Source organism: Medicago sativa, chromosome 1, assembly GCF_051527215.1.
Source record: "Medicago sativa cultivar Bolivia chromosome 1, Bolivia_mono, whole genome shotgun sequence".
Lineage (NCBI taxonomy): Eukaryota > Viridiplantae > Streptophyta > Magnoliopsida > Fabales > Fabaceae > Medicago > Medicago sativa.
The window spans coordinates 91,024,703-91,096,791 of NC_140749.1; the positions used below are offsets into that span (position 1 = coordinate 91,024,703).

Sequence of the window (72,089 nt, forward strand, 5' to 3'; positions counted from 1 at the left end):
TGTTCCACTTTAGAAAAGTCAAAAAGTTATTGTCTTTAATAAAAAAATTCTATTTTTAACTTTCTTACCTAGGGACACTGATTAACACAACCCAATTTTAAATTTATAATATCTCTAGATCTAGTATGGTTGGTGTTGGGTTGGAGTTGTGATCATCTTTATTTAATAGACGCTATCATTTAGATGGAGGTAGATTTATTGAATATAATAATATTATATCTAATCAATTTATCTATCTATGTCTATTAAATAGAAAGAATCTCAATTCATTAGTATAGCGAAAGTGTGTCAAAATCGAGTTAGAATCATCACCATTTAAGATTCTCTTATTTCTTCAATTTAAAGATATAAAGACAAAAAATGGAGCAGTTAGTGGTAAAATTCATAATTTTTTTTGTTTATTTGTCTCTAAGCGGCATAATAATTTATTTTGAAGAAATTGAGAGGATCTTTACTTGTCTGAATCACGATGATTCACTGTGATTTTACAGAAGTTATAAAGTGTAACTTTTGAGAGTGGATCACTTTGATTCTAGATTATCCACCGTAATATTAAACATATGCGTATAAAGAAAGAGTTGTGATATTTGTACAACCATATCTAACAACTTTGATGACAACTTTTATTTACTCTCTTCCTATTGGTCCAAAACAATAGAGAGAGAAAAAGGAAGAGAGAGATTAAGAATATAATGTGAGTATGAGAAAGAAAGTTGTCAAAAAGTGGATGTACATATATCATTTCTCATAAAGAAATCCTAACAAGATTGAACTCGCAAACCAAATGAAATTGTGCAACACAATGCCTGCAATATTAGTTGCACCAAGTATTGGATAAAAAAAAATATAAGTTTTTTATGAGAAATAAGGATGTGAATAAACATATAGATAAAAAGTTATTTGGGATTGGTTTAGTGGTTGACTTAGGATCTTGGAGTGTGTTCCTCTCCAAGACTCAGGTTCGATTCTCTCTAGTGTCAATTTCGATGGACAAGTCTATACAAAGCTCGCTCTGGCTTTAAATGGAGCCCTCACAAGTGGGCGGTGGGATTGGTCCCCTTAAATTAGTCGATCCTTGGATCGGATACCGAGTTTTAAAACAAACATATAGTATAAAAGATAGAACATAACTATTTTCCAAAGCCTTTTAAAAAAATAGTTATTTTCAAAGTATAACTATGTTTCATACTTAAAAACAACATCACAAATTCATAATTATATATACATATTATGTATTTGTAGATGAACAACGAGTTTCATAAAATCACGAATGACACTTTGATTTTGTTATTATAGTTTAATAGTACAACTTTTGTCAAAATTGTTGTGGTCTGCTGTGACCCGTCCAACTCGCCTCTAATCTAGATCTTCACAGTAATTGCTTTTTTTATGTTAAATTGTTGATAAAAGCATTTAGAACATGCGTTTTGTTTTTTATTTATAAGTTGGTAGAAAATAGGCTTAGATGGTTTGGACATGTAGAGAGAAGACCTGTAGATGCCGTTGCAAGAAGAGTAGATCAAATGGAGGAGAGTCAGGTTAAAAGAGGTAGAGGAAGACTTAAGAAAACCATTCGAGAAACCATTAGAAAGGATTTAGAGGTCAATGAGTTGGATCCAAATATGGTTTTTGATAGAACACTATGGCGTCATTTGATCTATGTAGCCGACCACACTTAGTCGGATAATGCTTGGTTGTTGTTGTTGTTGTTATTAACAAAATGTATTAAGGGTGTACAAGATTTGCTACAATCTGTTAGAAATTAAATCAAGAAATATGTAGAAGAGTATAGAAGCTTGGAGTTACTCTTTGCCATTAAGACTAGAAAAAATCTAAGTTGCACCACCTGGAATAATCTAGAACAGCCGATGTATTTGCTTAGCCATTAAGAAGTAAAAATATCTAAGTACTAGCACCACCTAGAATAGTCTAGCACCGCCACTAAAAAAATCTAGAGAGTTACACCTCCTCTATAGGAATAATCCAGCATTATCTATGTAAAAATAAAAAAATCTAGTAAATGCCATTTACTTTCTTATGCATTAAGTTTAGAAGCCTATAAAAGGCACATGCTTGTACCATATTGAATCATCAAGTTTTCACAAATAAAATTAGTGTGTTTAAACATATTCTCTCCATTGTTCTCTTGGTTATTACTTTGTGAGTTTGTGGTGTGAGATATTGTTTGTGAACCAATTTGGTTTTTCTGTATTTACAATATGTAAATATGGATATACTCCCTCCGAATATGTTCCCAATTATATATGAATAACACACAAATAACATATACGTCAAGTAAGATATACCACCCCCATAGACACACGCACACCCACCCACCCACCTAAGCTTAATGGTACTAGCTAGAAAAAGAATTTATGGCAAGAGATAACGCTGAAAATTGTATACTTTAGTGAAATTTCAATATATTTACACACGTTTTACCATATACAATAATGTTCAAGACCTAGATAACTTTAGGAAGTATATACAATATTCCTCTAAAGCTGCTTCATTAGAGAGAATCTGTTCGAGCTGAACTGACACCACGAGTAGTAGGTTTGTTCTTGGGCAGTAGTTTAATTTGTTCGGCATGTACAAAATAAACAAATTAAATATATAATGTGTTTTTTGAATGGCTAAATGACATAATTAAGTATTATGCATGTTAAAATTTTCAAATTAGGTAGCATAGCATTCTCCATATATTCAGCAAAATGGATGTCAAGTCTCACTTCATGAGGATTCTAAACATCTCTCCCAGTCTTATTTCCCTAATCGTGGAAGCATGTCGTGACATTGAGATTTGAGACCAAAAGCATTCTGAGAAACTAGAAAATTCCAAATTTGGTTCCAATAAAGAGAGTAAAGTAAGGAATTTGGATTTCGTTCAGTTCCATTGATTCAAGCAATCGACACATTAGGCCCGTTGGATGACGGTTTATATTTCAATCCAAATTTTAAAAAACTGTAATACTATCAAGTTTTAAATATAAAATGTCCGATCTTGATTCAACGGAAAGATCAATGTGTTTACCGTGGGAATGCATTGAATTGTTGCATGATCGGAATTTGAGAGTAAGAGAGTGTTAATTTGAAACCATAAAGCAAGTAGTCTAACTAAGAAAACCAAAAAATCAAACTCATGAATATATAGAAGGTAACACACGCATGTATATTTAAATGGATATGCCTAACGAACGTTCTTGGAACACTTGTATACAAGTAGGAAGAAAAAAGGAAATTCCGTATTAAAATTAGCATTTTTTAAACTTTTTGATCGTTAAAGACACACTTATATTTATTGTATACAATTTGTTAACAAAAGTGTCCCAAGAAGAGTTGTTAGCATTCTCCATGTTTAAAATGCAAAAGGAAGGTAGAATTAAAATGGAAAAAATCGAGGAGATAGGAAAGTTTCAGTTGATATCGAACTTGTCGTTTGTTAATTCCCATAGATCCCACAGCTCCAAGCCAAAGTAGCTGAGCGTGTGAATGATCTCAAAAGGTGTCCTTAGTTACTGTTGTAGTAAAAATTAACATAAAAACCAAAATAAAACCAAACCACAATACATTCTCTCTCTCTCTCTCTCTCTCTCTCTCTCTCTCTCTCTCTCTCTCTCTCTCTCATGACTCATCATCACCCCCTGCATCTGTCACATTTTGTTATCATTGAACAGATCAACACAATCACATAAAGAATCTCTCTCACTCTCATTAGAAACCATCTTGAAACCGATTGATCAATGCTGCTGAATTAGGAGTTGTTGTATCTAAACGATGCTGCTGTCCTCCTCCTCCTCCTCCTCCTCCTCCTGAATAGCTCCTTCCCCAATTCAATGTCCCTTCCATATCTTGATGATGATCCTTCCCACCACTACTTCCTGGAATAAAACCTTGTCTAACCGGTGCACCTATGCAAGTGTAACTCGACTCACCACCACCTGCACCTGCAACATAGTTCATGTTGTGATATTGCTGGTGGTGGCTGCTACTCATGACGTGACCCACATGATATTCATTCATTGGATGCTGAGGAATCAAATGTGTAGGGAAAGACACTGGGCGTGTAGGTGAAGAGTACAGATATGGTTGAGATGGCTGTGGTGGTGGTGGTGGTGGAATGTGGGTTGAAGATGAACCTGAGAAATATCTTGGGAATCTCATAGGAATTGTTTGATCTCCCATGTTATTTGCTGGAATATAGCTTGCTGTTGGTATTGGTGGTGGACAACATCTGAAAAAGAAAATGGAACTATAAATGGAAAGTATACAAAACAATGAGCCATAATGGACATACATGAAATATATGAATTGATTTAGGGTTCCATTAATTTATATCATGATGCCTAATACTATTGTTATGATTTTGCTTGAAAATTAAAAGTAATTGGTATAGAAAATAAAGTAAAAACATTTGATTTAGGGCTCCATTAATTTAGTACGGTGGGTTAAACCGCTGTGAGATGAGTGGGAGTGTATGGGTTTGAACCCACAACATCTTATCCGATTCTAATTTATTTGTATGATAAAGGATATGTGTAGATGAAATTAAAGGAAGGAGCAAAGTATTAATTAAAGGAAAAAGTGGTGTGCATTGGATACATACCCTACAAGGTGAGAGGGAGCTGGTTGTGGTGCAAGGTTATGATCGTTACGGAAGACTAGCTGACGTGCATGGTTAAGCGTCTCAGTTTCCCTCTCTGCACCAAATTAAACCCAACACAAATATATACACATCAAATCAAAGCCAACACAAGAGAAAGACCTTTCAAATCAAAACCAAGAAAGAATTTTAGTACTTCATAACTTTTGTTTTTGAAATGACATGTGACAACGTTTCATGGACAAATCATTAACAACTAGTCATTATTTTATTTTTGGTTGGGATATATATATATATATATATATATTTTAATTTTAAATAAAGATTTGATTTAAAGGAAATTAATTTGAAAAAAATGAAAAGAATAGCTAGCCTTGGCGGTGACGGTTCATGTGTCCCCCAAGAGCCTGAGATTTACAGAACTTGAGGGAACAGAATCTACATTCGTAGACCTTCCCACACTCATCTTTTCCATCCTTCCCGCCGTTTTTCTTTTTCCTGCAACCTGCCAACAAATTAACAACAATATCCTATTTAAGCAACTTCGACGAGACCACTACTTTCCCTTAATCAACATTCCCAATTTCCCATATATCATCATCAAATTATATATTTAGCACTATTATTAATTTACTCACTGCCCTTTTTATTTATTTTTCCTCTAACTCCTTTTCCATTATGACAATATATTTGAAGTTTAAAGAAGCTAGCAAGTATGGAAAAAGATAAAAGAGAAGGAAAACAATTTAATAAGAAAGAAAGGGAGTTAAACCAAAAATAAAATATAATATAATATAATAAAAACATTTAATTATTGAGCACTGTTTCATGGTCAAAAGAATATACCACGGGGATGACAAAATATGACAGTGTTCAATTTTGTTTCCTGTGGAAAGTATAATAAGTCTTTCATGGTATGTGTGATTATGGAATATAATATAGGACAAACAAGTTTTATGTTGTTTTTATATATGTTTCAGTGTATATTTATATTGTATGATTTGATCACTAAATTAAGAAGAAGAAGAAGAAGAAGAAAAGTTAAATAAATTTTTACCGGGTAGATCAGTGTCTTCAAGGAGTTGTTTACCATGATCTCTAGAGTATTCATCAGGCAAATTGTTAAGATCTAATGGGTTTCCTTGCGGTCTCCTGAAAATGGAACAAATAGATATAGTGAAGGAGAGAGAAAAGAGAGAGTTAATTAATGAGTTAGAGTTATAGAGAAGAAGATAAATATGAATGAGAAAGGTGTAGTATAGTGGGGGAAGACCTACATGATTGTACCGACAGAGAGAGACAGAAAGAAGAAAAATGATATGAGATAAACACCCTTTCTTTTAGAAGGGAAGATAAAACTAGAGGTTTCCACAAAATTTGTGAGACTTTCAGTTTGAGACTGCAATATAGAGGCTAGTTGAGTGATGGTAGAAGATAAAGAGCTTTGAAAGTTCTCTATCAGTTCCTCTGCCACCTCCTCTCTCGAATCTCTCTCTTTCTTTCTCTCTCTTATATCTCCCCCACACACTCACACACAAAATTGAATGAACAATAGGACAGTGGCTTCTCGTGACTTTAAAAAGAGAGTGTGTGTGTGTGTGTGTGAAAGTAGTGAAGAGTTGCTAAAGCTAGCTTAATCAGATACTTGCTAATTCCTAGCTAGCTAACTTCGTCTGGTTTGGTTGAGACTCAAGAAACCAAATGATCATAGAAAGTAATGGGAAAGAAATACTCCCTCCGTTCCTTTATAATTGTCACTTTTGCATAAAATTTTTGTTTCTAAATAACTGTCGTTTTCAAAGTTCAAAGTATTATTAAACGTGGCTTTACCTATATTACCCCTATATATTTATTGCAGAGAGAGAAATGTATGAAATGAAGTATTAAATGATTAAGGTTATTTTAAGAAAAAGATAAATTGTTGTATCAAAAGTAGTAAAAGTATTTGTTGTCTTGGTTTGTGTAAAAAGTCAAAATGTGACAATTAAAAAGGAACAGAGGGAGTACCTATTTCGGGAAATGCTAATGAGTGTCCTCGTAGCATGGTTTAGTGACCTTAAATGGTAAGTTTATGTTATCAATGCTTTGAAAATTGGAGTTTTTGACTTTTTTAAGGAGTAATTTCATCGTTAAGAATCCTTAAAGAGTGCTTTTAGGATACTCGTTATAGCAAGACTTTTTTTTTAATATAAATCAAAAGTATCCCCGTCAGAAGTTAGAGATTAATCATTCAATCTAGGGAGATTCAAATTTAAAGGGTCGACTTTTCCTAAGTGTTCTTCTATGTGTGTATCAAATTCATGACCACATACTTAAATCTGTCAAGTGTGTCACATTATGCTTGGAAAAAAACAAATACTCCTTCCGGTCCTATTAATAAGAAACATTTAACTTTTTTGACTCATTGTATAAATGATGTAGTTGGACTATATTTTAGACAAGATATATTAATTACACAATGAATCTAAAAAATCAACTTTTTCTTATAAATAGGACCGGAGAGAGTATTATTTACTTTTTTACTAACCCGTCGTAATTATGATATTCAGATACTAATATATCTCCGGAGTTTAAACCCCTCTGTGCCACTATGGGTTTAATTCTTGAATTTTGTAAAGAAACGTTATTATTTAGAAATATGTTCTACTTAAGAAATATTTGATTTTTGTAAAGAAAAATTATTAGTAAGAAATATTATTATTTGATTTTTGAAGACTCAGACACATTAGCATTAAGGAGAATGTTAACATAAGGTACATGTTAAAAAACTTAATAAAGTAATATTGTCTTAAAAATTGTACATTCAATGTTTCAAAATTATAAAATGTTTATCTCAATATGAAATTGTTTCTTTTGGAATTTTTAACATGTGCCCTAATGAGGCACATGTTAGTGAGACCCTTATGTTAATTATTAATAATATTAATAACTACTATATCCTAGCTTGTACCACTTCTGGATATAGTCGTTTTTTCCCTAGAAGGGAAAAAAATGTCTAAATTATATTAATATAAATAATGTCAATGAAATTATAAAAAAATTAAATAAATTCATCATACCTCAATTTAAAGAAAATATTTTCTAAAGAATAAAAAGGAAATAAAATGAAATGTGTAGTACATGATGATATATGTATGTTTGGGGCATTAAAGGTGGGTTGCCCTAAGAATGAAAGATAGTAGCATTTATACTAAGAAAGAAAGGAAGACAAGACATAGGGTACGTAGAGACATTTAGCGTGGTTATTGTGCTAACAGAGGGGGGACATGTTTGAGAAACAGGTCATGTATGGTCCACAATAGCTCAATGCCTCCTTTCTGGGTGTAAAATTCTACCCAGGGGACTTAGACTTGCTTCATAGAAAGGTTGCTATCAGTATCTATCATTAGGGTTTTTGCAATCTAACTTGGGGCCGGATACACTTAACCCCACATTTGTTGTTTTATTCTTTCAAAACTTGCTATATCTCTTAGATTACATATACATAGTCCTTTTCATATATATGTATATCATCTAAAGAAATTTGTTTGGATTTTCTTATTTTAACACATTCATCATTTTATTCTCTGTTTCCTAGCTTTTGATTCTAGCTTATCATACATATATGCATTCCTTGATAACAATGACATGGCTAAATATTATATTTTATTAAAAAAAAAGAGGACAACTAGATGGTTACTATGTAACTAGATGGAACCAAATTTCTACGCAGTTAATTTCCTCTTGATTTGGAGCAGCATGCATTTGTGAATGGAAAAAACAAACAGGAGAGAGGTAGCTGAGTGGTTCCTTTTTCCTTCCCCTACACACACACCTGAAATAGTTATAAAGAAGAAAAAAAGACATTACCTAATTAAGAGAGAGGTAGGCATTAAAATCAGGTGAATTCATGGACCACTCTACTGAAGCTGCCCTTGACTAGCTGGTTGGTACTATATATATATATATGAAGGATTAGTGACATGTACGTAATATTAGATATTTTTAAAATCTGGACCAAAGTATCATGCAATGAACGGGCGCCCAACCATCTGAAATTTTATTGCTAGTGTGTACGTATACTATGATTACTTTTTATGTGGTCCATTCTTGATCTTAATTAATTAAGCAATAAATCCAACAAACAATTGTTCTATTGTTCTGAAGTCTAGCAACTAGGCAACTTGCAAACCAGTAGAGCTTTCAAGCAGTCAAGTTTTGAATTGAAAAGTGTTACCTTCTCTCTTGAGTTTTTTATTTATTTATTTTTATTTATAATAGCAAATAAAATATATCATTAAAAGATGAGTATAAAGAGTACTCCAACTCAGAACCACAAAAAGTTATAAAACTAAGAAAAGTATATGAGCAAATGCCACCAAAAGACTATCTAACTATATAGAGGGAGAGTTTTATTCAAAAAAAAAAAAAAAAAACTATATAGAGGGAAAGTTTTACTACCCACTTGTAGAGGAGTGTGCTCCATTCTGAATCTCAGGTTCGATTCACCACAATACCAATTTCAGAAGGTAAGTCCACATAGAGCTTTTTTCTGGCTTTAAATGAACGTCCGACAAGTGGACGGTAGGATTACATCCATCAAATTAGTCGGTTATTGGGTTGGATACCGAGTTTTAAAGAAAAAAAGAACTTAATATGATCCATTTGCTCAACGTTTATAACTTTTTTGAGAAAATAACTTCATTACATGACTTCCAGATCAACCACACTACAAAATGCCAAAAATCAAAGGTAAACAATTCTCATGTCGGGAGCCACTTTCAAAGGAACAAAAAACATAGAATAAACAAAACAATTTGAAGGTCATAGTCAGCTCCCACCAAAACTAGTTGAAGATCTTCTACCACACTTGAAGCAAGAAATTACAGATTACAAAAAGATGATATGACGACTCGAGGAAGAGGCCACACAAGACGTAATTTGTATGATAAACATAAAAAATAAACATCCAAAGACATTACTATTAAGTTGTGAGAGACATTGCATGAAAAGAAATTTCTCATCCCATCCTATGCTTTTAGTTACGTCAATGATTTTTCTATTACGAATATTTTTCCCTTAACTTGTTGCATGTTTATATATTATTATTACACCAATTTATCATTATCATTAATGTTATTATAAAAAAATAATATGTTAAGTACAACTAATCAAAGTTGGTAAAGGGACGTGAGTTCAGCTCTCCTTTTCGGCATGAGAACCTGTTCAGGACGGTTTATAAATATTTTTGTAATCACTCTTTGAATTTTATAGTATTCTCTGATTTATGTGAGTTTCAATAATCCAAATCACATACTTATGTTTGATTCAAAATAAAATAAAATTGAGAGTACATTGTTATTTTCCTTATTTCAAGCTAGCTCCATCCTCCAAGATCTAGGTCAGTCATTTACTTATATTTATTATATACATTCATGACTCCCCGTGGGGCCGCATACAACCATACTATTGCTACTAGTTTTTTTTTTTTAACAAAACTATTGCTACTAGTTAGTAGTTACTATGTCATTCAAATTATCGGTCAAAGAGACAAGAAGATTTTTCTTTCATTTTTTTTTTTATAGAAAGTGTTGTATAATGACTCAAAATTGGAGTTCTGTAGGATTGCCAAAATCGGCGGCTGATTTGACAAAATCGGGACCCGATTTTTGGCTCGGTTTTGAGACTTTTGTCTTGACAAAAATCGACGCCCGAAGTGATAAAATCGGTGCCTGATATCACGCTGAAGCAGGAAAAAAAAAACATAGTTATTTTGGGCGTGGATTTGTTCCAAATTTTGATGGATGTTTTTACTATAAATGTAGACCTTCTATCAGATGAAAAAAGTGTAGAGAGTAAAAAAAACAAGGGTTTAGAAGCGAACAACAAAACTAGGATTTGCAGAGAATTCTCTTGACAACAAACACTAGGGTTGGAATTGAATCACCATTGATTCACCTTGGAGAAACATTATTAGGATTGAGTCTCTTGGTCACGGGAAGAGATTCGGGACTTTGGTTAGAATTAGGTTTGAAACTGATTCTTGTAACCCTTTAATATCTCTTTGTAAAGAAATTCATTGTTATAGTGGAACGGAGAGCTGCTCTCTCCCTCAGAGGGTCAATATTGTACTGAACTGGGTAAACAAATTTTCGTGTGCGCTCTCTCTTTTTCTCCTTTGTTGTTCTATATTTTACTTGTGTTTATAACTGTCACCCATGTTGTTTTGGTTGCTTGATTAATTTGCTCCAGATATCAAATATTTTATTAGTGTGATTTTAAAATAATCCACAACAGAAAGAAAGACAAAAAAAGCACTAATTCAAATTTGATTTGTTGAACTATTTGTATTTAAGATTAAATATATTTTTAATCCTATAAATATTTAAAAATTTATTTTATTTTATTAGAAAAATTTCTTCGATTTTTAGTAATCCAAAAAAAATTTTGTTCACATTTTTTTTTGATACTTTTATTATGTCATGTTATGTGTACACTTCAATGTTTTTAATGAGTTTTTACATAAACTTAGATTTTATATAAGAATCTCTTTTCAAAAAAATAATGTTTTTTTAACAAACCATGAATTAATTGTGATTTTTTAAGAGCCAAAATCATAAAAATTCATATTTAATTTATCCATTATAAAAAAAAATTATTGCAAAAGATAATTCTATAATGAGCTAAACATGATTGTGAAAAAAATTAAAAATTTTAAATAACAACATGTTTTGACTTAAAAACAAAAATCAAAATGATGAAAATCTTAAAAGGGAAGAAATTTTTTAAGGCAAATAAAACAAAAAGTTAAAATATTTGCAAAACGCAAAAACATATTTAACCTCTATATTTATGTTTGATCCAAATTTAATTTTTTTTTAGAGGATGTTTGATCCAAATTTAATGTTCATTGGGTTGTTAATTAGACATGGCCAAACAAATGGTTAATTTCATTAAACAGAAAAAAGACTATACTCGAATCCTTATATAAATTATTTTATACTTCCTCCCTTCCAAATTATATGTCATTCTAACAATTTCAAATACATTAAGAAATATAGTTTTTTTTTGGTTACACATTAAGAAATATAGTTAATATGTTGTATAGAAAAGAGTAATTGTGTATTATATTATAAAAATAGCATTCATTAATGATATGGAAATCATAAATTAAAATAATTAGAAAATGATAAAATAATATATAGTAAAGGACATAATACAAAAATAAGCATTAATTATTCATTAATATATCCTTCAAGATTGTCAAAAAAAAAAATATTGTAAAAATGAATATTTATATAAGGATATTCATTAGAGAATACAAAAAAATTATAGAAATATACATATACGAAACTTGAAGAGAAAATCAAAACTATCAAAAAATAAAATGGAAGAAGAAATTAAAAGGATAACATAGGCAACAAATATGGCCCAGTTTAGAATGCACAAATTCATCTTTTTGTGCACAAAACACAACTTGTGCAAATAAGCCTGACAGCCGTTGTGAGCCATTGATATATTAGTATTATATTGAAACAGATCCTGGCCGTTGGAATTTTGAGAGAGGCAACCTGCTGCCATCAAGTTGCTTTTGTGCAGGTGGGACCCACACGTGGAATAAATTTTGGTATTTTAATGGTTTTTTGGCAAGAGTTGTATTGGGCTTATATAGCAAAACCAGGCCCAATCTTAATATTTATTCCTTCTATGTTATATTAATTTACTGTTAATGATTGATAATAATTTACTCCTGCATTATTAATTACAGCCGATTCCTTCTATTTTCATTAATTTACTGTTAATGATAATAAATTAAAATATTAAAAATTGAACCCATTACATTGTTCAGGTTAAATTTATTCCTTTTGATTGAATTTATGTTAGTAGAAAAATTGATGTTAATGTCACTAAAATTTCTTATGCTGCCACTTTAATTTATTTAATGTGTTTGGCAGCTGAATTGTTATTTTTTGTTTTAAAGAATCAATATATCACAATTTTTTAGTTATTAAAATTATTAAGTTGGCCGTTCAGAAAAACTCATTACTGTTGAAAGTTTTTTTTTTCTTATAAAAAAAATGATGGAAACGTTTCCATTTATGTGCACAATAAGTGTTAATAATCCTTAAATCTATTTTAATACCAAAACAAACAAGATTATTAAGATGGGTTTTTGTCAAAACAAAAAAAAAAATTATTAAGATGGGTTTGATTTTCACAAGAAGTCAATAAATTTTGAAATCTAAAAATATGGAAAAATACGAAAATGAAATAATGAATTAAAATTTAGTAGAAGTTGTTTTAGTAAATTGGACGCAGTTGAATTTTGTTTTTTTTGGGAAAATTAGAAGATGGATAAGTTGTGTGTAATATTAGGCTAATAAATTCACAATCCGAATACTATTATAAAAAAAAAAATTGAACGAGTATAAAATAGGTGTATGTGATGTATATTAAAGGCAACATACATCATTTATTGAATTAGTTTTGGCATTAGAAAATAATATTATTAAAGTAGATTTATGATGTAATACACGCTAATTATAATAATAACGATAAAAATGTTTAAGTACAATCCACGTAGTCGTTGTGACCTCTTGACCAGTCATTAAAGAGTTTGATTAGTCATTGAACGTTCATCCAAGTACTTTGACTCCAAGATTCTTTCAGTTAGGGCAAGAGTTGTGAGTTTGATCAGTCGTTCTGAAATTTTAGAAGTAGTTAGGTCGAAGAATCTTGTCGTTAGGGTTAGAGTTGTCAATAGGGTTAGAGTTACAAGCTTGATCGGACGAACTATCCCCCCATAAACTAGTCAACTTAGTAACTAGTTTACTCCGGGGACCAAAACGTGCCTATCACCTGAACAGCAACAAGTACAATCAATCCGACCGTTCAAAATGACCTTCTAAGACCTAAAAGGATATATAAACTTGAATTTATCAAATCGAGTTCCCGGATGTAAGTCGATCGGACGAACTATCCCCTCAAAAACTAGTAAACTTGGTAACTAGTTTACTTCGGGGACCTAAACGTGCCTATCACCTGAACGGCAACAAGTACAATCAATCCGACCGTTCAAAATGACCTTCTAAGACCTAAAAGGATATATAAACTTGAATTTATCATATCGGGTTCCCAGAGGTAAGTCGATCGGACGAACTATCCCCTCAAAAACTAGTCAACTCAGTAACTAGTTTACTCCGGGGACCTAAACGTGCCCATCACCTGAACATCAACAAGTTCAATCAATCTGACCGTTCAAAATGGCCTTCTAAGACCTAAAAGGATATATAAACTTATTATTATGTTATTTTCATTTCAATGTGTTTAAAAATTAAAGTAATTTGTTATCTATATTGAATTTATAAATTAGTTTTATAATAACAACGAAAAAAATAATTAAATACAATCCACGTAGTGAATATCATGATTAATCAAATAAATTTATCCAAGTACCTTCCGTATAAGATTCTTGTTGTTAAGGTAAGTTGTGTGGGTTTGATTAATCGTTAGAGCAGTTTAGGTTGAAGACTATTGTCATTAAGGTTATAGTTGTCGTTAGGGTTGGAGTTGTAAGCTTGGTTAGTCGATAACAAGAGTTTGATTAGTCATTGAACGTTCATCCAAGTACTTGACTACAATATTCTTTTAGTTAGGGTAAGAGTTGTGAGTTTGACCAGTCATTCTGAAATCTTGAGAGTAATTGAGGTCAAAGAAACTTGATATTAGGGTTATAGTTGTCATTAGGGTTAGATTTGCAAGCTTGGTTAGTCGATAGATAGTTTGATTATTCATTGAACGTTCATCCAGGTACTTTGACTCTAAGATTCTTTCAGTTAGGGCAAGAATTTTGAGTTTGATTTGTCGTTTTGAAATCTTGAAAGTAGTTTAGGTGGAAGAATATTGTCATAAGGGTTAGAGTTGTCATTAGGGTCCTAGTTGTAAGCTCGGTTAGTCGATAAATAGTTTGATTAGTCATTGAACGTTCATCCAAGTACTTTGACTCCAAGATTCTTTCAGTTAGGGTAAGATTTGTGAGTTTGATCAGTCGTTTTGAAATCTTTGAATTAGTTTATGTCAAAGATTCTTGTCATTAGGGTTATTGTTTTCATTAGGGTTAGAGTTGTAAGCTTGGTTAGTCGTTAAATAATGTGATTTGTCATTGAACGTTCATCCAAGTAATTTGACTTTAAGATTCTTTCAATTAGGGTAAGAGTCGGGAGTTTGATTAGTCGATCTGAAGTCTCTGTATTAGTTTAGGTCAAAGAATCTTATCATTAGGATTAGAGTTGTCAATTAGGGTTAGAGTAGTAAGCTTGGTTAGTCGATAACAAGAGTTTGATTAGTCATTGAACGTTCATCCACGTACTTTGACTCCAAGATTCTTTCAGTTGGGGTAAGAGTTGTGAGTTTGATCAGCCGTTTTGAAGTCTATTAGGGTTGGACTTTATTTGATCTTCCTTTTCAAATTCATCATTTTTCTAATTTTCACAATTTTGTTCCTTCTAGCAGGGTTGAACTTTATTTGATCTTCCTTTTCAAATTTATCATTTTTCTAATTTCTACAATTTTGTTCCTTCTACCTGGGTTGGATTTTATTTGCTCTTCATTTTCAAATTCATCATTTTTATAATTTCCACATTTTTGTTCATTCTATCAGGGTTGGACTTTATTTGCTCTTCATTTTTAAATTCATCATTTTTCTAATTTCCACAATTTGACTTTTATTTGCTCTTCCTTTTCAAATTCATCATTTTTCTAATTCAAGAAATTTGTTCATTCTACTAAGGTTGAAAATTATTTGATATTCCTTTTCAAAAGGTTATTTTTTAAACTTTTACTAGAGCTGAAAGATGTTATTTTTTTATATATAATATAGATTATGTGAAACGAATATATTAACCAAAAAAGGGGTGTTATTTTTTAAAAAATAAATAAATAAGGGATTTTTTTTTTTAATAAATGTAATGAATTGAACATTAACAAAAAAAAAAAATTAATTTCATTTTAATTATTGTTTTTGGTATAATCATCTCCCTCAAATTTCACTTTCCCTCTTATTCCAAAATAATTAAATTTCATCTCCCTCAAATTTCACTTTCCCTCTTATGCCAAAATAAATGAATTTCATTTCCCTCAAATTTCACTTTCCCTCTTATGCCAAAATAAATGAATTTCATTTCCCTCTTATACCACTATTTTCACTTGGCTCCAACATTTCCCCCCATTTAATTTTCAGGTAAAGTCCCAAATCAAAATCTGAAAGTAAAAGAAAGAAAGAAAGAACAAAAGCCACTCCATATTTTCTTCTTCCTCTCTTGTTGTACGACTCTTTTTTTCTTCTTCTTTCTAATTTTTTTCGTCACCACCACCACCACCAACTTCCGGTCACCATAACTCTTCCGTCCGGCCTTCTTTAAATTCCCCTTCACCACCATTGAATTCCTCTCTTCTTCCTCTACAAAAGCCCTCAATTTATTTTTAGATTGGAGAAGTTTAATTTTTGAGATCTCCCCCTTCTCTCATGTTTTCCGGCCACCGTGAGTTGCCATTGGGAAAACCAAACCCACCGTATTCTTCCTCATGATGTCAGAAACAAAACCCCTATGCTTATTTTGCAATCGGAGCAACTTTGTCGGCGACCACCGTGCGGGAGTTCACCTCTGCCGCGCCGGAAAAGTGGTTGACGGCCATTGTATGGACCAACCATTGTAAAAGACCAAATATACGGCCTGCCAAATGTAGGATCCATATAAAAGTTATAACTTATTATTTCTCTACTTTGAACTTGTTATTTATTGCATGCATTTACTGAAACGAGCAAGTCCAAAACCTTGCCTTGATTTGCTTTACACTATATTTTTTTTCCTAAGGCTACGAAACTATTTTCTTAAAAAATTTGGAGCTCTTTTTTTGTTTAATCTTTTGATGCAATGCTCCAACAACGTCATTCTTAGCATCTTACTTCTCGGTACCTCTTTTTTTGAAAGTGAAACAACACATACACGAGAAGGTGCAATTTTGTTTACAACAAAAACCTGTAATTTATATGACTTGTTTTCAGTTTTTGAGGGAAGTGTTGATTATCGCATAACCGAGGAAAGCTTGAAGGATCGATTAAGCATAGACATGCATGAAGCATGCCTGCAGATTGACAAAGAATGCAGGTGAGGGAAAAATTGTCTGATACTTTGCCTCTCCTTTACATTTTCACCCTTTCATCTTCATTACAAGAGTTTTGTTGCAAAAATATATACAGTGGGATTAGTGAATGGTGAAGGTTCAAGTGTTCTCATTCAAAAACATGCTTCTGCTAAGTATGAACTTTACAAGGGTAAGAATTTTGGGAGTCTAAAGAACTTGTCATAATAATATGTTGTAGTATGTCTTATTTTGATTTATTCTCTTATTTTTGTTTTTGATGAGATGATTTTTTCTCTTATTATTTAGTGAAGGAGATAATGCTTATATCTAAATTGATGTTAGGCTCATGCTTTTAAAAATGTAAGATGCTATGTTTGTCTATATGTAAGATGCTGCTACAACATAAAATATTGGGATGATATTTATAACCATGCATAAAATTAATAGGTGTCCATGTGTTTGGAAAATTAGAGTTGCCACATACCAAATGACTCCTTAGTGTGTTGTTTAATGTTATTTGGGCTAGTCTTATAAATTTATCTCTCAGCAGGTTTAAGTGGGTGCAGAAATTCTTTCGTTGAATCATCTAGAGCTAATAACTGCCCGAGCAGTGAAAATCAGCAGTTAGTTTGTACTGACGTTTCCAAGCCTGATCCAGTAAAGATGGAGCAGTTGGTTAGGGATGAAGAAATACAACTTACGGAATTTTATTCAGAAGATGAGTTGGAGTGTGATCTTATATATTTTCAGCATAGACTGCTGCAGGAAGCAGTTGCAAAAAGGAGGCTTGCTGGTGTGTGCATCATTTTGTACTGAATTCTCATCTACTTCGTTTTTTTTTCTAATTAATCTGAAGTTGGCATTATCAATTGTTGGGTATCCATGTTCAATTTTAAACTTACAGCAATATCTGACTGTCTGATTTTCTAATTTCAGAAAATTTGGTCTACAATGTTGCCAAGAGTTAGCCCCAAGAGATTGATAAAACACATCAACAAAGATGGGATGCGGTGATTGCTAGTCAATATCTGCGTGATCTTAGAGAGAATTAAACACCGAAAGAATTATAATTTCTAAATAGAACTTTTTGACAATAATCTATCTATTTAGGCTGGTTGTGGAGGATGTGCGATAACCTCTTCAAAAAACTATTCAAGTGTACTCGGGAATAAAAATAGTATAATGAACTTGTTCTCATAAATGTTATATATGTTACCCATTTTTGAATTTGTGAAAGGCTGTCATATTAAAAAGCCAAATACTAGGCAAATTTGGTTCGTTATGTCCAAATACTAGCAGATTTTGTGTTGTTAGTTTCTTGGAATTTACATGTTATCTATTATCATTTTGAATCTTCCTTATGTTATCTTAACTTATATTGACTTGAGTATTTAAAAAAATAACGGAAAAATGGTGCGCCTAAATTTTGAGACGAAAATTAGTCTCAAAGTTCAATGTAACATTAACCCCCCGTTTATACTAATCCCACAAATTATCTGCAGGAGCTGGTATCCTGCGGAACAAACTGCGGAGGTTTTGTTGCGGAGGTTTAAAACCCCCGCAAAATGTTAAATTAATTAAAAATAAATAAATCACTATAATCAAATTTCATTATAATATAGTAATACAACTCAATTATTCTCTTCAATTCAGTCTACGAATAATGTCAGGTCTTCTCTCCTCTTTAACTTCATCATTATACTCAAATTCTCATTACAATTTCACAATACAACTCAAAATTACTAATTCTTATCATTCCAGTCTCAGAATATCCGTCAATCTTCTCTCCTCTTCAGCTTCATCATATCCAAGACATCATCTATAGCATCTGATTCATTTCAGTCTGCACATAAATTGCAAAGTTTAAACCATTAATACCTAATATGTCATTAGAAGTGGAAACCCAAACAAATTTCAAAATATATGCCCACTTAAGGAAATTTACAACATCCTAAGGTATCTATTCAGCACTGGTGCCATCTCAATTAAATATTTTCCTTTAAATACCAACTTTATCCCCCAACCCTCAACCTTGCACACCATGACATGAATACAGATCCTATTAAAATGCATTAGTGCACACAATAACATGTCAAATGTGTAACACCTTTGTCAAAACAAAAGCTTTTTCTTTCTATCATTTTCAACGCAGGGCATCCAAATAATATCTTGCTATTATAGCATGTCCAATACTAAAACCAACTAAAGCAATTTATCATGTGTGGAGCTGTGGACAAAAAAATAATTTAAACAAATGATAGAGAATTTACATAGAACGAACCCAAAATCTTACTCGATACTTTATCTGAATTTGCATAGCATACCATTAAAGAGTACCAAAACTATATTATGCATTAAAATGTTATAATTGTTAGTCTAAACTGTTACCTTTTTGGAAGAGCCAAGCATATAAGATCCACTTTTTCCAGGCCGCATCACAAGAAGCAACATCAGGTTTCATGAAATCAAGCTTTTTCCAGAAATTATCTTGCTTTGATAGGGTCCTTATCTGCAATCCTCTCTATCATTAAACTACTCAACATGCGCCATCTTTGCTTCTCCCTACAAATTTGATAAAATGGCAATGGCATAAATAACTCTAAGATACAAATTTTAAATAGACTGAAAATAGCTATTGAGCCAAATTGTTATTCAAAAGAAGCTTACAGGCTTATAACTTCCTCTTAGTCTTCCCAAGCGAGAATTATATGGAAGCATCTGTCAACTCCACACCTATGAAGAGGAAAAGATATAACCCAATCACAATACAGAAAAAAGAAACTCCAATAGAACAATAGACTCATTAACAATACCAAAACCTAAAGACTCACAATGTTTGATATTTGAAGGCCCTAACTTCTAAGCTTCAATACCTAAAGTACATTAGACCATTGATAACTTACATAGATATTAATTGAATTCAATATCCAACTATTTAACAACAATTAAATGACCTGCTTCATTGTCACTAAAACCCACACTCTATAATTATGTTTATCTTGTTCAGCCACAATTCTAAAATTTATTACTTTCTTTTCGCAAATAACAACTACATCTGATCAGTCACAGTAGAGAACAATCTAATGCAAGAAATGCAAAAGTCGGTGACTTCTCTCACATTAAAATTTGGTCAAATAGCTTCATTCATGGTTTGGAGTTGAAATGATTGGCCACGAACAATCCCCTGCAAAATTTAGCAGCAGTGCAAACACAAAAGATCAATTAATAACTAGTTAACCACTTTATACAATAAAGATCTTCGCAGAAAATTAAGAACCCACAACATCAAAATTAGACTAAAATCAACACATGCATCACCTGAATAAGACAACACCAAAAGCAAAATATAAATCGATATATAAAATTGTGAAATTAAGTAGTTAGGTTACATTGATGAGTTGAAAGTTGAGACCCATTAGTTATCATAATAATAATAACTTAAAAAAGAAAGAGATGTTACATTGCTACTTAGTACAGGTAGGCCAGATGCTCGTAATGATAAAGATGTTTCTTTTACCCTAGATTTTAATGAGATTTGGCTTCTCACTGGTTTTTCTAAAACACTTGGAACAAAATATATTTATAAAACATAAAATTTAACTGTTTGACTGAGGTTATATACAACAAAAATAAAAACTCATGAACATAGGCACTCATGAATAACATGAATAAATTTAAGTGTAAACATAGTACAACAAAGTTTGCACCCTGAAACACTACATAAATAGATTGCACATAATAAAATATTTCACTCTTAATCTTAAACAAGGGTATGCCATGGAATTCCAAAATACCCAAAAACATACGTCACTGTACCAGAAGAACACAATTTACTGAATCAAAAACTTGGCATCAAATCAAATTTAAAGCAACCCTAAAACCCAAAATCACAAATTCGCAGCAAATCAAAGGTGAAACCCTAAAACCCAAAATCACAAATTCGTAGCTAATCAAAGGTGAAGGAGCGCATAAATCAAAATCCCCAAATCAGAAACCCTAAAACTTTAAATCACACCTTAGCATAAATAAAATCAATATAGAAAGATGGATATTGTGATTCACTAACCTTCCTAGATGGATTTTGGGTGAGAAGGTGGATTGTGGACTGAGTGAGCGAGCAAGATTCTGTATACTGAAATAGGTGGAGTGAGAGTGAGAGGGTGGTGGAGGGTTCTGATGTGGGAAAGGGTGACGGGGAGTGAGAAGTGATAGTTTCGAGATCTTAAGATAATGGGTAGACTGATGGTGAGTAAAATTTTCTGAAAATATGAAGAACATGGGGGATGAATATGCTTCTCTGTCAAACATGAAGGATGGGAGAAAGAAAACTAAGGTGAGATGTGAGAAGAGAACCAAGCACGTGTTTCTAAGGGTGGTGTGAAATTACTACTCTCAATGTTCAAGTTTTGGGGGTGTATACAGAAAAAACAATAAAACCAATATTTCCCAATATAATATGTTTTCTTTTATTAATTATTTATTTTTAACAGGTCACCGGACCCACCAAAACCTGCAGCTGTAGGTAAATGCACAAGTTGTGTTTTGTGCACAAGTATTGCATTTGTCCATTCTAAATGGGACCAACAAATATATATAAGCTTAGAAAAAAATGAGGAGCTTTGTAGTAAACTTGTGTATGTAGGAGGATTGAATAAGAATATATTATAATGCATTCATAGTACAACTTGCATGAAGTGAAGTAAATGAAGTGTTTTTGCAAAAAGAAAATAAATATAGATGCAAACAATTATCATTATATTTCTTACAACCTTTCATTAACCTTCAATCAATTTATTTATTTTTTTTACTTTTTTTCAGAAATATAAACTATTTGGTCAACCTAAAAGTAACTTGAGTCTCTATTAAGTCATAAAACCAACGGATAGCCAAGAGATGAAGAGTAAAAAATAGAAGAAAAAATATAATACCGAATTGAAGAGGTACCATGCAATAAGTTCTTGGAAAAATTATGATGAACAACCATTTTTTATAAAATTCCTCATGAGTAACAACGATGGAACAAAATAATCCTATTTTCCTAATGCACATAAAAAATTTCCGCATACACATTAAGGAATAAAAGAAAATATAAAAGAAAGTCGGAAAAATAGACCAACAAACATCATATAAAAAAATAGAGCTCAAATATTTGACCAATCTAAGAGTAACCTGACTCCCTATCATGTTATAGAAACCAATTAATAATCAAGAGATGAAGAGCTAAGTTAAAGTTTGTGGAATAAACAGTAATACAAAATTTAAGATGAACTAACCAATTGTTGCTTGAATGTGGTGATGAACAAAACCCAACTACTGTTTTTGATTGCTCCTAGCCCATGAAAATAAAAAAAAACATGATATAAGATTAGAACATTTAGATAGCATGGTAGAGGAAAAGTGTAGAAAGATGGTTTGGTGTTATTAACATTAATAGTAGTCATGGTGGAAAAGTCAAGAGAGAATGAGGTAAATGATAAAATTGATCATCAATCAAATATTATAGAATGAGCAGAAAAGGAATGAGATTAGCGTTGGTTATTATATAGGTGAAAGGGGAAAAGGGAGATATGGATGATCTAAAATGTAACATCTTTTTAACCTTTATGTGGAAGAATGTAAAGAGACAAATTCAATGGTGATGGTGTAAATATTATAACAATTAATCAAGTGTTTTAAAAAAATAGTAGTGAAGGAGTTATAAGAATGAAAGATTGTCAAAGTTGTGTAACCGATAGCTTTGTTTGTGCTGTAACATTTTTTTTTAATATTCCTATTCTTACTTCTTTCTTATTAAGGTGGCAATTGATTAGTGGAACTCCTTTTTATCAAAATTATTATGTATAATGGATGGACTGAGGGAGTGACACATAAGTAAAGTAGGAGAATGATCAAGAATAAAAGTTAGAAATGGGGTCATTGGTGAGGTGACATGTAAGCAAAATGTAGCTTAGAATACATGTATATTATCAAGATTGTCAAAAAAAAATATGCTTCAAAAAAAATGATTCATTAATATTGTAAAAGGACATATAATTTGAAACAAACAATTTTTTGTAGAATGACATATAATTTAAAACAGATGAAGTATTAAAATAAAATTGTTCGTGCCATTAGTGAAGGATAGGTGAGGCCTACGTTATCCCTTGTTAAATTAGGGGTAATTTACCCTTAGTGATAAATATGATTCAACTTTAGGGATGAGTTAGAGCCAATATATAAAATAAAACATAATATGATAATAGATTTAGGTTCCCGATCACCCATTATTTAAATCTATGCATCAAACCTAATAGTGTTGAATTAATTAGATGCCGTACACAAATTATTTTTGAATTACTTGTTCACTCCCAAAATAAGCAACACATTTGCAAAATAAAATAAAATAATAATTGTCTCAAAATGAATGATTCAATCTTCATTGTAATATTAATTATTGTTTAAATTGTACCTCTAATTAAGATTACATGCACCACTTTAAATTTAATATTTTTCATACATTTATGGTAATGGTAAATGATATTACTTTTTATGCATCGTCAACTTAAAATGTGTTACACAGTGGACAAATCACAACCACACTCATATATGTGAATTTAAATATAGTTGTAATAAAATTGAAATGTTTTAAATAATTTGATGGTTATGATTGATAATGTAAAGTTTGGTTATTTTAACTATATATATATATATATATATATATATATATATATATATATATATATATATATGGGGTTTGCTAAAACACACCCACTAGTTTTTATATGGTAGTGTTTTAGCAAAGCTACACCTTAGGGTGTATTTAACCACTTTTTAATTATTCACTTGCTAAAATACTCCTTCTAAAAAATAAGTGGGTGTATTCTAGCAAATGCCTATAGGATTTGCTATAACACACCCACTTGTTTTTTTAAAAGGTGTGTTATAGCAACATACATTTTAAGGTGTATTTAACAACTTTTTAGTTATATCTTTGCTAAAACACACCTTAATAAAAACTAGTGGGTGTATCCTAGCAAACTCATATTTAAACCCATATTGGTTTTAATTATTAAACAATGATTTTGGTGTCTTCAGCATTAAACATTTGGAGGCATGGATATCATAAACACTTTAATTTCATCATATTTATAGGCTTTGTGACATTCGTAGACATTTTGTTGTTATATGCTATTAATTTGGATATTGTGAGTTTGTTCGATAATTCATCATATTTTGTTTAGCAATTTTTAATTTGTTCTCAATCGATGTATTTATGATATTTGTTTTTTTGAATTGGGTATCCTCTGCATGCAAGTGTAGAAACTAACCCATCGAGTTGGATAGCACCTTCATTGGTGGGAAAATTATCCAACGAAAGATTTAACATTGTTGCTTTCCCAAGCACAAATTCGAACCTATACAATTTATTTAAGCTATAAGAGATCTCTTAGCATTTCATCTGAATGTTCTTGAGTACCTATTTAAATGATCAAATTTAGTTATCTTAGTAAAAAAATTAATTTGTTTTGGACTCTTTATATCCCAACTTTGAAGGTGAGAAAAACACAAGAAGGGGGGGTTGAATTGTGTTTTGAAAAATTCTTCGTTTCTCCTAAAAACTGAACACACTGATCAGAAGCTAGGTGAGACAGCTTCTGAAGTGATAATCAGAATCTAAAAGCAGCGGAATAAAACAGAGAGAGAGAAGAAGAACGACACAAAGCAATTATACTGGTTCCTTCCACAATCCGGAAGTAGTCCAGTCCCCCTTGCACTTCCAAGGAGATTTCACTATGAGTAATATCTGATTACAAATGCTCAAGCACACAAGCAAGAGACTTCCAATGCTCAAGCACACAAGCAAGAGACTTCCTTTGCTCAAGAACACAATCAAGAGACTTCCTGCTCAAGCACAACTGCAAGAGACTTCCTAACTAAACAAAATTACACAGAAAATTGTTTAAGGTTGAACACTTGATATACAATCAGAGGTGCTCACAATACAAATCAGATACAGACTCAATGGACTTAAGAATTTCTAAGATATGACTTTGAGACACAGAAATTCTAAGTGAATGCAGAACAATTTCAGCAGAGGTTTGGTACTTGTGAAAATCTTGTGAGTCTTTCGTTCAGCGTTCTTGCATTACCAAATCTCTAGGTCTTCACTCCTTTATATAGAGGTGTGAAAGAGACGTTGTGAAATTGCCAGCACACCAAAGAGTCGTTATTGAAGCTTGATCTTTCACCAATGATCTTTTGCCTGATTTGGTTGTTGTCCTATGAAGAACCAATTTGAAATCCATTCCTTATCCAAAGGAACATATATGCAGGCGAGACCGTATTCTGGAGCTGTTTTCTTGTCTTGAAGCGTGGACACAAAATAGAGTAGTGGAGAACGTGGTTGTACAATTCGTACAAAGTACAATGTCAACGCTTTCGTCCAAAATGCAAGCACAAGCCTTCAAACACCTTTGAAATGACCGTTGCAAAATTCCACTAATCCTTTGTTTGTGTTTTCGAATCCAATGGACAGCTTTTGCATTGATAATTCTTCAATTCTTGAATCTTTTGCAAATCCAGTTGAGATTCAGCTTCTGGTGAAATAGCTTCTGATGAGGCAGCTCTGATGATGCAGCTTCTGATGATATGACTTCTGCAGCTTCTGATGACGCAGCTTCTGATGATGTGGCTTCTGGACCTCTTGTCTTCAGAAGCACTATTCTTCAGGAGCAGCTTTACTTCAGGAGCGCTATTTCTTCAGGAGCAGCTTGACTTCAGGAGCGCTTTGCCTTCAGAATCATCTAAGCTTCATTTTCTTTTGCTCTTTATTTGCTCATTCAGAACCAATGATGATGTAACTTTATAATTATGGTCCTGTACACTTGAACAAATATTAGCTAGTCCAATTTACAATTTTTAATACCTTGTTATCATCAAAACTCTTTAAGGTTCATTGTTAAACACATTTTGTTCCAACAATCTCCCCCTTTTTGATGATGACAAACAAAAGTATTTAAAATTGATCAATTGTTGTTAATCTAATTAACAAGTTGACTTTGGGGTTCTGAGGTTTGTAAGCTCAGAATCTGAGGTTTGTAAGCTCAAACTCCCCCTGAGTCTGATAGTCTTTAAGGTGAGGTTTGTAAGCTCCCCCTAAGTTCTATCCAGGTTAATTAAATTCATTTTTCGCACAATAAAAAATATCAGAGCTTAAAAACAAAATTGAATCATTGAAAGAATTAACTTATAGATAAGAAGAATGGTTCAATTAATTTTACTTGAATTTTGATACTCCTTCGTTCGTTCATAGCTTATACCAATAAGGTAAAAAAAATGATAGAAGTTTTTCAAAAAAATTTCAAATACCATTAATGGGGCTCAGAGCCTTTAAATACTTGTCACATATACTCCCCCTTTTGTCATTATCAAAAAAGATAAAAAAAAAAACATAAAAGACAAAAAGATTTGAGAAAAACTCAAACAAAAGAGAGTATACAAGAAATTAATCAGATCAAAAATATATGAACATGAATATCTAAAATATCAGAAGCAGCTAAACAGTCAGAATCAGTAAGCATTCAGAAGCAAAGAGAATTAAAACAGAATGGTTTCAGAAGCAAGGACTAGGAATTCAAAACAAACAACAAACAAAAGAAAAACACAAGGGTGTGCAACTAAGTGTTGGTTTGATGTTGTTTCTTCATCTCCTCCATTTCTTCAATCTTCTTCTGCAACAGTTCTTCAAGCTGTTGTTGCCTCTGGATAAGAGCCTGTTCCCTTTCCTTAGCTTCTTGCTGCTGCTGCTGTGCCATCTGTTTCTTCAGAAGCTTACACAACCTGGCTTCTCTGGTCAAGTAGTCCGTTTCTAAGAAGAAAGGTTGGTTTGCCAGGAGCAGTGTAGAACTTCTTACTCTGAGACTCTGATTCAGATGCTCCATTAACTTCCTGACAGAAGCTTCCTTGCTTCTGATGCACTTAGCCCTTATGCTTTCAATTAGCTCAGTTGCCCGGTTCTGAAGAGATGCCCAGGAGTCTTCATATGCACTTGTGAGATCAATTGTCCTTCGTTGATCCACAAGATTATGCAATCTACTAAGGATTGTCAGAAGCTCAGAATTAATATATCCAGATTCCAGGATGTTTGTGGGTGGTTGTTCAAGGATTTCAAGATCAGAATCACTGATTTCCAGATCTTGAACAGGGTTAGGAACTGGAATGGTAAAGTGTGTTTGTGTGTTTGAAGATGAAGGCTGGTCAGAGGCAATGTGAGTGGTAGAGGTTGAGGCTTGAACATTGACTAGAGAGATGTCAACATCCATGGGAGTTGGTTGTGGGGAGTGTTCAATTTCAGTTGGTGGTTGTTGTGGTGAAGTTGATGTTTGAGTGTTGAGTTGGGGGTCAATGGTAGCTGTTGGTGATTGTGGGGGTGTTGTGGGTTTATGTGGTTCAGGTGTTTGTTGATGGGGGTTTTCTGAAACAACATTTTCAGAAGCAGCTGCTTCTGGAGTTGCTTCAGAGGCCTTTTCTGAAGTAGATTTGTCTATGGGTAACTCACCTGAGTAGTGGAGAGCAAGATTGTCTAAGACAGAAGTGTCTTCTATTGGTTCAGGTACTGATGGTGAAGAAGGTGAAATGGGGATAGAGGTGACTGGAATCTGAATTACTTGATCTGCAGGGCCAGCTTCAGAAGTGATCTTCTGTGGATCAGCAGCTTAAGGAACTACTTCTGAAGTTCCCTCTTCTGGAGCATTTTCAAAAATGAGCATCATATCGTCTTCCTCATTGTCTTCAGTGGGCTTACCAGCAATGGCTCTTACTTCAGCCAATTTATCTTTGTAGAACCTATCACAGTCTTCCAATCCCAAAGCCTTGAGCTTTTCATCTCTTTGATGAGTGTATTGTGCTTTTAGATCCTTTTTGTCTGAAATAAGTTCAGAAGCACGTTCATCTGCCATCCTTTTCCTTATTGGAGTCATCTCAACCATAGGACTCACAAGTTGAAGGGGAGCCTTCTTCTTCTTCAGCTTGGGATCAGCCTCTTCTTTCTCCATTTCTTCAAGAGCTTCCTCCAGCTGCTCTTGAGTGATTACCAAGTCTGCCTTACCTTTTCTTTTCTTCTGAGGAATAGAAGCAGCACCAATCTTCTGCATCTTTCCTTTATCCTTGGTAGAAACAGGTTTAGCTTCAGACTTAGCAACTTTAGCAATAGCAGCTTCTGACTCAGTACTGGTTCTGGCTTTCTTTCCTTTAGAAGGAGCAGCATCAGATTCAGAACTAGTTCTGGCCCTTTTCCCTTTAGGTGCATCAGAAACAGCAGCTTCTGACACAGCAACTGCTTTGGCCTTCTTGCCTTTCCCTTTAGCAAGAGCAGCTTCCTCCTGAGACCTCGCATCTTCCTCCAAGACGTACTCAGCTACTAATCTAGCTAAGTGTTCAGGATTACTTTCCTTAACTATGGAAGGAAAGTCCCTGATAATCTCAGATTCTTCTGTGGTCAACTCCAACCATTTCTCATCTTTAGGAGCTATCTTGAAAAAGTGCATTGAATGCAAAGTCTTGCTACTGATAGTCTTCTCTGCAGTAGAAACTTCGAAGCATTTATCAGAAGCATCCCTTGTTCTTCTCAACAAATCCAGCACTTTCCCTTGATAAAAGATCTCAGAGAGCAATCTTCCATAGGGCACTTGTTTCCTTCCTTTGACTGTGCTTTCATTAATAGCCCAGCAGAGATGATCCAATACATATCTTGGAAAGTTTATCTTTTCCAGATTGGTCATGAAATAGATTGCTAGCTTCTGTTGGTTGTTGGGTTGATCAGACCCACCTGCTCTTTGAAAGAAGCAATCGTTGCTGAATTTCACCAACATTCTATTGTGAATCTCCATTTCAGAAGGCTTAGCATCTTTGTTACCACCCAGAAGAGTGTTGTAGTAGTTTTGCAGCAGGACATCATCCTTCTTAACAATTTCTTGAAACCTTCCTTCTGCATCCATTCTACAAGCTTTAGCAACTATCTCCTCTGTGATGATTACAGGAATACCCATCACTTCAGACCTTATCTCAAGGCTACTGAAGGAAGTGGGATTCAACTCAATCTCCTTCTTTCCTTTCTTCGACCCAGCTGGTTTATCTGCTGCCTTCACAGGCTTTCTATTGACAATTTCAGCCCTTAACCAGAAATCTTTGACCAAGTTCACATATGTTGGCCCATTTAGCATGTTGAAGTAGCCAGACAGTTTCTGAGTTTCTACGTAGCCTTCCATGTCCACTTCGTACTTCTTGAGTGAAGTGAAGTCCACTGGTGATTCTACTTGGACGATTAAGGATTTCCATGGAATATCCATAGTCTTCTCTTTGTAGATGGACCCAGATTCTGATACGCTTTGCTTGTTTGATGTAGATTCTGAAACTTTTGAGCTTGATGATGCCATTTGATGATTGACGAAGATTTGAAGAAGATGAAGATTTTAGGGTTCTAAGTTTGAGAGAATGCGCTTACTTCGCAAGAGGTTTGAGAGCAAATGTGTTTGTTGTGAGTGAGTAGTGTGTGAATTGTCAAAGTGTTAAAAGTAAAACGATTGCAATTCAAAAGAGACAAACAAACATAACATTAATGACAAAATTGGGGGCGCGTGAAAAGTACTTTCAAAGCTATTAAATCATCATTGCCCTTTTAGTTATACACCAACACATACAGGCCACGTAAGAAGTTCACAGAGTGACTACCAAGTTAGTGGGCCAGAAGTTACTTTTTAAAAGGTAACTTCCAATGTTTCCACTAATTCAACTATTCAGAAGCAACAAATCCAGCTTCTGGACTTCAGATGCTGACGTCATCATCAGAAGCGAGTTTTCCTCAGAACCTCAATAAAGAGCTTCTGATGGACTACCGCTTCTGAACTAACTTCAGAACCTAAAATCCTATTCAGGAGCAAGCAAGCATTTAATCCGATACAAAGTGCATGTTCAAATTTTTCTTTATAAAATCAAATCTTTCAACAGTTAAAGGCTTAGTAAATATATCAGCCCATTGATTTTCAGTATCAATGAATTGTATATCTAAAATTCCTTTTTGAACATAATCTCTGATAAAATGGTGTTTGATTTCAATGTGCTTGGCTCTTGAATGCAAAATTGGATTTTTAGACAAACAAATAGCAGCAGTATTATCACAATAAATGGGAATACTGTTAGCAGTTATCTGATAATCTTCCAACTGATGTTTCATCCAAAGTAGTTGTGTACAACAACTTGCAGCTGAAATGTATTCTGCTTCTGCTGTAGACATAGCAATAGTTGTTTGTCTTTTGCTAGCCCAGGATATAAGATTATCACCCAGAAATTGACAATTGCCACTAGTTAACTTTCTTTCAATCCTATCACCAGCATAATCAGCATCACAGAATCCAATTAGCTTATAATCTAAGGATTTCCTATAAAGGAGTCCAAGATTAGTTGTTCCTTTCAAATACCTGAAGATTCTCTTGACAGCAGTCATATGAGATTCTCTAGGATCTGATTGGAATCTTGCACACAAGCATACACTGAATAAAATATCTGGCCTAGATGCAGTGAGGTATAACAAAGAACCAATCATACCTCTATACAGCTTCTGATCTACTTTAGCTCCTTCATCTTCTTTGCTTAAGGTGCACGTAGGGTGCATTGGAGTGTTCATCACTTTACAATCTTCAAGTTTGAACTTCTTCAGAAGCTCCTTTGTGTACTTTGATTGATGAACATAGACTCCATCTTTGCATTGATTGATTTGAATGCCCAGGAAGAACTTCAGCTCTCCCATCATGCTCATTTCAAATTCATCCTGCATTAACTCAGAAAATTCCTTGCAAAGAGATGCATTAGTAGAACCAAATATTATATCATCAACATATATTTGCACAACAAGAATATCTTTCTCAAGGGTCCTTCTGAAGAGTGTAGTATCAACCTGTCCTCTTTTAAAATCATTTTTGATTAAGAAATTACTTAGTCTATCATACCAAGCTCTGGGAGCTTGTTTCAAGCCATATAGTGATTTCTTCAGTTTAAAAACATGGTCAGGATATTTAATATCCTCAAATCCAGGAGGTTGCTTGACATACACTTCTTCTTCTATGACGCCATTTAGAAATGCACTCTTGACATCCATTTGATATAATATTATGCCATGATTAACTGCATAGGAAAGAAGTAACCTGATTGCTTCCAATCTTGCAACTGGAGCAAACGTTTCAGTGTAATCAATGCCTTCTTGTTGACTATACCCTTGTGCAACAAGCCTGGCTTTGTTTCTTGTTACTTCACCTTGCTCATTCAGCTTGTTTCTGAATACCCATTTTGTTCCAATAATGTTCTTGTGCTGAGGTTTGGGTACCAGATCCCACACATCATTTCTTTGAAATTGATTCAACTCTTCTTGCATAGCTAGGATCCATCCATCATCTGAAAGTGCTTCATCAACTGTTGTAGGTTCAATCATTGAGATTAGTCCAATCATTGACTCCTCTTGTCTGAAATGAGATCTTGTTCTTCTTGGACTATCTTTGTTTCCAATGATTAGCTCCTCAGGATGTGAAGACTTGTGTTTGAATGTGTTTCTGGGAGGATCTGCTTGATGTGAGCCATCTTGTGCTTCATCAGAAGCAGCTTCATCTTGTGCTTCTGATGTGGGTTCAGCTTCTGGACTATCTTCAGATTCAGCTATCTGATCAGGTTCTGGAGTAGCTTCAGGAACCTGTATCTCTGCAAAACTTTCACCTTGCTTTGAAGTTTTATCTTCAAGCTCCTTGTCATCAAATTTAACGTGCATAGATTCTTCAACACAGAGTGTTTCTGAATTATACACTCTGTATGCCTTTGACCTTTCAGAGTAACCTAAAAAGATTCCCCTTTGGGCCTTGGCATCAAATTTCTTTAGGTAGAGCTTGTTGTTCAGAATGTAACATGTACATCCAAATTGATGAAAGTAAGAGATGTTGGGTTTTCTTCCTTTAAAGAGTTCATATGCTGTTTTCTCCAAAATAGGTCTAATATAGATCCTGTTTTGAACATAGCATGCTGTATTCACTGCTTCTGCCCAAAAATGTTTTGGTAAATTGTTTTCATGAATCATGGTTCTGACCATTTCTTGTAAAGTTCTATTCTTTCTCTCTACAACCCCATTTTGTTGTGGTGTTCTAGGAGAAGAGAACTCATGGAAAATTCCATGTTTTTCACAAAAAGCTTCAAATGGCTCATTTTCAAATTCTCCACCATGATCACTTCTGACTTTCAAAATTTTTGATTCTTTTTCAGATTGAATTTGAGTGCAGAAGCTACTGAATACATCACACGCAACATCTTTACTCTTTATGAATTTCACCCAAGTCCATCTGCTGTAATCATCAACAATGACTAATCCATATCTACTTCCATATAGGGATGCAGTACTCACTGGTCCAAATAAATCAATATGGAGTAATTCTAAAGGTCTTGAGGTTGAAACAATGTCTTTGGTTTTAAAAGATGATTTCACAATTTTCCCTCTCTGACATGCACCACAGAGTGCATCTGAATGATAGTCAATGTCTGGTAGCCCTTTCACAAGTTGTAACTTACTAAGCTTAGAGATTAATCTCCAGTTAGCATGTCCCAACCTTCTGTGCCACATCCATTTCTTATCATTCACTGATAGTAGGCAAACCACCTTCTGATCAGCCAGTTCAGAAAAATTGATTTTATAGACATTGTCAACTCTCTTTCCCTTGAACACAATGGATTTGTCTTTCTTGTTGATTACTGTACAGTTGGGTTTTTCAAAAAGCACATCATAACCATTATCACAAAATTGACTAATGCTCAAAAGGTTATGTTCAAGACCATCTACCAACCATACATTATTAATTGAGGTAGAGGAATTACCAATAGTTCCTGTACCTATGATCTTGCCTGACTGGTTGCCCCCAAATTTCACATTTCCTCCCTCTTTCATTGTTAGGCTGAGGAACATGGACTTGTCTCCTGTCATGTGTCTTGAGCAACCGCTGTCTAGGTACCATGATCTTTGCTTTGGCACTGCTCTTAGACATACCTGCATCATTGACATTTTTAGATTTAGGTACCCATTGTTCTATGGGTCCTGGAAGGTTAGTACTTAAGGCTTTACTCTTCACTTCTTGTACCTTGTGCTGTGAGTTGGGTTGCTTCTGATTAACCATCACCTTAGGTTTTGGTACTTCAGAAGCAGTAACTATCTTCTTCTGAAACTTAGACTTCAGAACCCCAGATTTTGGTTTCACCAGACTCTGAGGAATAGGTTCTGATCTTTTCAGGATCCTGACCTTTGAAGTCTTGGAATCAGATTTGATCATAGCCTTTGACTTAGAGTTCTTTGGCGTTGAAGTAATCTTAGCCTTAGGACTAGAAGCTTCAGGTTCTGATTGAACAACAGTTTCCAACTCAGCCCCTTCTGGTACAAAGAATGTTTTCAGACCTTCCTTGATGCATTCACAACAAGATTTTAGATTGGTTTTCTCAAGTTTCACTTCTGGAAAACCAATTCCTCTGCCATTGTTCTTGTAAATGCTATAAATCATAGAAGCCACTCTGCTTCTGTCAATGCCAGATATAATAAAATCTTCAAGAGCAATTTCATGGTTACTTAAAGGTTTTTCATTACACTTTTCTTGTAGCTTCTGACATAAGAACCTGAGCTGATCTTCATATGTTTTACACATGAAGTCAAAGCCCCTAAGTCCTTGTTCAGAAGCTTTCAGATCCAGTAGAGTTGATTTTTGCTGTTGTACCAAATCAGCATATTTTTCTTTTAAATCCTTCAACTCATTGGTTCTTACTTCAAAATGTGTAAGAAGTTCTTTAAGTGACTCAACAAGTTCATCTCTGGGAATTTTGGAATATACCTCGTTTTCATCTTCTGAGTCTGAATCTGATCCAGCTTCTGAAGTTGCTGTTGCTACCAACCCAACAGCTACCTTTGCATCTTCATCAGCTTCCTCTTTATCAGATCCAGATTCACTACCCAAATCATCCCAGGTTGCCATTAAACTCTGCTTAATCTGCTTCTTGAGTTTGCTTGGTTTGAATGTAGACCTCTTTGACTTGTCCTTTGACTTTTCTCTTTGAAGATCAGGGCATTCAGCAATGAAGTGTCCAGGCTTCTTACAGTTGAAGCATCCCTTCTGATCTTCTTTCTTTGAGCTTCTGGAGTTACCCCTTCTGGAGAGAAACTTTCTGTTCTTCTTGGCCAGATATTGAAGTCTGTTTGAGAGCATGGCCATTTCTGCAGCATCTGGTTCAGAATCTGAACTTGACTGTTCTTCCTCTTCAGATTCAACCACTTTGAGAGCTTTTGATGACTTGCCTTTGGATGGAAGAGCTATTGATTTACTCTTCTTAGTAGACTCATGTTCATTAAGACTTAACTCATGAACTTTGAGAGAACTAACAAGATCTTCGACACTTAAAGTGTTTAAATTTTTAGCTTCCTCAATGGCAGTCACTTTTGGTCTCCATCTGGCAGGTAAGCTTCTGAGTATCTTGCTTACATGATCAGAAGCAACATAGCTCTTCTTTAGAATCTGTAGCCCAGAAACTAAGGTTTGAAACCTTGAGTACATCTCTTCAATAGTTTCATCATCCTTCATCTTGAATAACTCATACTGATGTACAAGCAGGAGAGCCTTTGCTTCTTTGACCTTCTTGCTCCCTTCATAATTTGAACAGAGAGAAGCAAACATAGCTTTAGCAGTGGATTTGTCACTCATCTTCATGTATTCTGCTTTGGGTATGGCAGTGACAAGAGCTCCTCTGATAATATGATGCTTCTTGTAAAGTTTCCTCAGTTCTGGAGTATGTTTCTTTCTATCCACAGCAGCTCCTTCTTCATCAAGGACTAAATCACCAACACCATCTTCCAGAATATCCCATAATTCTTCATCTAGGCTCATGATGTAACTGTAAAAGTTGGTCTTCCACCAAGAGAACTCTTCAGCATCTCCATTGAACTTTGGAATCTTTCCAACACTGGATTTCTTACTGTCACTATAATCATGTGAGACATGTTTATAGCTAGTTTCACCAGGACCAGTAGGAGGAGGAGTAGACATGTTTTTCTCAGATCTTTGACTGTTGCACGGTTAAGTGATACACAACAGACCAAGGCTCTAGATACCAATTGAAGGTGAGAAAAACACAAGAAGGGGGGGTTGAATTGTGTTTTGAAAAATTCTTCGTTTCTCCTAAAAACAGAACACACTGATCAGAAGCTAGGTGAGACAGCTTCTGAAGTGATAATCAGAATCTAAAAGCAGCGGAATAAAACAGAGAGAGAGAAGAAGAACGACACAAAGCAATTATACTGGTTCCTTCCACAATCCGGAAGTAGTCCAGTCCCCCTTGCACTTCCAAGGAGATTTCACTATGAGTAATATCTGATTACAAATGCTCAAGCACACAAGCAAGAGACTTCCAATGCTCAAGCACACAAGCAAGAGACTTCCTTTGCTCAAGAACACAATCAAGAGACTTCCTGCTCAAGCACAACTGCAAGAGACTTCCTAACTAAACAAAATTACACAGAAAATTGTTTAAGGTTGAACACTTGATATACAATCAGAGGTGCTCACAATACAAATCAGATACAGACTCAATGGACTTAAGAATTTCTAAGATATGACTTTGAGACACAGAAATTCTAAGTGAATGCAGAACAATTTCAGCAGAGGTTTGGTACTTGTGAAAATCTTGTGAGTCTTTCGTTCAGCGTTCTTGCATTACCAAATCTCTAGGTCTTCACTCCTTTCTATAGAGGTGTGAAAGAGACGTTGTGAAATTGCCAGCACACCAAAGAGTCGTTATTGAAGCTTGATCTTTCACCAATGATCTTTTGCCTGATTTGGTTGTTGTCCTATGAAGAACCAATTTGAAATCCATTCCTTATCCAAAGGAACATATATGCAGGCGAGACCGTATTCTGGAGTTGTTTTCTTGTCTTGAAGCGTGGACACAAAACAGAGTAGTGGAGAACGTGGTTGTACAATTCGTACAAAGTACAATGTCAACGCTTTCGTCCAAAATGCAAGCACAAGCCTTCAAACACCTTTGAAATGACCGTTGCAAAATTCCACTAATCCTTTGTTTGTGTTTTCGAATCCAATGGACAGCTTTTGCATTGATAATTCTTCAATTCTTGAATCTTTTGCAAATCCAGTTGAGATTCAGCTTCTGGTGAAATAGCTTCTGATGAGGCAGCTTCTGATGATGCAGCTTCTGATGATATGACTTCTGCAGCTTCTGATGACGCAGCTTCTGATGATGTGGCTTCTGGACCTCTTGTCTTCAGAAGCACTATTCTTCAGGAGCAGCTTTACTTCAGGAGCGCTATTTCTTCAGGAGCAGCTTGACTTCAGGAGCGCTTTGCCTTCAGAATCATCTAAGCTTCATTTTCTTTTGCTCTTTATTTGCTCATTCAGAACCAATGATGATGTAACTTTATAATTATGGTCCTGTACACTTGAACAAATATTAGCTAGTCCAATTTACAATTTTTAATACCTTGTTATCATCAAAACTCTTTAAGGTTCATTGTTAAACACATTTTGTTCCAACAAACTTTTCACATGCCTTTGAGTTTTTTTTTCCTTTCTTTTCGGAGAAGGGGGTTCTGAAAAATCTAGAAAACTCAATGAAAGATTGTTGAGCATCCTAGAAGATGTATTTCAAATATTAAAAATATTTGAAAATTGAAAACAAAGATGGTGGATTTAAAATTTCTTTTTTATTTTTGGTACAAAATATTTCTAGTAAATAACTCTTTTTTTTAACTGTCTTCAGCACTTCTTGACAAAAAAAAAAAAAAAACTGTCTTGAGCACTTGAGCTGATGGGTCGCTTATTTATAGTATAAATTCCCTTTGCAAAGAAACATAAAGCTTATTTTTCAACTAATAACATGTTTTTGCTTAAAAAAAAACTAATAATATGTTTTGATTAACATATTAATTTTTTCATAATTTTTTATTGGGTTAAGTTGTCTAATTTTTAGAAATTCACCTCTACGATGAATATGTAGGGTATTCGAGATTCGAATCTTGACCATGTATATATAATTAAAAAACATTATCAACTAAGCTAAGTTTATGGCGATATTTTTTCATAGTTTAATAGAAGGTTAAAGGATAATTTATGGTTATCATAAGAAAATAGAAGAAGATTTATTGTTTTTTTGCATAGGAAAAAAATTTACAATTGTATTCTACTTTGCAAATTTTGAACAATCAGATTGGAAATTTGTTGTTCACACATAGTGTTTGGCTGAAACACACCAGTAAAATACCAAAATACCCCTTCGGCAGTTAATTGCCGCGGAAAGTCAACCGACGGTAGTTAACTGCCGCGAAACTTCGGCAGTTAACTGCCGCGGAAACTTCAAACCTGATTTTTTATTTTGACAAAAACCTTAAATTGTCAATATTGATATTTATTGATTTTGATTGTTTCAATCATTATTTTGGTATGTTTCAAACAATTGCAGTATTATACTTATGCATATATACCTTAATAAGAATAGCATTTAATTAAATCATCTAAAAAAAACATTTCAATGAGCGTAAAAATTAAGCATTTGAATATTATTTTGCACATTACTTAAATAAAAAAACCAAAAAATTGTTAAAATAATTGTGCACAACGATTTTTTTTAAGGTATAGTATGTTGTTATATTTTCTACATTAAAATAATTGTGCACAACGTTATTTTTTTATTTATTTAAGTAATTTGCAAAACTATATTCAAATGCTTAATTTTTACACTCATCGAAATGCTTTTTGAGGATTTAAATGCTCTTCATTTTTTTTTGGTCAAGATTTAAATGTTATTCTTATTAAGATATATATGCATAAATACAACATTGCAATTGTTTGAAACGTATCAAAATAATGATTGAAACAATCAAAATCAATAAATATTAATAATCACAATTTAAGGTTTTTGTCAAAAAAAAATAATTCAGCTTTGAAGTTTTCGCGGCAGTTAACTGCCGAAGTTCCGCGGCTGTTAACTACCGCCGGTTGACTTTCACGGCAGTTAACTACCGAAGGGGTATTTTAGTATTTTACTGGTGTGTTTCAGCCAAACACTGTGTGTGAACAGCAAATTTCATCAGATTGGTTTACCAGACTCTTGGGCACTTGGAATTTCCACTTGGACTTGAACACCCTGAAGTTAAAAAGCCCATTTGGTAAAAGATGGAGAATTGGCCTATGTCCTATCCCCTTATATCTATACCTTCACCCCCTATAAATGATTAAAATATTTAATTTTGTCCCCTTTACCATTTAATATTTTATATCTTAATTTTTCACCCTCACTTTCAATGTTTTCTGGTCCAGCACAAGTTCAACCCTAAATGACATTCCAGGTATGAATTTTCAACAAACTATAACCATTAGAGTATACTTCTATTAATGTGTTTTACTTTAGTCATTTCAAATTGTCTTAGCTAGTGTTTGTTTTCACGGTAGGATAGTCTAGAATGTGCGTTTTGGTTGAAGCTTGAAAAGTTAGTTTCTCAATATCACGTTCAAATTGTCATTGTGACACGAAATTAGTAATTTAACGTGGAACCAAACAATGCGGTCTCTTCAAACCTTTGAGGATTTACACAGTAACTATTGGACCAAAATAGAAGTTTAAATAATTGTTTCTTTCAACAAAGAGTAACTCACAACAAGAGAGGATAAAAAAATTAGCTCAGAAATACAAAGATCTTAGCTTTTAAAAGAAATAATAACACTTTGACTCTTTGAGGCTTTGTTTAAATTAACACTTTCATAATAGATGCTCATAATTTTTTTGTTTGGTTGGTTCACAACCGTAATTCCCTGTGTAAGGATTTGAAATTCACATATGTCTTTTGTACGAATTTTGATCAAAGTCTAAATTAAGAGATGAAGATTTTGGCGTTGTAAAACCTCATACCATAATTTTATCTAATGAATTCTCTTTAATGTGCTCCTTGTGAAAACAAACGATCTTGAAGTTGACAAAGTGTGAAACTAGATATGATGTATTCTTGAAGTACCAGAAGCACCTACACATACGGATGATGTGCTTGCCGAACGGGTATTCTATTTCCAAATGAGTAAACCATCAAATTGATCTATGTTTTTGTATATCATTTTGTATATCATTCTTAAATTAGTCCCCGACTCTTTTAATATTTTAAATTAATCCTTGTGTTTGTCAAAATTTTCATGATTAGCTCCATGTCTTCAAGTTTTTGTCGCATGATAAAAGACCTAATTGAGAATTTTTTGACAAAAGACAATGACTAGTTTGCATATTAATAGAGTCAAGGACTAATTTAATAGTGACTTACAAAGACAGAGATCAATTTGATGATTTACTCTAAGTAGAAGTGAGACATGAGGTAGAATTCTACTGAATAATAATAGGAAAAATTATACTTATCATCTCTTAACTTAATTTCAGATAACGATTTCGTTCTATATCTTTTTTTCACATCATTTTTGTCATTTTGGTTTGTTTGTATATAAGTTTAGAAACATTAAATCTAAAATTCATATGAAATATGAGCAAAAGACCATAGATTTGAACACTAAGAATTCATATTGAAATAAAATCATAGATTTGAATCTTGAAAATTCATATGCAAATTGATCAAATAGACGAAAATAATATGAAAAAAGATAAAAGAGGAAATCATTATTAAGTTAAGGGACAAAGAGAGTAATTTGGCCAAAATAATATCAGAACCAAGTGCATCTAAAAACTAATATAAAGGCAGAGCAATTCTTGTATAGTCAAATGACCAAATTTTTAGTGTTAAGACACACACAAAAGAGACATTTTTCTAATAATTATAATAAATAATAGGGTTAATTATGTTTTTGGTCCCTACAAAATTGCGACCGTATAAGTTTAGTCCTTACTTAATTTTAATAGCATTTTTAATCCCTACAAAAAAAAATTTACTTATAATTTTAGTCCCTGCTAAAATAAATTTTGTTTAATTATCATTAAACTCTTAAATTTTTTAACGATTCTTTTTATACAAGTTTAGAACACTATGAAAGGTTCATTTACTAAAATCTATAATTTTTTAACATGAAATAAATTAAATATGAATTTTTTAAAAAGACAAAAGTTTAAGATATAAGTAACAAAAATATGGACGTAGAAATCAAATTTTTGCGATATTTTTTTCGGAGGACCTTTTAATAATGTTCTTAACACGCCTGTAAAAAATTGTTGAAAAACTTAAGAGTTTAAGCATAAATTAAACAAATTTGGATTGAGTAAGGACTAATATTGAGTGCAGAAATTTTTTGTAGGGATTAAAAATGCTATTAAAATTAAGTAAGGACTAAACTTACAAGGTCGCAATTTTGTAGGGACCAAAAACATAATTAACCCTAAATAATAATCTCATATTTTGAAGATATGTGTCTCTTTGTGTGTGCGCGCTTGCGTACTACAAGTTTGATCCCTTTGATTATGTGACATTAGCGTAAACACATTAGCATGAGACCTACTTTTCCAATTTTGAAGCATATTAAAACAAAGGAAAATGTTTAATGTACACTTTATATGAATGTATACACTTTAAAATGAAAAAAAAGAAAAGAGCAATGTAATAAATATAATTGATAATATGATAGGAAGAAAAATGTAAAAATAGGATAGGGTATTGAATTAGTGTATGAAAAAGTAAGGTCTTCAAATATCATGGTCCAAAAACAAAAGCTCTTTATGCAAATGGAAACTGCCACTGAAAAATCAAAACAACTATACAGCTACAATTTGATCACGTTAGAGGCAACTCGTCCCCCATGATCTCAATTACTCTTTGTGGCAAGCACAGTACTTATAGTTCAGAGCAGTATATAAGAGATGAATGAATAATTAACTATAGCTAGCTAGTAACATCCATTTTTGGGTTCTGCGTATGTAAGACCAGTCACCATAATTTGACACTTATTCAAGTTTAAGCTAGCTATTGTGTCTTTTGATGGAAATTGAATGCTAATTAAGGGATGAAGACAATTCTCTGATTCGTCTTCTCATTAGTACGAACATACAGTAAGTTAGTGATGAACCTTCATTGGTTCCTTATAGTTTGCTTGGAAGTCATGAACTTTTTGTTTGTTGACTTGTTCCTACAAAGATCCACTTCCCCCCTCCCCACATGCGTCACATATCGTCACAGGATTCAACTTAGTTAGAATGGTCACAAATAAAATTAATTTGCAAATTGACATGTTTAATACTCAGTTGGTAAAAAATTAGTTGATAATTAACGAGCTAGTTTTTTTTTTTTGTTACAATTAACGAGCTAGTTAGGCATAAAGAAGAATAAGAAGAAATTAAAAAGATTTAATTATGGTGTGACTCATTTGATCGAGTTGAGATTTTTCTTCATTCTTCAAAAGAATTATAAACTATTTTAGTATTTTGGTGAAAGATAGAGCTAACCACGTTGATAGTGAATTTCATCACCAAATATATCACTTTTATCCATGTACTTTCTTATAGTAGCTATCTTATTTCCGTAGTGATGAGTGAAGACATCTGCATGATGTACCAGATGAATAGTATTAATGGAATCAGTGTATCAAATAATGTTTCTCAAACCTTCCTCCCAACAAAGTCGAATCCCATGAAGCAAAACCAACATTTCAGCATGAAGAATATTCGAGTAACCAATATTACCATAGAATCCACGCATGAAACATCCATTGGAGTCTCTAATTAGGCCACCAAAACTTGTCATTTCAGGGTTGGATTGAGCACTACCATCCACATTAAGGATATATGTACCAGATGGTCCTCTTTGCCAAGCGATAAATCGAGCCCGATGTTTTGTACTCTCCTTATGTGTATCACTAAAAGCATAAGCAACGTCACATGTCATATAATTAATTTTTGACAATAAATCAATAAGAGATGTGTTACTATCCTCGAAAATCTTAGCATTTCTAGCACACCAAATGAGCCACATGGTGATAGGGATCACAATACCGAGTTTCTCAATATTGTCATGTGACCAAGTGAAGATCAAACTCTCCTCATTAGGGAGATTGCAGCTAGGACCAACAATCGAGTTCCAAATAGCCTTTGTCCGATTACAATTAAATAGACGGTGGATCAAGGTCTCAAGTTCATTTTCACAAATAGGACATGTAGAATCTAAAGGGATGCATAGGGTTTAAGGTAGCTCGTGTGGGAATCGCGAGATGCATCACTTGTCAATAATAATTATTATTTCTTATTGTTAAATATTAGTGAGGGTGTTTCTTGACAAAAAAAAAATTGTGATGGTGTAATTAATAATTATTCAATAGAAAAAGTAACCAAAAAAAAATAGTGATTTTTTAACAAAAAAAAAATCAATGAATTTTTATTTTTTTTGGAAAGAAAATCAATGAAAAAGTTAATCACCTTCATAATAAAAATAGCATCGTTTTATTATTATTCTTTTGAGTAAAAAAAAGGCACCCATTTATTATAAACAATACTAATAATAACCACTAAATAAATGTAGGGGAATTAGTCACTTTATTCTCTGAATGGAAAAAGATTAGTCATTTTAGTCCTTGAATGGAGAGAAATTGCAAAACAGTCCTTGAATGTAGGCCCTATTAGCCAATTTCAGGGACTAAAGTGACTAACGGAGTTTACATTCAGGGACTAAATTGACTAACGGAGTCTGCATTCAGGGACTAAATTGATAACAGAGTCTACATTCAGGACTATTTTACAATTTATCTGCATTCAAGGACTAAAATGACGAATTCTTTTCTATTCAGGGACTAATATAACATGAATACAGTATTAATAATAAAACGGGTGCTATTTTAGTATTGTTTATAATAAACGGGTGCTTTTTTATAATAAATATAACAACGATAACTGATATAACATGAATACAGTATTAATTTAAAAAATGTAATGCATATAAATCACAAGTTGTTAGTTAAAGAGAATATCTCAGAAAGAAAGTACCACAAAGAAATTGTGTACTCAAGTTAAAATTCGAAAGTGATGTAGAATTGTGGATCAAAATAACAAAAATATTTTATGCACACTCACCTTTTTATACACCTGCAACACTTAGTTAATCACTTAAAAAACTGTGATTAATTTAGTTGATTAAATTGTTAATTCTATTTACTTTTTTTTTCCCAACCAAGTTAGTTCAATTTAATTTGAAAGTACTGTTAATTGATGTAATTGAACTAACCAACTAAATTAACTCCATTTTTAACATGATTAACCGGGTGTGTCGTGTGGGTGTATATAAATTGAATGCCAATATATATTACCGTAAAAATAAATCAGTATGCTTACATGGACTATAAAGGTAGTTAGTTGTCACGTTAACTAATGTTGTCAAACAAAGATACATAGAAAGAAAACTACCTACCATGACAAAAAAAAGTCTTTGGGGGAGTTTGAGAAAGTCTTAAACGTTTAAGTGAGATTGTTGAAAGAGACTAATATGTATATTTTCAACTAAAAATTCACATAAAATTCACTCCACAAAATACTCCCTCAAAATCTATATATTTTTAATATCAAGAGATATTATAAGTTGTGAAAAATCTCAATTGAATATGATCGGATTTCGTTGCTATGTAAAAAAACTTTGATGGTTCTAATTGAATAATACAAGATAAGATTATTCTCACTCGAGCCAAATTGTATGACTACTTGTATTCTTTTTATATGTTGAATCAAAAGACTATTTGAATCGTAAATAAACTATAGGCTGAATTGCATGTATGGTATCTTACATATTTTAGGTTTTATGTTGCTTCCCTACTACATTTAAAAAGTTTTAAGATGATCCTTTATTTTAGTAATATCAACATAAGATCGTCATATCCATCAAATTTGAAACTAACTCTGTCTAAAGTGTTCACGTGGCACCCCTTATCCACGTGTGTGTCGTTGTTAGCCAAATGAAAAACTTTTAATGGGGATTCGACTATAAGAACTAATTTAATGAAATGTTAGTACGTAAGAGTCAACTTAAAATCTTTTGATCGTAGAGAAGCAACATAAATCTTAAAATAAATTTAAGAGATCAAACATACAATATAATTTGACCTGTAATATCTCCTGATTAGAATTTCATCCCTTAAGGTGAATTAAGTTTGGAATCGGGGTTCGAACCTCGTCTTTCATATCATGCAAGTATGTCCCTATCAACTGAGTTGTTTTCGCAATGACACGTTTCTTATTTATTTTAATAAATATATATTTTATACGTGTTCAACTAATTTATATTGTAAAAATTTAGATTCATAACATGGTCGAATTTCTATTGCTAAAGTCGAATAAAATAATATGAATTGCACAACTCGAATCGTTATCTGTTTGTCTAGGTCATAGGCTCCAGAGCCATTTCCATACGGAAACAAAAAAGGCTCCATGCTAATAAATGTGTGAGGTCCTTTTCCTTTTCATTATTCTAGTAAGGGTGCCTCTAAAAGTTCTTGAAATTTAAGATACACACAAAATGTTTACTAAAAGAAAAACAAATTGTCATACGGGTGATCATTATTCATTAGTATCTTTTAGGTTTTTTTTCTTCATATGAACTTAAAAAAATATCCAAAGGTGAGCCGTCGTTTTTTTTTTAATATTTCTTTTTAAAAAAACGATTGATTAAGGGATTATTTTGTTGATAATTAAAGTAGTAATAAATTGCTAATAATCAGTTTACAACGGTTTTGGTCAAACAAAAAAAAAAGGAATTTGAAATTTTCACCTTGAGGTTATAAAGTTAATTTCCTACCAAAGCTAAGTCATTTTTATGTTAGAATGGTGAATTTTATTTTTAATTTAAAAAAAGTTAAAAAAAAATGTAGGTTTTGTGAAAAGTAGTGAACTTTCACCTTTAAACTATTTTTTTAAGGTTCATACCGGAAAAAGACATTTTCATTACTATAATTTTTGGTTTATAAATATCTGATTAATGTCACCAATTTTAAGAACGTGTCTTTATATAATTTTTTTTTTGGTGAAAATGTCTTTATATAATTTAAACACACAAACTATTATGTACATTTTTAAAAAAAAAAATGAAGATGTCGTTAAAAAACTGCATTTTAATCGCAAATCAAATATTAAAAGGAGAAAGAGTACAAGGGGTACTCCAACCCGATAAACCATACAACCAATTCCACAAAGAAACTCACCCCTATTCCGGATGGAGAAGCCCACAACAAAGGGTAAACAAAAGAAGAAAAAAGATGAAGAAGAAGATCGAGTATATGAAGAAGGAAAAAAAAAACCAATGTTGTGCTAGGGAGGGACTTACACAAGGATTTCTCAACAGATGATGAATCAAGAGTTGCCATGGGTTAGTCGACCACCTCTAGTTCAAAATCAATAAAAAAAATTACAACCATTTGAAGATATGTGGAGTCAACCAACTCTAGTCGAGGCAAAACCTTTTGGATAACAATTGTTGGATCCAAACCTCATAGTTGATACAATAAAAATGTATTTTAGGATACAATTGAAACTTCGGATATGTCTTAATTTGTAGAAGAAACTTTGTCCATAATCGGTTTATTGACTGGGAAAGTGGCTAAAGATCACTATGGAGGATGGTATGGCGTCTTTGAGGATTAGTTTTATAATGCTCCAATTTTTAAAGATATTGGCCTTTGGCAAATTCAGCCGATAAGTCAAGTTTGATCAATGGTTTTTTTACTCATAATTCAAACTTATATTCTTTTGTGTTATTTGTCCGAAAATAGTGCATATTAACATCTTGAAGACAATCACTTAATTATAAGTATAGAGAGGTTTCATTCTCAATAATAAAAAAAACAATTATGAAAATGTTTAATGTACACATTTCTTAAAAAAATTGAACAAATATTAATTTATGATGGGGATCAATTAACTTCTTTTAAAGATGTTAAACTAGTCTATCAAAATTGACATTTAAAGAAGTTAAATTAGTTCATCGAAACATTGGAGTGAATCAAACCTAAAATTTTGAGAGGAACACACTTTAAAGTCTCAAGTCAACGCTATCAGACCTTCTCAAGTGGGTTTGGATCAACTTACTCTCTAGAAGCAAACTCTTGTTAGAGTTTACTCCACTCAATATAACTCAGTATATACATCAAATTTCATTAATCCAGCTGTAACTATTTTTATATTATTTTATGATCATGCCTACCAACAATTATAACTATTATAGTCAATAATTTACTTATATTTTTAAAAGTATATTATTATTTTTTTTCTTTTGTGAGGAAAAGTATATTATGTTGAATAGAGTTTATTTAAAGTATAAGAGAAAAAATTAAAATATTTTTTGAAGGAATTTTTAAAAAAAGAGGAGTGCTATAGTAATTTTCAAAGTATATTATGAGACTTGCATATTTGTTATACTCATTAAGAACTATTAATTTGACAGTTGAATTAACTAAATTTAATGTATATGATGAGTTATTAAGTGGAATTACATTGACAAGAGTTACTCCTAAATTAAGTAAGTTGATCCCCACCCTTTATTTATTATACAAAAATGTATATTAAATTGTTTGGTTTTTCCTTGACATTAATTGTCGATCTACACATGAAATATCAATGCAATATCGCTACTGAAGATAAAACATTCTCAATTTGAATATTTTGGGTACTAATTAGAAAGGAAGAAGCCAAGATGATGAAGACAATATCGTATATTGGTTGTACGTTGGATTGCTATAGAGTTCTGAACACGGAAGAGATGTTAATTGGAAATACTGCTTAAAATTGTGATGGACCACCTCAAAAAGTAATCGATCACATATAAACAAGTAGTTTTCAGGTAATTGGGGTGCGGTCTCATTGCATGATTTTTCTGTCCAGGTTAATTTTGAAAACATCAAATGTGTCTCAAATCCTTCATATAGCTAGCTATAGTCAAGATCAAGACCAGCTGCAGTGAAGTGGTCCATGAAATATCACCTGATTTTAATGCATATAGCTTGCTTTCTTATATTAGACAGTGTGTCTTCTTTTTCTTTCATTATTAATCATTTTCGGACGTGGGTAAGATTGTGGACAAGAGGATTCTAACTATTATTTTTTATTGCCATTTGCAAATTATATTATATATACACACACACATAGACATAAATATATACATACATATATAGACATTATTTTAATGGCAAAATCAATATATTAAAAGAGGAGAAGAAGGGAGAACAATGGGTATATTTACCCATTACAATGAAATCAAGAGCCGTCTCAAAAAGGGCAAGGCAAAACAAAAATACAACGTAACAAACCGCAGTAAAATAAAAAGAACAAGCACAATCTTTCAAAAAAAAAAAATTAACAAGCACAAGCACAAGCACAAGGGAATGCGCCTATGCTAAAGAAAAATAACAATCGAAAAAATAAAAAGAAAGGAAAATGATATTTATCTAGAAAAATAGCATCAAGAATTTTTCAAGACACATGTGGCAAGTTTTAATTGCATGATTTATTTGTTCACTTCTTATTTTTCAGTCATACCTTCTTGAATTGTGGCAAATAGTGCATTGTGATTGGCTGCTCTTTATTCTTGAAGAATTCTTGATGTTTTTTTTCTAGAAATATAGCATTGCTCAAAAAGAAAAGCCTAAGCTTTATAAAACCAACAAGCTCCAAAAGAGAAAGACCAGCTCGAACGCTATCTATTCAAGCATAAGGAATGTTCCACAAACTACTCGTAAAAATTGCAAGAGGACCTAGAAAACATCCCTAAGAACCATTTCTAAGAGAATTTAATTCTATCGAGATCCACGAATTCTAAGAAGGAATGTTCCACAAATTTTTACACTAGCTATTCCGTCGTATATTTTTTAAAATATACCTCATCCCACTCTCCCCTTCAATACTGGGTGAATCAAACTCAGCCATCTCCACATCAACTAGACTAGAAAAGCTCATAGGATCGGAGATTGTTGGGCGGATATATATGTAACTACATTTGCACGTCAATATAAATGTTTTAGAGATATTTACAATGGCATATGTAATGGTAATTGTGACCGCATTGTCTCCATTATTTTATTTTATCACAATATAGAGAGAGGTTCGCAGCATAACCAAATCTTAGAAGCCATGCTATTAGCACTCTTGTGCAGCTGGATTGTTGTATATGTAAAACATTCATTAATAAGAGCTTTATTTTTTAACACAAAAAATAAAATAAAAATCACATGAAAATCGTTGTGTATAGTTTCTAGGAGTCATGCACCTAGTAAGCAGTGGTTATATAAAGGAGTCATTAGTGGCTCTAGTACTTATATTTACTCTTATAACTCTTTTAGTTGTACACACTCTCGGCTCTATAAAGTTGATTGTAATTAAGTAATGAATAGTCGCTTCTGCAATCTGCATATATATACGGATAACACTAAGCAACCATATAAAGGAGTCGTTAGAGGTTGATTCTTTGCGAGAAATACATCTCAGCATATATCTAGTAATGACAGAGAATGAAATAATAATGAAAATCAAATCCGTTTCTCTAAATGTATATTTTTTGAAAAGGACTATGTATATGTCATCTATGAGATATACCAAATTTCAAAGAAAAAAGCAACACATATGAGGTTGAGACTATCTCAGATTATAGATTATAAAACCCTAATGATAGCAACGTATCGTTGGTGCTATAAGTCTAAGTTACGCGGGTGTAGACTTTTACATCAAGATGGAGGTATTAAGCTATTGTGGACCATACATCACATGTTCTCAACCTTCCCCTCCCAACTCTTTTTAGCACAATCAATAACTACACAAAATGTATACAGACCCTGTGCCCCGTGTCTCGGTTTCTTTTAGGTATAAACGTAATCTTTCATTCTTAGGGCAACCTTTAATGATCAAAGATATATCTCCTGGACATTTCATTGTCATCCTTTTGTTTGTAATATATACACAGTTTTTTTGTTTGTCTTTTTTTTTTCTTCCTTCAAATGTTGACATACAAGTTTATTAATATTTTTTAAAAAGAAAATACGAAGAGCAGTGTATCTAATATGAACTCAACCCTAATACAAGTAGCTAAAGGATCCGCCAAACAAATCCTGATGAAGAAAAGGCATGATAATAAGTATGTATTTTTTTGAGAGGTTGTCAAATAAGTTTGTTGTATTCATGTATTTTTTAACCATAATGTATTAATTTTCTCATTAGAGCTTAAGTACACGTTTTAATGGTATAGAAAATCTATGCCTTTGAAAGGAAAAAAAGTTTTTTTTATAGGTTTTTAAAATAAGTTTTTTAATGTTTAAAAATGTCAATTCAATTGAACTATACCAAATCAACCCATTCATCATTATCCTTATTATATTTTTTTAATTTGTATGCTTAAAAGACAAATAGGGTGTAAGTTTTTTTAACCGTACCATATAGCATTACTCATATAATAAACTATAATCGAAAGCTTACACCCTATTTGTCTTTTAAGCATACAAAATATAATAAAATTAAAAGGAGTCCAAAATGACACTCCAACTCAATAATGTCAACATAAAAGAAAATATCAATTCTAAAAAAGAAATATAGGCAAAAGAAACATCAACCCCAAGAACACCACACCAAAAGCAAAATATTATCTACGAGAGGATCATATTTCACCGTCCGCTCGTAGAAAGTGCAAGACCCATATTGCTTATCTAAGAATTACCGTTGAGAAGTAAACTTAAAATAATCTACCAATTATTCAACATATACTCAATATTTTAACACTACAAGAAAACTGCAGTTTAGCTTCAGAAATTTTAGCATCATACCATTTTGGATGCTAATAGCGTCTATTTAGCATCCACAAATTTTGATGCAAATGCATATTTTTCAATTCATTGTTTATATGCAATTTAGCTTCAGTCAGTTAGACACTATTTATTGATGCTAATATTTTTTAATTTAATTATTCAATTAGCATCCACAAATTTAGATGCTATTTTTTTTAATTTTTAATTTTACTACTAGTTCCCAAATGTTAACCTAATTTTCCACAACACCAATCGTTTCACAAAACACATTCAGTTTCTAAAGTATAAACTCGAATGCTTCATTATCATATCGATCCTAAAATTCTTCACATAATCATTCAAGGCAAATCCTCCACAAAATTGTTCCCTTCCGGTGTTAACCTAATAGATCTCGAAATCGTTCCAGCCAAATCATAAACATTCACAAATTTTCCCAAAATCTCAATGGTTCCCAATCATAACACAATCGATCCAAAACTATCAAGGTTCCCATCGTTCCCAATCTGTGAAGGTTTGCTGCTTCGCTCTCCCTCAAGATGGATCCCAAATTCAGTTCTCAATCATTTACTGATTCGTTCAAAATCTGTGAAGGTTTTGTGCTCGATCTCGCTCAAGATCGTTTTATGATTGCGGCTTCGCTATCGTTCGGTTATTGCAGTTCCAATCGTCTCAGATCTCGCCGTTTGCAGCTTCGCTTGTTCTGTTTAGTATCTCCCTTTTCTCCCTCAACTCCTCTGTTCTCTTCTATTATGGTTTTTAATAGTTTATTATGTTTCTTTTCGTTAGATCTTAGTGTTTGTTGTTTCTGAAGATCTTTGATTTTTTAGGACATTTTGTTTGCTGTGTATGGTTTATGATGGTATCTTATGGTTTCTAGGAATGGGGTTGGGTTTGTGGTTTGTGATTTTTTAGGGGATTTTGTGGTTTGGTTTCTGATGTGATATGGTAGGATGTTGTGTTAAGGATAGTATGCTATGTATATTTGTTTAACAATATGCTATGTTTTAGAAAATCATTTGTGCATCCAAAGAGAAGAACCAGCTAAAGATAATAATCTAAACTAGCTAATGAATGGTAGAAAAGAACAAGAAGTTAAAGAATTAACTAAGTACCTCCTCCTAGCATGATAATAAAAAAGATCGGAATGGAGCCAATCAAGTATTCGAACATCGTGGTGAGATTGCTAGCAATTGTGATATCAGAAACTAAATGGTGATAATGTTAAGCAAATTAGGAGGCACATTATATATAGCATGAACGTGTATGGAATTTAAAAAATTCCATAGAGTTTATCACTTTTCTTAATTATATGGAATTGGTATATTAAGAAAATTGCTGATGTCTTTCCTTGGGGGAAGCGTGTATCACTAATACGAGACAAATTAGTATAATGAGTCAAGATGACATGACTTTCTTAAACACTCAATTTGGCAGTCTACCATGTCCCGCATGTGAATGCTGCAATGAATAATGGATAATTTTTACTGAGTTTGGTTGTGATAATGCTAATGAGTTTAATTGTGATGATTGATTGTGTTTTTTGGTTGTGAGTGTAACTTTGATGACCTGGCTTCTACGAGTAAAGTGAAATACTATATGAATTATGGAGATTTTGACGGTTCCATTCGACATAGTATGTTACTTGTTATTGGAGATTATAAGTTGTAATGTTGTTGAAAATTTGAGTTATGTGTTATGACTTATGAGCATGTTGGAACACTTCATGATTAAATAACAGTTAAAATAAAATATTTGTAATTCCTTTTACATAGGCCTGACACCTTGACTTTTTGAATTTTTATCTTTCCTTTGGATAGTGTATCTTAATCCTATTTCATTTTACATAGGCCTGTGATACCTTTACTTATGGAGGCTCCACTTCACTGATCAATGCTTATTCAATAGACCAGTTCAGTCGTGCTCTCTGTTAAAGGTATGTTTATGTTTCTTGACCTGAATTGTTCTTTCATCTGATTCTGATTAAAATACAACTTTGTTGTACTCTTCCCATTTTCTTTTGGCTTGATGTATACACATGATTATGCCTTACCGCGGTTAGTGTGGATGGTAGTGGAGTTATGTGAGAGAATTAACCATAATAGGCGATAACCTTGCGGCCATATATGAATTAACTATATTTGTATCTTCTAGTAGTAATATTTAAGTTTTTTTTTGTTGTTGAACAATTCATGCTTTTACATTTTCAAATTACTATTGAAGAATGGTCATGGTTGTTCTTAAACAAGGATTTTCAGATTGCGGAGGTCAGTTTATTTTTGTTTATTTCCAAATATACATTTGTACGTTCTGCCTATAATTTTGAATCTGGACAGTTTATTCTTCTTGCAATTTTGGATATAGTTTTGACAGTCTTGCCTATAGTTTTGAATCTGGACAGGTTTTCCTATATCAAATAGATATTTGAACTTTAAGTTTATGCTATAAAACATTATTTATTTACAGTTTTTAGATACAGCATTCAACTATGTGAACCTATCATTGTTTTACTTATCTGAATGAAGTTTACACTATTTGCTTGGCTTATCTTTTCCCATTAGAAGTCTGTGAATTCATAACTTAATTTTGAACTCACTGTTATTACTATGCAGCTTAGTAGCTTCCTAATTAGTTTGTTATAATTTTGACTTTACTGTTATGACTAAGCAGATTACATCTCTCTGTCTCTGAAAGTAATATCAATCAAATTTTGCAATCCTTGTACCTATTTAAAGGGGCATATATATGCTAGTGTAATTGATAAAAACTCCACTAGCGCTAGAAAACTATTACTGCCATGGCTTGCAACAAGCTTTAATGAAATGGAAGAAGATGTTAAATTATCCTAGGATTTCTAGAATATATTTCTTTCTTAGTTCACCCATGGATTTACTTCTCATTGATACTTTCTGGAAAGATCACTACTAGAATAATTACTTTGTGCAATGCCTTTGCTATTTCAGTTTCCGTTCAATTAAATTGATAGTTTCTGGACAGTTCCCCAATAGAATAAATATTTTGTAGGATAACCTAATTCTGTATAGAGCTTTAATTGTTCATCTTGCTTGAATTGTTCTTTTAATTTTTCATATTGTGGGTGTGATTAAAAATGTTGGAGTTATCATCTTGAAACTTATCTATATGGTGGATTATTAAATGATGATTTGAACTTTTGGCAGCACATTGTATAACTAGAAAAATGGCAAGAATAAACTTGTTAATGTAATTATGATCAGGAATTCGTGTCAAGGAGTTGGTTTATTTTAAGTTATGTAATGATGCATACCCTCGTGTTACAAACACATGTTATATGACCATTCACTTATATGGTTTACTCACTTCCATATTGAGAGGTTCATTTAATTAGTCATGAGTTTATTTCTTTTCTTACTTAACTAATGAAACAAATTGTGAGAAATCTACATAATATTTTCCATAAAATTTGGGACATAATGGCATTGGAAGAATAATTGGTCGTTCACTCTTATTCTCATATGCTCCTCTTCACGAATATTCTTCTTTCTGGTTTTGAATTGGAACTGGCTCACCTGAAGAAACGATAATGTCCATGGTCCTATTCACGAATATTCTTGTTCAAGGATTTTACCCGTTTTTCTTTTTCTTGTACTGATTATTGAGTAAAAAATGCATTAATTTTCTGTGAAATGAAATACCATGGTACATAATTTAAGATTATGAAAATCTGCTGACCCTCGATATCTGCAAATTTACCATGTCACATTCTGGTATTTGCATCCTGCATTGTAATTTGAGACTACGCATGTTGCTTTTTGGAATAGGCATGAAAACTGCATTATACATGTGCTTGGTGATTTGTTTCTATAAAAAGTTGTGTTTTTTTACCAGGATAACTATCAAGAGCGTCTGACTAAGCTAACAAAGATTGATAAGCACTCTGCTGGTGATACGCAAGAGGTGGCTGGAGAGACAAGACTTCGATTATGGGTAGATGTTCTTTATACTAAGTTGATGGATTATGTTTAGTTTCTACTAATTTAACTCTTGGATTATGTTTAGTTTCTACTAATTTTATGGTTAAGACTTCATTATGTGAGTTATTTATAATTGGATGTCGTAGTTTCATGTCTTATTTTAATTTCTATAATATTATATTATTAAGTCATAAATATTATTTTGCAAGTCTGATTAGGGGTAGTTAACCAACAAAAAATAGTCAGTCATATGTATCCAGGATAATTAGTGTACGTGAACTAAATTTATATGCATACACTAATTTTAGCATCCACAATTTCGAACTCTAATTTTGAAAGAATTTAGTTTTTTCAATTTGATCTTAGCATCCACATATGCTAATGCTAAATTTTACCCAACTTTTAGCGTCCACTTCTATAGATGCTAAGTAGCGTCTGCGTAATATGCACTTGTAAAATGCCTTTAGCTTCAATTTTAGCGTCCATTTTTGTAGATGCTATTTTAGCGTCAGTTGGATGCTAGTGTTTAGCATCCAAGCTTTTACTGTCGTCAATTTTTTGGACTCTATACTGATGCTAAAAGGTTGTTAGCATCCACAATTAGCCTTTTAGCATCCATTTTTCTGCTGAATCTAAAACACCATTTTCTTGTAGTGTAAATAGCTTTATTTTGTGATTTTCAAATCAACCAAACAATATATTATTCATTGATTTATTGTTTAGAGTAACAAATCAAATATATAGAAGAATAAGTACAAGACATACTCATCCCATTAAAAGGATACAATGACAGCATAAACTAATTTTTCAATTATGTTTTTACAAGAGAACAAGAATAAATATTATTAACTTAGTATCCTTAATTTCACAATGACGTTTTTCCCAACATAAACTAACTTTTTTTTTTAAGGAATCAAAATCAACTTTCACCTCATGTAACCAAACATGCCCTAAGCTGCTAGCTAATCTTTTAGTATTATAAAGTCACGAGAAGAACTGTCCCTTATTGTTGATTAACTCAATAAATATTGTGTGTGTGTGTGTGTGTGTGTGTGATGAAGAAGGGAGGTAAGTGAGAGAGAGAGTGTAGCAGAAGAACTGATAGAGAACTTTCAAAGCTCTTTATCTTCTACCATCACTCAACTATAGCCTCTACAATATCTTTTTCTTTCTGTAGTCTCTTTCTGCTTGTATCATATTACAATCACCATGTAGGTCTTCCGTCCCCCACTTGATCATCTTCTCCTTTTCAACTTCTACTCTTTTTTCTTCTTTTTTTTTATCTCTCTCTTTCTCTCTCTTATGACTTTGTTAATTGCTTCCTTTTAATTATTACAGGAGACCAGATGGAAATCCTTTAGACCTTAACAATCTGCCTGATGACAACTCTAGCAGAGATCACCACGCTAAACAACTTCTTCCTGACACCACCTCCCCACCACCTGGTAATTCATTCATTTATTTAATTAATTAAACCTTCTTCCATTAATTTTTTTTAAACCTTCTTCCATTAGTGATCACATAATCAAAACAACATAAAAATTGATTGTTTTTTTATATATTATTTTCACAATGCGGTACCATGGAAATAAAATGAAAGACTAAGCTAGGTCATGGTTTTTTTCACCATGATACATTACCCTTTTTCTTCTTTATCGTCTCTTAGACCTAGCGTTGTGTACTTGTTTGTAAGCATATACTAGGAGAAAAAAATGAAATGAAAGGGGTAGTTGGTAAAGTGATAAGAAATGAATAAATGCAATGCAATGCAATGATGGTTTTGGGTTATTGGGAATGAAGTTGGTATACTTTATTTAATTAAGGTAAAGGAAGGGTCTCATCAAAGTTGCTTAAATTGGATATTTTGTTACAACAGTTACAGGTTATAAGGAAAAGGAAAACGGCGAAGATGATGATAGAAAAGACGAGAAGGTCTATGAATGTAGATTTTGTTCCCTCAAATTCTGCAAGTCTCAGGCTCTTGGGGGACACATGAACCGTCATCGCCAAGGCTAGCTGCTTCCTCTACTTTCTTCTTCTTCTCAAAACAAAATATTCAATTCAATAATAATAATATTTTTTATTTTTCGGTTTGATTTGGTTTGTGATTGTTGTGTGGTTGGTTTGGGTGCAGAGAAAGAAACAGAGAAGTTGAACAATGCTCGTCAGCTCCTCTTACGTAATGATCACAACCTTGTTGCCCAAGCTGCCCTTCACCTAGGGTATGCACTTTCCACTTCTTTTACTATTTTTACCTTCTTCAACTTCTATATAATACCTAGACTTTGTAAGCATACTACCATTTTATTTTATGCTGATAACCAACAAGAGTTTCAACTTTATTTTTTTAAAATCATACCATCAATTTTAAAATATTCTTACAAAAGTCGGATGAAGTCACAAAATAGTTAATTTTCATTTTGTGAATATTTTTAACAATTGTGTAAAACCTTTCCAAGTGATAGTGCATACATTTATTTTTAGTACAAAGTGTATATTTTTTAAATAATAAACATAACCACTAGTAATTTACTAAAATTTGTCAATAAAAAATAACTCTTTACTTATTTGTTTGGTCTTTAGTACGTTCTCCGTTTTAAAATAAATGTCACTTAAAAATTTTACACAAGTTAAAAAATGCAATAAATAGTAGAAAGAAAATAATAATTTTATCAAATTATCATTATTGACGTGTTTTCTCCTATTATGAATTCAAAGTGGGATATAATAATTTGGAATTATGTTACATAGTATTTATTAGAAAGTACAAATGATTTTTTTAATATTTAAAAACTGAATTAATATTCATTTTAAAACAATTTTGTTTTATTAATGTGACGCTAATTGTGCCGAAAGAAGCCGAGAACAAGTCCTTCTAAAACTTTGTTAGGTTAGTATTTTTCACTTTTATCATGATTTGAATATGAGCCCTCCAAATATTTTTAAACTCTTATTAATTCAAACAGGCTAAACTACTCATCTCTATATTTCGTCCCATCAAATTAATGAACTTGAATGTGTTGCGGTCAACACACTTCCGCAATCTCGTGTGAGTGGTTGTTGGATTGAGGTTGGATGATCCTAATTTAAACTTGGTATTATTATCATAGTTATAAAATTAAAATTAAATCTGATTTTGCTAGGACATCACACGGCCACTAATGTTGTGAATGCATACCGGGGTGGAATCCTATTTCCAAATTATTATAAACTTGTTTTCCTCACATGTTTTTTGAAAGACTTGTTGTTTTTCAATTAGAATAATACAGTTAGAGCAATAGCATGCATATATACAAAATATACACTGTTTGATTTGATACAATTTGTGAAATTGATATTCAGATGTTATCCACCAATAGCAACAGCAGGGTATCATCCAGCAGGTAACATAGGAGATCATCATCACCCAACAATGCCATTGAGATTCCCAACATCCTTCTCTGCTGCAGGTTCATCATCCTCAACACCACAACAGCCATCTCAAGTTCAACAATATCTGTACTCTTCACCATCACGGCCTATGTCTTTCCCTCCACATTTGGTTCCTCATCACGATTACCGTGTGAGTCATGTGATGAGTAACAATGGGCAGCAGCAATATGTGGCAGGTGGAGGTGAGTCAAGTTACACGTGCATAGGTGCACCGGTTGGACAAGGTTTTCCAGATCATCAATATCCTTCAACGATCAATCGGTTTCAAGATGGTATGTAATGGAGTGATATTTTGTTATCATAAAGACACGCTATCTGTATATCCAGAGAGAGAGATGATTCATAAATTAATTAAGGTGCTGACAGATAGCTAGGGTTATGACTCATCATGAGTAAGAAAGAAGAGATAGCAACAACAGTAACTAGGTGCTGCAGCTTTTGAGCTCATTCACAACCTCAGCTACTTTGGATTCTAGCTGTGGGAATGTCTTTTGTATGTTGGTTCGGTACAACAACAAACAAGCTGTTGGATATGAACTGAAAGTTTGTGTCACTTCCTTTTGCATCCCAAACCCCTTTTATTAATATTTCTTGCTTTTTGTACTATTTCTGTTTCATTTTCTAACTTTTGTGGTTTCATACTTCTTTTCTAACTAAAAATCCACCTCTCACTCTCTCTAGTCAAACCAAAATTAGAATATATTCTAGTTTCTTGATATGCTCATGATGTCAGTGTCACACTATGCTTGCACAATTAAGGTAATATCACAACAAAAGTCGAATACTCCAGCTGAGTGTTTCCGGTATACATACATACATAGAATATTCAAACAATCAATCATGCCTCTACTATCAATCAAATTTCTTCTTAACGCTATCTAGAAAGCTCATGTCTTTCCTCCAAATTTTCATTATATATGTTGTGAACAGTTATAACTAGTAATTTATTTATTTATTTTTAACGGTAAAATGATTATAATAGAAATAATGAGAGAAGTACAAGAGGTACTTAATCCACCAAGAGAACACACAAAAACAAACTTATTAATTAAAACAAAGTAGATGGTTCGAAAACCATACATAGAACAAACACAGACACCCTTTCTTCCTAACTAAGATCACCTCCCAAAGGTAACTATGATATCATCCACGGAATCACAAACCCGATAAGACTTAAAGAAGATACAACTAGTAATTAATTAGCCGAAGACATGAATGCAACAATTTTTTTTTTTTGTTAAAGACAAAAATATGCATTATATAATAAAACCCAAGGAGTGCAGAGGGTTTAAGAAGGAGTACTTCAAATCGTAAAACAAAGCGATAAAAGATAAAGTGTAAGGGAATGGTAAAACAACTAGAACCACAACAAGCATAGTGTAGGATGACATTATTTAGAGATTTTGTTTTTGTTGTGAAAGACATTATTTAGAGATGATGGATCACATTAAGATGGTCTCGCAGAAATAACTAAATTAACTAAATTACTAGTAATTTCGAAGAAATAAAACTCTTGATATCAACTCTAGGCCAACAATTGGTTCCTTCCATTTCAAATTATGATTCATGTTCCAATATTTATCAGTGTACTTATTTTATTTGATTTTAGCTTTCACACATGGGTTTTCCTCTTTGATTTTAGCTTTCACAATTAAATTGGCCCATGTCAAGTGCAATCATTTGTTTAACACATGAACCAGAGTTAAGGACTTTCAATTATTTATTTTACTCCTCTGATGCTTAAGAATTAATAATGCTACATCCCCTAAAAAAATCATGCTTCATATAGTTTACAAAATTAAAAATATACTCTAGACCCATCTTAGAAACAATAACACAGAGCCGAGACTAAAGTGAAAATAATTCAATTTGTTTGGGGAGGAATATAAAGAATTTATATTCCCACCATCCACCCTTCTCGCACCGCCCTCGGTTTTGTCTATTTTATCCCTGTTGGAATTATATCTGAAGTGTTTTTAATGTTTTTCGGATTATAAAATTCAAAATCTATTTGGGTTTATATTTTACACATCCTAACCTTGTATATTAGTGTATTACTTCTATGTCACTATGCACCACCTCAAAATCACATGACTCGGTTAAATGACGTGAGCCTTGACTAGCTACCAATACATGATCAAAAATAATATAATTATCAAACCTGTATAAACCATACACTTAGGTATCTCTACCTATTACCTTAGCATCTTGCGAAATTACCATACCCCATGCTCAAAACTAGTGACATGACCCAACTCATCGAACATGCTTATCAATGACAAATTTTGTCTAAGTTCAAAAGCATAACTCGTTCATACATTCACATTCTTCCAACTTCAGAGTCTCAAAATGTTCATTTCTTGTTCAAATGTGATAAGAGCATCAAGAGCCCATGACCTAACTCCTTGTGATTCCCAACTTGTCAACACTAGTTCTTCCATATTATCAACATCCTCCTCTGAGGAAACCAACTGCTCCACTATGGATTTTAACTCTACCATCCTGAATGGATTTCCCAAAACAATTCCACTTTTGACCCCCCTATGAGAATTAATGACATAAATGACCCACTTTCACATTTTTTAATTTTTTTTTTGTCCTGTAGTGGGTTATTACCGCCAATTGAAATGGCGGGAATGGCAGAGATTTTGACACGTGTCAATGCAGCCGTTTTTTGTTTTGTCCTGTAGTGTTTTCAGAAAATTGAGAAAAAATTTTAATTTTTCTCCCAGAGGGACTCGAACCAGGCGCGTGTGAGACCATGCAATGCTGTGTTGCCACTACGCCACTGCAGAACTGATGTTAATTTGCACATCCAATAATATATATACCGTTTCTAAAACCAGTTTCACATGAACCATCCAATTTTTCATTTTTGTTTTTTTTTTTTTTTAATATAAGTCTTATAAAAAAATAAATATAGGAGATTTTATAATTTTAATTGGATTCTAGATTTTATTTTGAAATTTTTTTCCATACGAATATGAACAAAATTTAGATTTTATTTTAAAAAATTACCATACGAATATGAACAAAATCTAGATTTTATTTTGAATATATATATTTTGAAATAATATATACATATATATCATTTCGTCGGATAATTTATCGGTGAAAAATATATGTAGGGATTAATATATATTTTTAGGTAGAGAAAGGGAACAATATATCTAGAAATATTTATCGGTGAAAAATATGAACAAATATTTATCGGTGAAAAATATTTGTTCATATTCGTCTGGTAATTTATAAATATTTATCGGTGAAAAATTACCAGACGAATATGTACAAATATTTTACAAATATTTATCGGTGAAAAATATGAACAAATATTTATCGGTGAAAAATATTTGTTCATATTCGTATGGAAAAAAATTTCAAAATAAAATTTAGAATCCAATTAAAATTATAAAATCTCCTATATTTATTTTTTTTATAAGACTTATATTAAAAAAAAAAAAACAAAAATGAAAAATTGGATGGTTCATGTGAAACTGGTTTTAGAAACGGTATATATATTATTGGATGTGCAAATTAACATCAGTTCTGCAGTGGCGTAGTGGCAACACAGCATTGCATGGTCTCACACGCGCCTGGTTCGAGTCCCTTTGGGAGTAAAATTAAAATTTTTTCTCAATTTTCTGAAAACACTACAGAGTAAAATTAAAATTTTTTCTCAATTTTCTGAAAACACTACAGGACAAAACAAAAAACGGCTGCATTGACACGTGTCAAAATCTCTGCCATTCCCGCCATTTCAATTGGCGGTAATAACCCACTACAGGACAAAAAAAAATTAAAAAATGTGAAAGTGGGTCATTTATGTCATTAATTCTCATAGGGGGTCAAAAGTGGAATTGTTTTGGGAAATTGGGTCAGAAAAAAAAAATTCTTGTTTAGGGGATAAAGTTAAATATTCTTACCTTTGTCTCTCCATGATGATCTTGAGTATTCTTATTGAAGTGGAAGAAATAGTCACAAGAAAGGGGGGTTTGAATTGTGACCCTTTTAAAATTTAGTCCTGCAACTTAAATAAATATATATACTCAAGAAGGTTCTTGGTAAATGTTAGTCTAACAAGATTAGAGTAATAGATATATAACAATTGATTTATACACGACCAGAATGTTCTGTATTAAATATACCTTAAATGATTAAATAGTTTTGTTAAGGACCAGAATGTTCTGGAGAATGATTATATAAGTAGAATAAGAAAAATGATATTTTAGATAAAATGTGAAAACTATTTTATCAAGGACCAGAATGTTCTGGAGAATGATTAATATAAAAGCAGAATGATAAAACAATATTAAGTTAAAATAAAAAGTTATTTTAACACAGACCAGAATGTTCTCGAGAATGATTAATATAAGACAGAATGATAAAACAATATTATAAGCTGATTTTAAACTTTAGTTAAATATTTATTCAGTTGTTTTATCTTGGACCAGAATGTTCTGGAGGCAGTTAATATTGAATAAAATAATGCAACAATATTAATGATTAATTTGGGACCAGAGAACTCTGGATTAATTTGGTTATGATTAATTAGGACCAGAATATTCTGGAGATTAATAAATATTAATATGAGTGTGATAGTGTGTGTATATTGTGTAGCTTTAAATAAAAGAGAAAGGGAAGAAGAATAACACAGGAGAATTATCCTGGTTCACCAAACCCGGCTACTTCCAGTCCCCACACCTCGTGTGAGATTATCCACTATAGTTGTCTTGCTAACAGAAACTTCTGACTAGCACTATAAGGTCTTGATCACACCAGATCAGTCTGTTACACCTGTATTATCAACCTCAGCAGGCTTCTACAATTCTTTGCGCACTAGCAAAAGAAAGGTTGGTATTTTCTATCTCAAACTATTAAGCCCAATAGACTTGAGAAGTACAATACACTTTGTATGAGAGATTGGTTTGGGATCGAATTTACACTCAACTCGTGTTTGAGGGTATGATGATAAGAACACACTCACAATATGTGATCCACAAATCTGTTATGATCTAGAGTGTGTTACAAATGAAGAGATTATGATATTTGCACTTTAAAAAGTGGATTATGGTTAAAATCAATCTCTTAGCCTCAAAGGCTTCTCAACTCTTGTTTGAGATTTCGATGAACAAACTCTTGATGTTGATCAAAGATATAGTGAGAGAGTTGGAGTTTGTTTTGTTTGTGAAGAGTTTTGTATGTAGTGATGATTTTCACTTGAGAGAATGTTTGCTTTCAAAACTCTTGTTTATAACCTTCAAAGACCCTTGTATTTATAGATGAGGAGTGTCTTGGTGATCAAGGGAGAAAATAGAGCTGTTGGACACGTTTTTGATAGCTGTCCAAAGTCTTAATTGATTTCTCTTTCCTTCTTAAAAATAGCCAGAACGTTCTCAGAATGTTCTGTCTGATTTGCCTAGCTTTGCTTGCACTGTAGCTTGCTTGCGAGTGAGAGAACCAGCTGTAATGAGCTGTTTACTTGTTGCCCACTTCTGCTTATGTCATGTCCTTTTGCTTTAGTGATGTCATGCTTTAATAAGCCATGTGCTCTCTTCCATGAGATATTTAATTCTTAATGGGCCTTTAGCTTCCAAATGGATCTAACTCATATTTGGGCCCAAGAGACATCTTTCAATGTTACATTTCTGCCATGATTTCTTGCTGTGCAGACTTGTTCACTTTTGATGTACTGTTCCATTTTCATCGTATTTGCCAGAACGTTCTCAGTTCATTCTCATGAAACAAATTCTCACAAAACGAATTAGTAGATAACAAAATAATAATAATTGTAATATTTTTGTTACCTTTTAAAACCATCAAATGAAGATGTTTTCTTCACTTTGTACGACCAGAATGATATTTGTAGAACATGAGAAACCTTTCTCAAAGGCACAATTCCTTTGATTGATTTTTATTCTCCAAATCATATCTTGAGTACTGATGGAAGATTCTTGGACCATCATAAGTCTTTTATGATAGAATCTCCAAGCACATGATCATGAATTTTCTTCTTTGTTATTTCTCTAACCAATATCATTAATGAGTGAATTAATAAATAATTCATTCATGAATTGGTTTCTCTTCAAAGTTGATTCTAATCATTTTGATGAAATGATGAGACTGATTTTGAGTGTAATATGCATCCTTGTCATGAGAACATTCTTTCATCGGAGTTGATAATGTTTTCTTCTCTGACAATATATTCTCGGTTAATTAACCTTGAATTATTTTGTTGTTGATGCGATTTATCTCATAACTTCTCTTGGTGATTTCACACAATGTTTCTTGTCCATTGAGTATCTTTGAGATGTTTTAGTTTTGGCATGCCTTTCTTCCTTGAATCATTAAGGCATTGTTGAAAACCATGTGGTGAGAATGATGAATCAATTGCTAAGAAAGTTCATCTTCTTGTTGAATCTTCACTGGACACTCATTTGATTCAAACAATATTCTTTTTATATCTTCTTTGAGCTTGTGATACTACCGTTTTAGTATTCTTTCAATGAGTATATACATGCACTTGTAAGAGACTTCTTTCTTGTCAACTTCTGTGAAAAGACTCAAGTGCAAACATCAGTAGATCACCATTCATAAAACTTAGTGTTTATTCCATAAGGTTTGTTATCATTAAAACATTCATCAAAAAGATTTTTGTTTCAACAATCTCCCCCTTTTTGATGATGACAAACCTCTTTTGAATAAGTGTTAAGGTTTATGGATGTGTATAATAAGAAATGTAAGAATGTTCATAGATATGAAATTAAGCTCCCCCTAAACACGTGCAAGAGTTTAATTCTTATCATTCTAATTAAACTCCCCCTAAACATATGCAAGAGGTTAATTTTTTACATTCTTCATTGATTAAATTCATCTTGGAGTTTTCTCCCCATCCTATGTTACTCTCTCATCACATCCTATGTTACTATCTCATCACATATATCTCTCCCCCTTTTGGCATCTATCAAAAAGTATTGGGTATGATATAAAAAAATGAAGTTTAGATGTGGGAAAAACAACAAAAAGATATTGCACATAAGAATTATGTTTCATTGTGAAGTCATATTCTCCTATCAAACTTAATCAAGCTCATGTCATGATTAATATGCATTTCAGTTTATCATTTCATGAATAATGACAATTATGATCAATTAATCATTTTCATCAATTTTTTAAAACGAGAGAAAATAATTCAGTTAGTGGAAGCGATAAAATCAGAGTCATTTGACACAATGTCAAAAAATTCTCTCTTAAAATATTGAGTTCTTTAAATGATAAATCTATAGAAGAGTCTTTGCTCATTCTGATGGAAATCTATCACATGTAACTCACAATAGTTTGAAAGACACACAAGTTCTCAATCAAGTATATGATTAAATTTATTTGTATGTGTGCAAGTGTGAGTTCTCTTAGATACTTATCTTTCAAGTTATCATGCTTAAAAGGATTCTAAACACAAGAGATGAGTTTGAAGAGAAGTATTTATGCAACATATTTATGCACAAACATATAGTGATACACCAATGATGTATAAATCTCTATTTATGTCTTCAATGTTTTGCAAGTGCAGCAAGATAGACATTCAACAATGCTTAAACTAAATTTTCATATCATGGACATGTTCAATATTAGTTTAGGTACAAAATATGCAAATCTTTTCTTTCTTAGAACAATTTTGATTCACATAAAACATTCTTATTTAAAACAATTATAGACTTCTTTGATGAAATTCTTTCAACAACAAATCTTAAATTAGAATATTCATTTCAAAAGAATTCGAAGCATGATTTTTAGACAAGACATATCATAAATCAATTCATGAATATACATATTTAAATATCATACTTGTGTAAGAACAACATATGATTTGTATTTTAATTATTAAAAACATGATATTTTGATATTTTTCTTGTATTGAATCTCAAGTCTATCATGCATTATGATTAAGAGACTAACTCATTTACTTTTAGAGTATTCATGTCATGATCAAGAATAAGCATACAACAAGACATTGACATAGAAAGATATTGATCAATAATGCAATCAATATATATTTAAAACATTGCCAAACTGAAGTTACACAAGTGTTAATTCTTTTGGCTTTTTCATGCAAAATTTTAATTGATCATTGTGACGAGAACATTCTTGATACTTTAAAAAGTTCAAGAACAAATGAACACTTGGTGTGTTTCTTTTGAAAATATTTCAAAGATAAATCCTAAATTAGGATCCATTTAAAAACATGATTGGAGAATGAAATTTTCATAATTCATATTAAAATATTTGTAAAGTTCATATTCAACATATATCACTTGATAATCAAGAAATGAATATATTGATGAATAAACTAGAATAAATTTCATAAACACCATCAAATTTCAGACCATTATGAAATATACAATTAAAATATTTTTATGATCCAATTCTAAGGTCTATCATCACATGTCATTTAGGAACCAATTTTTAGATGAACCATGAAAATGATTCAAATTGGATTTTATGACAATAACTTATTTAGAAATGTATTTTAAGAACATCAAAATAAATTAATTTAAGAATGTCAAGAGATGAATTTCGTCAAAATGATGTTGAAACATTTAATATTCATCAAGATATTCCATAAGAGATGAGTGTGAAAATAAAGAGTATTATGCAAAAGTTGTTCTTGACACAACGGCAACTCCTTGTTTAATTTAGAACACACAAATTCATATTAAATGCATTCTTAACATGTCTTCATCAAACATAAAACATAATGCAACAATTTAAATCATCAAATATGATTTATAAAGATTTTTATGGATATCCTATCTTTATGAAAGGAGTAGAAACAATAATGAAAGATTTATTGCATTTAGGCTAGGAATTAGACTTATGCATTTATTAGACATCACAAAAATTAATTCATACAATTAAGGTTTGAAGTCACACCTATTTTGAAATAATTTTATCCATTTCTAAGAGCATCCAACCATTCATAACATAACATTGCATATCAATTTGCAAGTATTATTAAGTTTATAAATGAGTGTACCTTTTTGGACAACTTTTCTTTGAGATTCAATGAGAATGACATGTTTCTCTTTCTCATACCTTTTCCTTTTTGGATGGAGAGTTTCAAGCATCAATAAGCATAACCTTTTGAAGCAGGTTGAACATCAGTAGCTTTATCTTCTTCTCCTTCTTTAGAATGATCAACTTTCTCATGTCATAAGAATAATTTTTGTTCTACTCTTTCTCATGTAAGCTCTTTCAAATAGATTTTTTAGAACTTGATCATTTGATCATGACTTAGGATCAACCTTGATAAGTTTTGGATAAAATAAAGTGAAAAACACAAAGATGCATTGTTCATGGTTTTTCTCCAAAAGTATTTATAATACTTTTCAAAAACTCTAATTTTGATTGAAAGTTTTCTTGAAGATAATTTTATGATTATTCCTTACATAAATGAAATTTGAGGTTTTTCATTTGGAACTTTGTAATAAAAAAAAACTGAAACAATTTTAAGGAATCATCCTTAAGCTTTTAAAATTAAACTCAAATGATATTTGGATAATACTTATCTATTACAAAGCCATAAGACTTGTAGTTTTGATAAGATCCCAACTAAATCTATGTGAAGAAATTCAAGAGAATTTTAATTAATTTCTTTGAAAAGAGAATTACTCTTGACTAATTTTCCTAAAACACAAACTTCACATATTTAGTTATTTTCAAAACAAAATCTTGAGAGACATTTTCTTATATCAAAATAGAAATATTTTGTACTTTGACATAGAAGTAGTAAAGATTATATAGATTATTTTCAGATCAAAAGTATAGCCTAATCTTGCAAATTCTTTTGAGTGAAATTTATGTGTCGTGAGGATAGTGCTTGTACTTACAATGTGCACAAACGAGTGTAGTTAAGCTGCATGGTTAGTGACATAAATATACTATACTTGTACAAAGAAATACAAAGATGTTCTAATTACATTCTATCACACCTAGGATTTGTTTTTTTTGAAAAAACTCTAGAGGGTGAGTGCAATGTCAAATATTACTTACTATTTTAAAAAGTACACATATAATACAAAAACTCTATCATTGATTATTTTTAAAAGAATGACATAGATTTGAAAATACATTGGTTTTCACATGTGTAATTTGATTTTAAGATACTTTTTAGCTATCTCAAAAAAAAACTTGAATACATGACATAAAATAAATAAATTCCATTAGCCTTAAGAAAATGTATATAGAATTTTTATTTTAGTTTTTACGTTCTTTTTTTTTAAACAAATTAAACCATGTTGTATAAAAATACAAAATAGACACACATATTCCTAACAACTCATGTCAATTACATTTTATAATATCACAACCAATTGTATGAAACTATGACACTAATTGTTGTTAAATTTCAAACATGTATATAACAGATTTTATTTAATTTTTACTTAATTAAATTACCATTAAGTTATAAAGTTAAAAATACCAAAAATAAGGTAATAAGCAAATAAAATTATAATTGAAAGAGCATAGGTGAAATTGTGAGTGTGTGAACATAAAATGTTGCAAATAACCAAGTTAATGATCTTTGTCACTTAGTATTTAGTTTTGAGAATCATCACTATTTAGATCTCCAAACTAATTTCTTGAGCATCAATTTTCCAAGAATCAAGGCTTTCCCTAGAATTTTAGAAGATATTCCTGCATCACAAATTGGTAATGATTTTGGTACCCATAGTGACTTGGGTCCTTGGAGGTTAGTGTTTATCTTCTCAAGAGAATTTTTCTTACGATCACATTCTGATTTAAGATTATCAGATTTGTTGTAAGAAGAACATATTTTTCTACCAATCTCAACCTTTTGAGACCATTGTGATTTAGTGTGAAAAGATGATTCAAATCTTTTATGAAAAGACTTTTCAAATATAATCTTTTCAAGTTTTTTCTTATGATAACAAAATGATTCAAGATGACCATATTTGTTGCAATAAAAACATTTTGTTCTAACCTTCTCAATCTTTTCCATACAAGAACGTTTTGATCTAGGATGATTAAATTTATAAGAACCTTCTTTTTTAACTTTCTCAAATTTTTTCTTATGATAACAATTTGAATGAAGGTGTCCATATTTATTACAGTATGAACATCCTTTTTTGATTTTATCATCCTTCCTTTTTGATTCAAAAAGGTTTTCATAAAGTTTTTGTTTTGGAGAAGTTTTGAAGTTTAAATCAACTTTGTGAAATATCCCCATTTCAGATCCAATGATCTTTTGAGAGGCTTTAGTAGATTTTACAAACTTGGTTAAACCATTTTCCAATTTATCAACTTCTATTTTTATAATTAAATTTTCGTCCTGAGTTTCAGAACGTTCTGAAGAATAATTTTCGAGATTTTTCTCATTGAGAATCTTTTGTTGTTCAGACATTCTAAAATGAGATTTCTGCAATTCTTGAATAGTTTGAAGATATTTATCATTCAAGATTTGTAGTTTCTCTTTTTCTTTGTTTATCTCAGAAATGTGTTCTTTTAATAAAATACATTTCTCAGATAGAATGTTTGAATCATATAGAAGATTATCAAAATCATCTTCCATTTTTATGCATAAATGACATGGTTCAAAAGTTGTTACCTTTTCATTTTCCTTGTGTGCTATTAAACACATGTTGGTTTCTTCTTTTATTTTTGAGTTATCAACGTTAACTCGAGTTGCCATCATAGATTTCTTTTTAGAAAAGAATCTTCTTTGTTCTTTAGTTTTGAAATGGACGAGCTCATTCCATTTGCGGCATGAACTTTGATTTGAAAGTTTTGACATCACTTCTTCCCGAATCTTTTCCTCTTACACTGTGAAGTGCTCAAACCTTAGAGGCAGGCTCTGATGCCAATTGAAGTGGAAGAAATAGTCACAAGAAAGGGGGGTTTGAATTGTGACCCTTTTAAAATTTAGTCCTGCAACTTAAATAAATATATATACTCAAGAAGGTTCTTGGTAAATGTTAGTCTAACAAGATTAGAGTAATAGATATATAACAATTGATTTATACACGACCAGAATGTTCTGTATTAAATATACCTTAAATGATTAAATAGTTTTGTTAAGGACCAGAATGTTCTGGAGAATGATTATATAAGTAGAATAAGAAAAATGATATTTTAGATAAAATGTGAAAACTATTTTATCAAGGACCAGAATGTTCTGGAGAATGATTAATATAAAAGCAGAATGATAAAACAATATTAAGTTAAAATAAAAAGTTATTTTAACACAGACCAGAATGTTCTCGAGAATGATTAATATAAGACAGAATGATAAAACAATATTATAAGCTGATTTTAAACTTTAGTTAAATATTTATTCAGTTGTTTTATCTTGGACCAGAATGTTCTGGAGGCAGTTAATATTGAATAAAATAATGCAACAATATTAATGATTAATTTGGGACCAGAGAACTCTGGATTAATTTGGTTATGATTAATTAGGACCAGAATATTCTGGAGATTAATAAATATTAATATGAGTGTGATAGTGTGTGTATATTGTGTAGCTTTAAATAAAAGAGAAAGGGAAGAAGAATAACACAGGAGAATTATCCTGGTTCACCAAACCCGGCTACTTCCAGTCCCCACACCTCGTGTGAGATTATCCACTATAGTTGTCTTGCTAACAGAAACTTCTGACTAGCACTATAAGGTCTTGATCACACCAGATCAGTCTGTTACACCTGTATTATCAACCTCAGCAGGCTTCTACAATTCTTTGCGCACTAGCAAAAGAAAGGTTGGTATTTTCTATCTCAAACTATTAAGCCCAATAGACTTGAGAAGTACAATACACTTTGTATGAGAGATTGGTTTGGGATCGAATTTACACTCAACTCGTGTTTGAGGGTATGATGATAAGAACACACTCACAATATGTGATCCACAAATCTGTTATGATCTAGAGTGTGTTACAAATGAAGAGATTATGATATTTGCACTTTAAAAAGTGGATTATGGTTAAAATCAATCTCTTAGCCTCAAAGGCTTCTCAACTCTTGTTTGAGATTTCGATGAACAAACTCTTGATGTTGATCAAAGATATAGTGAGAGAGTTGGAGTTTGTTTTGTTTGTGAAGAGTTTTGTATGTAGTGATGATTTTCACTTGAGAGAATGTTTGCTTTCAAAACTCTTGTTTATAACCTTCAAAGACCCTTGTATTTATAGATGAGGAGTGTCTTGGTGATCAAGGGAGAAAATAGAGCTGTTGGACACGTTTTTGATAGTTGTCCAAAGTCTCAATTGATTTCTCTTTCCTTCTTAAAAATAGCCAGAACGTTCTCAGAATGTTCTGTCTGATTTGCCTAGCTTTGCTTGCACTGTAGCTTGCTTGCGAGTGAGAGAACCAGCTGTAATGAGCTGTTTACTTGTTGCCCACTTCTGCTTATGTCATGTCCTTTTGCTTTAGTGATGTCATGCTTTAATAAGCCATGTGCTCTCTTCCATGAGATATTTAATTCTTAATGGGCCTTTAGCTTCCAAATGGATCTAACTCATATTTGGGCCCAAGAGACATCTTTCAATGTTACATTTCTGCCATGATTTCTTGCTGTGCAGACTTGTTCACTTTTGATGTACTGTTCCATTTTCATCGTATTTGCCAGAACGTTCTCAGTTCATTCTCATGAAACAAATTCTCACAAAACGAATTAGTAGATAACAAAATAATAATAATTGTAATATTTTTGTTACCTTTTAAAACCATCAAATGAAGATGTTTTCTTCACTTTGTACGACCAGAATGATATTTGTAGAACATGAGAAACCTTTCTCAAAGGCACAATTCCTTTGATTGATTTTTATTCTCCAAATCATATCTTGAGTACTGATGGAAGATTCTTGGACCATCATAAGTCTTTTATGATAGAATCTCCAAGCACATGATCATGAATTTTCTTCTTTGATATTTCTCTAACCAATATCATTAATGAGTGAATTAATAAATAATTCATTCATGAATTGGTTTCTCTTCAAAGTTGATTCTAATCATTTTGATGAAATGATGAGACTGATTTTGAGTGTAATATGCATCCTTGTCATGAGAACATTCTTTCATCGGAGTTGATAATGTTTTCTTCTCTGACAATATATTCTCGGTTAATTAACCTTGAATTATTTTGTTGTTGATGCGATTTATCTCATAACTTCTCTTGGTGATTTCACACAATGTTTCTTGTCCATTGAGTATCTTTGAGATGTTTTAGTTTTGGCATGCCTTTTCTTCCTTGAATCATTAAGGCATTGTTGAAAACCATGTGGTGAGAATGATGAATCAATTGCTAAGAAAGTTCATCTTCTTGTTGAATCTTCACTGGACACTCATTTGATTCAAACAATATTCTTTTTATATCTTCTTTGAGCTTGTGATACTACCGTTTTAGTATTCTTTCAATGAGTATATACATGCACTTGTAAGAGACTTCTTTCTTGTCAACTTCTGTGAAAAGACTCAAGTGCAAACATCAGTAGATCACCATTCATAAAACTTAGTGTTTATTCCATAAGGTTTGTTATCATTAAAACATTCATCAAAAAGATTTTTGTTTCAACACTTATCTCCACCCCTTCAGACTGATCTTGAGTTTTCTTCACAGCCTATCCAGGCCCACGAGTGTTTAACATCTCTCTAAATCCACTAGGCCTTTAGGAAAACACATGATCGTTGTGATCTTCAACTTCAAGGCTTCCTCTCTCAACACTTTATCTCTGAGGCACCGGATAACGATATATCTTGTTGGGATCTAGGAGTGGGCTCCTCCTGAAGGTCTCAGATTCGATTCTCCACGGTGCCAATTTGGTTGGGCTAATTTAGCTTCTTACAAAAAAAAAACGATATTTCTTGTCTTATCCATCGTCACTGTCTTCTCTGATCGTGTTAAGTTGACTGACGCCACCTCCCCACCTTCAATGCTTCAAAACACACTCGTCGAATCAAGCTTGCTTCCATCTCGAAGATGTCAAATTCAGTATCCTTGGTGTTCATTTGAAAAGTTCACTGTTTTTCCCATGATAGGAACCTATTATCGCGACTTAGTAAATTAAGTCACATCAATAAACTTAAATATGTGGAGCAAGAGACATTATAAACCAAATCTAAAACGTCTTAAGCAAAAACAATAGCGTACCTTACATCTAAGCGAAGCATATCCACAAACAAAGCA

The 72,089-nt window shown here is 32.2% G+C and overlaps 3 protein-coding genes and 2 long non-coding RNA genes across 6 annotated transcripts; 3 read left to right on the plus strand and 2 right to left on the minus strand.

Moving 5' to 3' along the window:
* Positions 1-3,420: 3,420 nt before the first annotated feature.
* LOC146959064 (zinc finger protein JAGGED-like) lies at positions 3,421-6,302 on the minus strand. Its single transcript, XM_085740595.1, has 5 exons — positions 5,881-6,302; positions 5,661-5,755; positions 4,977-5,108; positions 4,607-4,700; positions 3,421-4,234 (listed from the first exon to the last, which is right to left on the minus strand). Coding segments are annotated over exons 1-5 (843 nt in total). The 5' UTR covers positions 5,883-6,302; the 3' UTR covers positions 3,421-3,714.
* A 10,149-nt stretch (positions 6,303-16,451) lies between these two features.
* Positions 16,452-17,921, plus strand: LOC146959065 (uncharacterized). The gene is made up of 4 exons (XM_085734558.1): positions 16,452-16,749; positions 16,842-16,916; positions 17,274-17,519; positions 17,663-17,921. The coding sequence occupies exons 1-4, from the start codon at positions 16,716-16,718 to the stop codon at positions 17,692-17,694; spliced, it is 387 nt and encodes a 128-aa protein (XP_085590684.1). The 5' UTR covers positions 16,452-16,715; the 3' UTR covers positions 17,695-17,921.
* Positions 17,922-18,318: 397 nt separating this feature from the next.
* Positions 18,319-21,297, minus strand: LOC146959066 (uncharacterized). The gene is made up of 5 exons (XR_015024788.1): positions 20,793-21,297; positions 19,845-19,910; positions 19,394-19,459; positions 19,115-19,288; positions 18,319-18,569 (listed from the first exon to the last, which is right to left on the minus strand). It is a non-coding gene; the product is annotated as an uncharacterized LOC146959066 (long non-coding RNA).
* A 28,190-nt stretch (positions 21,298-49,487) lies between these two features.
* On the plus strand, positions 49,488-53,592 carry LOC146959067 (uncharacterized). 2 transcript variants are annotated; one of them, XR_015024790.1, is made up of 3 exons: positions 49,721-50,214; positions 51,360-51,445; positions 53,377-53,592. It is a non-coding gene; the product is annotated as an uncharacterized LOC146959067 (long non-coding RNA). The 2 variants fall into 2 exon arrangements; XR_015024789.1 differs by having other exon boundaries at positions 49,488-51,445.
* An 886-nt stretch (positions 53,593-54,478) lies between these two features.
* Positions 54,479-57,500, plus strand: LOC146959068 (zinc finger protein JAGGED-like). The gene is made up of 5 exons (XM_085740600.1): positions 54,479-54,673; positions 54,801-54,907; positions 55,339-55,473; positions 55,597-55,684; positions 56,805-57,500. Coding segments are annotated over exons 1-5 (702 nt in total). The 5' UTR covers positions 54,479-54,671; the 3' UTR covers positions 57,175-57,500.
* Positions 57,501-72,089: the final 14,589 nt, after the last annotated feature.

Bases quoted from the DNA above. Each gene is read 5' to 3' on its own strand.
- LOC146959064 (XM_085740595.1), bottom strand. The intron at 4,701-4,976 runs GCTAGCTATTCT...AATTTGGTGCAG, and splicing joins CATGAACCGTCACCGCCAAG to AGAGGGAAACTGAGACGCTT. The intron at 4,235-4,606 runs GTATGTATCCAA...TTTCTTTTTCAG, and splicing joins GCTCCCTCTCACCTTGTAGG to ATGTTGTCCACCACCAATAC.
- LOC146959068 (XM_085740600.1), top strand. The intron at 55,474-55,596 runs GCTAGCTGCTTC...GTTTGGGTGCAG, and splicing joins CATGAACCGTCATCGCCAAG to AGAAAGAAACAGAGAAGTTG. The intron at 55,685-56,804 runs GTATGCACTTTC...ATTGATATTCAG, and splicing joins CAAGCTGCCCTTCACCTAGG to ATGTTATCCACCAATAGCAA.
- LOC146959065 (XM_085734558.1), top strand. From the start codon at position 16,716: ATGAAGCATGCCTGCAGATTGACAAAGAATGCAG. The intron at 16,750-16,841 runs GTGAGGGAAAAA...AAATATATACAG, and splicing joins CAGATTGACAAAGAATGCAG to TGGGATTAGTGAATGGTGAA. The intron at 17,520-17,662 runs GTGTGTGCATCA...TTCTAATTTCAG, and splicing joins TGCAAAAAGGAGGCTTGCTG to AAAATTTGGTCTACAATGTT.